The sequence below is a fragment of the Pistacia vera genome, unplaced genomic scaffold (assembly GCF_008641045.1).
Source record: "Pistacia vera cultivar Batoury unplaced genomic scaffold, PisVer_v2 Contig85, whole genome shotgun sequence".
Taxonomy (NCBI): Eukaryota; Viridiplantae; Streptophyta; class Magnoliopsida; order Sapindales; family Anacardiaceae; genus Pistacia; species Pistacia vera.
In genome coordinates this window covers 469,519-538,800 of record NW_022196723.1, presented here as the reverse complement: position 1 = coordinate 538,800, position 69,282 = coordinate 469,519, and the positions used below count along the sequence as shown (strand labels likewise).

Below are 69,282 nucleotides of genomic sequence, written 5' to 3'. Positions count from 1 at the left end.
TTTACATTTGGTGCAGCCAATTCCCTTAAAGTTCTCTCTTGATTGGCCATTGTTTCTTCTATTTCAGAGTCACTAGAAGAATCACTAGATGAATCAACAAAGTCAGGTACTAAATTAAATCTGGGGGTGAGGATGAAAATGCTTGTTTGTCACGCAATTTAGCTTCCTTGCTCAACTTCCGAGCCGTCTTCTCAATCTCAGGATCGTATTAGAGTTCACCTGTACGAGAAGAACGAAGCATTAAAATAAATCTAATTAACACCAATCCCCGGCAACGGCGCCAAAAATTTGGTGGGTGTCGAATCCAGCAAATAATAAAATTCTCACTCTCAAAAATACAATTTGTAACAGTGATGAGCAAGGTCGTACCATAGAGATTAGGTAGATTTATTTTAATGAAAATTAAAGCGAAGAAAAGGGGGTTTTGAAATTTCGAAGTGATATAAAAAAAAAGCAATTATAATCAACTAAAAATTAAGGAGAAATCAATATCAGGCAAATATCCAACCAAAGGTATAATTTCAGAATTGGTTCAGAGAATTGATCACAGATACAAGGATAAAATATTCTAGTTTTGAAATTTCAAAGTGAAATAAAAAAAAAAAAAAAGCAATTATAATCAACCAAAAATTAAGGAGAAATTAATATCAGGCAAATATCCAACCAAGGTATAATTTTAGAATAGGTTCAAAGAATTGATCACAGATACAAGGATAAAATCTTATATTCTTCACCAAATTGGTTGTGGTTATTAACAAGCTCTAACAACCTATCTCTCCTTACTTTCTCGATAACCAAAACAAGCTCTTTGATTACTTCCCTTGTTAATAAACAACCCTAAACAAGCTCGTAGGATTTAATCTATCGACAACATTAAAAATTAGAGAGACTACCAATTATAGCCAACAAATACACAAGCTCGATTCATTTAGACTAGATTATACATCTTCATAACATAAATCGAAAATCCCTTTATAATCAACTATGTTATTTTACCACTAATATTAGAACATTTAAACAATTACAGATTTAAAGTCCTAAATGGTAATTTATTAACCTGATAATTGAACAACGAGTCCTTTGCATCAATCAATCAAGACAATAATTGTTAATAAACATAGAAGATATATAAATAATGAAGAAATAAAAGAACACTAAAAATTATTTAGATCTCACAATTCTTGAAGAACCAAAACTTCAATTATCCTTCAACTAGAAGAAAAGTATTTCGCTACTCATAATTAAAAGAATGCCTAAAGAAAATAGAAGAGGTAGAGTGAGAGATAGATCTCTCTTTTTCTTGTGAATAATCTCCCTATTTATAACTCCATCTAATAATAGTTACCCTATCTAGATCAGAAAACTAATTAAAAGCAAATCTCACCTTAATAGGGAGTCTTGGCGAATCCTAGAGATTAAGAATGGGTAAATAAATCTTTCCAGCTGTCATACATATCTTTTTCTCCAACAAATTTGTAACCCTAAGTCAAAAATCTCGGATCCAGTAAGGCGTGCCCACGCTTTATCTGCTGACTGCTTTTGTGAACATTCTGGGAAAACAGGACGTGCCCACGCTTTAAGCAAAATCCGCTTCTGGAATGTATCTCTTTTTGAGCTCCGATTTTTTCTCTTCAAATCTCTTGATTTTGAATTCAATTTGATTTAACTCCTTAATCTACACCACAAAATACGAAACATAATCAAAATCCAAGATTTAAGCATTTATAACCATTAAAACATGAAGGAAATATAACAAATATATAGATATTATGAATTCTTATCATTTGTGTTAATAAAAGAAATCAAATTGCTAGTAAAAATTGTACAAGTGTGTATGTTCTAGTAAGTATTACTATGGATTTCATAATTTTCTCCAAGAAAGGAAACTATATTATTTGACTTGTACGATGAACTTATTATAGTTTAGAAAAAAAAAAAAAATATATGTTTTCAAACTACAAGTTTATTCTTTAAATAGGATTTTAAAATAAACTTCTTTTCTAGGCATGCATTTTCTAGGTTCTCAATGGCCAAGGGAAACTTAGGAAATACTCGGCTAGGGAGGGGTTTTACATCTAGGTTGTTGATTAAGGGTTAATCTGGAATTGTTCGAGAGAAAATAATTAGAATATTAGGGAATTTGGCCTTTAGAATAAGCTTAATTAGGTTAGCAATAATTGTCAATGCATAGGACTAAATTGGTGTGAAATTTGTGCCCTAGGTTTAACCATATTGATTTTTCATTAAATTCTTTCTTAAGGAATTTGGATTTGTCAAATAGTAATAAGATAGATTAGTTTGGTACTTGGTAAGTAATAGTTCTCTTGGGATTCGACAATTGTTACTCGAGCTTTATTACTTGCGCAATTTTGTACACTTGCGAATAGCCTGTGAGTATCCAAGTTCAACATCAATATTAAATCCAACATTACTAACTCCCCATCTATTTGTATCTGTCAAATAGTATGTAGCTAGACCAAGAGGGTCATTGTCACTCTCACACACAATATCGTGAGGTGTAATAGTTTGACTGCCACACTTAATTACAAAGCTTGAATCTGCATACCAATGTAACCTCTTATCAAGGTAAAACATTCAGAATATGTATGTCTAAAAAAGTTTGATTTGTAATATCTAGCCACTTATTATTTTACTTTTATTTAATTAGTTGTGATTATATATTTCATATTAATCATTTTTCTTTTTCAAAAATGAGAAAAAGGTTATTAGAAGGGTATTTTAATAAATAATATATCATTTTTATGAGTGAATTAAAAATTTGAGTGAGGGTGACTAAGGAAATAATGAAGATAGGTAATATATAGGAGGGGTTTAGTTTAATTGCAAAGAAAAAAATGAAAAATCTTGGTGTCTTATATCCTAGCCAAATAGAAAGGAAAAGAAAAGAAGATAAGCTTTCTCTCATTCTTACAAAAAGTCAGCTATGGGTGAGAAGAAAATAAGGAAAAGAAGAGAATAAGGAGAAGGAAAGAAAAAGAGAAATAATAGAAAAATTGGGTTGGGTTAAAACAGAAAGTCACACAAGAATTTATTATAGTCAAACAATATTTAATTGGCTGGATTTCAGATTGACAATTGAAATCAAAGTCTGTTCGTGACTAAAATGTAGTGTGACGACCGTAGGAGGATGTGAGGTCCATAAGGTAAATAGTTTGTTACATCCCACATTGCTAGCAAATGAGTTTAGGATTCAATTTATAAGGCACAGGTCCTTATAACTAAGTAGGTGCATTTTGGGTGTTTCACGGTTATGTGAAGCCCGAAAGCAAACCCATGCAAGCCTACATCCATATGATTAAATCTAGAGGATAATAGCAACGTATTTAATAAATATTGGCGTGGATGGAGATCACATGTTTGTTATGTATGTTGTGGGTTGATCAATGGCTATTACAAATGTTTTTAACATAATATTTAAATTTTGGATAGTTGATAACATAGGTGTTACTCTACCAAAATTTTAACCCTAAACTTTTGAAATCCACAAAATGGAGAAGTTGTACTTATAGATTCTAGAACCTCGATTGCAAGGAAAATTGCATTGGAGACAATTCAACCCATAAAGGAGAACACTGAAGGAAGGGGAAGAACAGAAAAATCATGTTAGACAATGAGAACTAGCAACTAAGGAACCATTTCCATAAGTTATCCATTATTATTCATTTTCTATATGGTTGTAGAGTGTCTCAAGCATTTTAACAAAACACAGAACAAAAGAATTATCTACCTTAATTAGAACTTTCTAGGTTGAAGTTGTTGGCCACTAAGTTGCTGAACATTGTACCAATAACATTCTGAAACTTAGTTTCATCATTGTGTAACTTTACCTAAGAAAATGTGAAATGTATAGTAAAGATGTTAAATAAATTACATGTTTGAAAAAATTAAGGACATGCAATTGTAAATTTTGTTGTTGAATCCAAGAAGGTATGCTGTCGGATAGATTATTGTAAGATACATCTCTACCAACATCAGGTGAGGAGAATGTTAACTACACAATGTAACTGCTTGTGAGTATGAATTCAGGCATTATTCAAATCACACTATTTTTATTTTTTTATAAGCTTTTGAAACTATCTAGAACCTCAACTTCCCAATTTTTTTTCCCAGGAACCCCACAAGTCTAAGTAATTCACTTTAATCCAAGAGAAACTATGCACTTGAAAGTCTAGATTAAGAATGCAAGCTTACCTTTCGCTAGAGTGACTTTGGCTACAGACTAGGGTTCCTGGAAAAACTTGATTTGTAACTACACCTTTGTAGTTGGTACAATTAGTTGAGCATTCTACTGTGGGAATGTTGTAATGAGGTTGATGCAAATATGTCAAAAGTACCTGCATATTGAGAAGGTTTGGACTTTTCTCTACAAGGAGAGTACCATTTAACTTATTATTTCCAAGAAACCTGAGTACAAAACCAGTAGTTCATGTTTCGTTATAATGAGTACACTATGGCTTATGGGAAGTAAAAGCCACAACAAACCAAAAATGGTAGGTTACAAGTAAGCCAACAAACTCAAACTGAAAAGTGGGATAGGACTCTATCCACTTATATTGTTGAACCTCAGTTCTCTGAAGAAAAAATATTAGAATTTACAATTATAAGATGAAGAATGCCAACAACCAAAAAGCAATGGAGGTAAAAACAAAAAAGAGAAAGGGAATAAATAACTTACAGATGCTGCAAACTCTGGTAGTCAATGATGTTAGATGCAATTGAATTAGAAATTTTTTTATTCCTTAGTACTCTACAATATATGGAAACAACAGTCTTGAACAAAGGAAGAAGATGAAAAAAAAAACACAAATAGCATACATGAGGTAATTCAACATATGATTACAACTTTGACAATGTTACCTTATAAGGTAGTTAAAGATTTCAAATTCCTTGTAAATGCCAACGGCGATGAGCTCCCATTTGATAAATTGGTTATTATCCTAATTTTTTTATTTTTCATGGGATTAAGATTGTTAGCATTGATTATTGCAATAGTAAAACATGATCAATGAAATATTTCTGGTGAACACTCACAAAACTATCAAATTTGTCAGTTTGGAAAAGGATGACGGTATCGGTCCTTCAAAAGAGTTTCTTTGAAACCTCCTACAATAAAATGTATGACAAAAAAATATATTAAATTCTTTGTTAAAAAGCGTTAATCTAAACTAACTAAAGAGTGATTTAGCCAAAAATAAAAAGAAAAAAAATTAGAATAGTTTTCTCACAATTGTTTCAGATTTGGCCAGTTTCCTATAAAGTCAGGGATCCTTCCTATAAGTTCAATGTCAAAACTCAAAAGCAAACTTGAGCACAATAAAAAGAGTTTATTTAAGATATGATGCAAGCCATTCATTAGCAGTGGATTTACGTCACATTCTTTCCTTTAAGGTGAAAATTCTTCAGTTGAATTTAAGATTCGAAAATTTCCAATTAGAAAATTAACATAATCAAGAAGTCCTTATAGTAACTCTGGATTCTTTAGATTAGCAAAACTTGATGGAATCTCACCACTTACTCTAGAACTGTCAATATATTTGCCAAGGCAAAGAATATTTATAAATTCCATCATGATTCAGTATCTTCACAATAAAAGCCATCCCCAAGTAAATGAATTATGTGACACATGAGAGTATAATCTTGTGTGAAGTAACTGAGAATTTGGTTAGCAAGCTAGGGTTTTCATCTTTTGCATCCTCGTATAGAACATCATAGAGTAGGATATGCTCAATATAAGCAAAATGTTGCGTTGAAAATTAAACCGAAAAGTCTATAAAAACTTACGTTGTCTCTAATTTCATCAAATTACTGAGCTAAGATGGCAAAAGACCAGAGAAGTTGTTTGTTCCAATACTTTTACATCCCCAAGAATTTAGCTCTTTAGTTATATAATTATAATGCAATTACAAAAAAAGAGTTCATACCGTAAATTATTAGAAGTTATATAGTTAAGAAGGGGACAGAGTTTGAGCTTACAAGAATTCTAATTCAGAAAGCATCCCAAGCACTTTCGGAAGCTGCCCAGATAATCTGTTAACACCAATGTACCTAACTAAAATGAGAACTAATTAGCATTAAAAAAAAAAAATGAAAATAGTATGAGTTTCAAAATTAAAATTTTATATCAGCTGCTTACAAGATTTTTAATGCACTTAGATTGCCAATAGATGGAAAAAGTTGTAATATTTTTTTATTTTTTTATTTTTATTTTTTTTGTGTGTGTTAACTTATAGTCACACTTGGCAGCAGATTTATTTTTAACTAAAGTTTTTTTGAATATCTGTCGTAATTAAATTATGTTCTTGTTTATAAAAGACTTTATGTTGATATTAATTGTTAAATAGGAAAAGTTTTATTCTAAGATAATCTTCTTTAGGAAGTCTTTTCTTAAAAGGAGATTATGATTTCAAGAATCCTTTTCCTAAAAGAAGATATAGATTAAAGAATCCTTTCCAAAACAGGTTTGGTTTCTTGTTTTTCCTTTCAAAGTCACTCAAGTATAAATAATTCTTTTATTTTTGTGACTCTTTAAGGAAGCCATATTATTTACCTTCATTATTCTCTGAATATTTTCTTTGAGGTTATTTAGTTTTTGTAGGTTTTCGATATGCTTTGGTAGCCTTTGAATTACCGTGTTTCATCTCTTGCTTGCATGAGTTGATTCTAGAACGTTGTTTATATTGAGATCTAGATGTGTTTAGGCTACTGCTATTAAAGTAATTCGTCATTGTTGAAAATTGAGAGGAGCTCAAGTGCAACCTAATGGTCCCGTGGAAGAAAAGCTAGACTATGAAGGTTTGAGGTTCAACTAAAGAGCGAAGATTGAAGTGTTGTCTAAACAGGGAGTTTTACAACTGATACTTATTCTTGTCTTTGTAATTGAACACATAATTATTTCATAGTGGGTTACCTTCTTCTGGACTTGGTCCCATGGATATAGGCAAGTTGCCGAACCATGTAAAAATGAGTTGTGTTCTTTATTTTCTGTTGTGCATGATTTACGCATGTTGATAATCAGTTAAACAGCTCATTAAGCACTTCTTGAACAAGTTATCACATTCTGCATAAGTTTTAATCAATATGATAACGGTTTAAATTTTTCAATTGGTATCGAAGCGTGTTTTGAAGAGTTATTTCAGTAGATCCTTAGTCTTTTTTTTTTTTTTTTTTTTTTGGCGCTTAAATCTTGATTTGGTGGCCTTTTTTTTTTTTCCTTTTTTTTAACAATTTTCTCACTACAGACCTTCTGTGACCATATCTGTGTTCTGTGTTGCCACATCTGTCTTGTGGTTTTTTATTGTGATTACTTTTGTTTTGTGTGCTTTTGTATGATCACATCAATCCTATGTCAACCTTTGTTGTTCTGTTTACTATGAGTTTGTTTAGTGAAGAAGGGTCAACCAATAGACCACCCTTGTTAAAGGGAACCAATTATGCTTTTTGGAGACCTAGGATGCATGCCTTTGGGAAATCCACTGATGAGAGGGCTTGGAGGGCTTGTATTTTTGGTTGGAAAGAACCTAAAGTTGAAAAAGCAAGTGGAACCAAAGGAAAAGCCATAGATCAATGTACTAAGGTTGAGTTAGAAGAGTCTAATTTTAAATCAAAAGCTTTTCGTGCTATTTTTAATGCTGTTAGTATAAATCAAATGAAAAATATAGCAAACTGTGAAACGGCTAAGGATGCATGGGATACACTTCAAGTTAAAAGTGAAGGAATAGACACTATAAAAAAGACTAGGCTTAGAAGATTAGTAATTGATTATGAAAATCTTGTTATGCATGGAGATGAAACAATATCTTATTTCCATGGTCAATTGTGTGATGTTACTAATGAATGTTTTGCTTTTGGTAAAATATACACTGATGCTGAACTTGTCAGGAAAGTAATGTGCTCTTTACCTAAGAGATTCATGTCCAAGGCCACCTCTATTGAAGAATGTCATGACCTCAATGAGATGCAACTAGATGAATTGATTGGATCCTTGCAAACCTTTGAGCTAAACCTAAAACGATGGGATAAGAAATCAGGTAAAGGACTTGCGTTGAAACATAAGGTAATCTCTGAATCCCCTCCTTATGTTGATTCAAGTGACATTGATGATGATGAGTATGCCTTGCTTGCTAAAAACTTTGCAAAGTGCTTAAAGAAGAATATGAGAAAACCGAGTGAGGCTAAACAGGGAAAACAACCCTTTGTGAAAAAGTTTCTAAATCAAACTAGTTAGGGAGGCTTCTTGAAAAAATTGTCGAGAGATTGTGAAAAGAAAAGAAAGGGTATAAAATGCTTTAAGTGTGAGGGGTATGGTCATATTCAGTCTGAGTGTGCCAACACTCTGAATAAAAAAGGCAAAGTTATGGCTGCCACCCTAAGTGAGACTGGAGGTGATGACTCTAATGAAGATGAAAATTACTTGGCCTTTGCGGTGAACCAAGAGGACAGTGATAGTGTGTCCTCGAATGACTTAGTTGGTGTCTATAAAGAGCAACAAGAAGCTTATGACAAGATGTATGAGTATTGGTTAAAGGCTATCAAGAAGATTAAATCTCTTGAATCTAAAAAATGCATCTTAATAAAAAATAAGAAAATTTTGAATGATAAGTTGAAAACCTTATTTTTTGATTTGTCTAACAAGGAAATATTATTAAATCAAGCTTTAAATGAACTAACTAAGGCTGAGGCTATTGTTGAGAGGGTAAATGTAGGTTCACACAAGTTGGATGAAGTTCTTGCACAAGGGAAGACTTTCAGTGATAAAGCAGGTCTGAGATTTTCTCTTGATGTGACACCTCCAAACCTAATGCGACCACCTTCATTAAAGCATCTAAGTTAGTTTCAAAAGCTGTTGCTAAATCGTGTGAGCAGATTTCGAAGGTAAAAAATTTCTTACCAATATGTCATTTTTGTCACAAGAAATGACACATCAGACCAAATTGCTTTAAACTAATTTCATATTTAAAAAGATGCATTGGAAATCATGAGTTTTCTTTTTTAAAGTCACCATATCAGTCTCTTAGGTCACCACACCAGAATAATATTTCCAAAAAATAGAAAAGTGTGGAGGCCTAAGTTAGGTGCTAATTGTTTAGTTACTCATACTTCATTACTTTCTTTTCAAAATGACCAATGGTACTTTGACAGTGGTTGTTCAAGACATATGATAGGTAACAAATCTTTTTTGACTAATCTTGAAGTTGGGGAAGTTGGTCATGTAACTTATGGAGATGGCAAAGGAGGTAAGATTCTTGGAAAAGGTTTTATTGTCATTCTTGGCTGCCAATGCTAAATGATATGTTTTATGTTGAAGGACTTAAAGCAAATCTTATAAGCATTAGTCTTTATCATGCAATTTTCAAAATCTAAGTGACAAGTCTTGAATGGTGAAGGAACTTCCTTGCTTGAAGGAAAGAGGTCTAATGATAATTGCTAGTTGTTGTCTAACAAAGTTTCTTGCTTTAGCACAAAGACAGATTATGTTGAGTTGTGGCACAAGAAGCTTGGATGCATGAAGGAAGAAGAAATTGATGATATAACTGCTCCTACTAAGGTGACCATAAGTGAAGACGATGTGAACTCATCGAAATTTTCTAGAGCTCAAACTCAAGTTGAGGTGCTGACATCAAGACATGATGTGAGCACAACTGAAGCTCAACAAGGACAAGCACCAGTTTTACGAAGTGATGGGCTTGAACTAATTGTTGATCTTTCTGATGAGATCACTTAAATAAAGACCTCCATAAGCAAAGAGCCACCCTTTTGGATCAAGAAAGCACACACACCTTCAAATGTGATTGGTGATCCCCAAGAGGTAACGGTTACAAGAAGCAAAAGATTGAATGAGATTAATAACTTGTGAATTGTTTCTTTTGCAGAACCAAAAATGCTAAGCAAGTTCTTAAAGATAACTACTGGGTTACTGTTGTATATAAGGCGCTTGAATAGGTTGACATTGATATAGGAAGTTGTTGTACATAAGTTTTGTGTCTTAAACAAATGTTATGTGATCAAAAGTGTATAACTGTATTTTTTAGAATAGTAGTGCATTCAATATTTCTAAGAATCCAGTACAATACTCTAGGACTAAACACATTGACATTAGGCACCATTTTAATTATTAGAGACTTAGTTGAAAAGAAGGTCATCACTCTTGCACATGTAAACACAAACTCTAAACTAGCTGACTTGTTTACAAAGGCTTTAGATTTTCAAACATTTGTGAATTTGAGGAAGTCCATTAGACTGATTCAACTTGAGTAGAATTTTTTTTATTAGATCATGAGAAAATTCTCTTGTTTTAGAGTTGCAAGTGTATTTGATCTGTGTAGTGTCATCGAAAATATTTGTCTCTTGTGAAATGTATGCAATGAGTATGGTGTCCACCTTTTTTTTCTCATCTCTTGAAGTATAATGACTTTCTTACATCCTTGAGTACATAATGCTTGATTCTTATCACCTTGTGAAAGAGCTACCTTGCTTGGAGTGTGAAAGTCATGTCTGAGTAATTTTCTAGGATATAGAGACCCTTATATCTTTGGAAAATCTACCATTTAAAGGGCTACCTCCTTGCAAGTGTGAAAGCTACACTTGGTTACTTCTTGAGAGAATTTGCCCATTTAATCTTAGTTTCTATGAAAAAGAATTCAAAATTTTTGAGATTATGTTACAAAAAAAAAAAAAAAAAATGAAAAAAGGCATGAGGGAAGGGGGAGATATATAATATATATTATTTCAATTTGACCAATGTGTCATGATTCACCCCCTTGAGGACACAGCACACACACACAAATGATCAAGTTTTCTTATTGATTGCTATCATGTATGTATTGAGTTATGAAACTTTGATTGTTGAACTACATGGAAGAGACTCTCCTTATACATCTTTATTAAAGATTGAGAATTGTTTAAAATGCCATATGTACAGATGTATATCACTTGCCTCCTTAAAATTCGATGAATTTTTTATGGATCTCATGATAACTTTTTTATGTTTTTATTGTTTTTGCTCAAAGTAGAATAAGTGTTTAAGATCTACTGCCTTTGTACTTATGTTGCCACCTTGAGAGTGAAGTTATCACCTTGATTCACTGTGGTCACATGAGTGTTGATGGTCACCACACACTGTCTAAATTGATTCAGTTTGCTCAAATGATTCCTGGTGTGCTTACCTCGATCTTACATGCCCCCACATTGATTTTTAGAGTCTGTGCAATATTCACGTTCCTAAATTTTCTAGGATTGCGAAACATTATGAACAAAGAGGGGGAGAAGGTTGTCTTATTTGTGTTGGTTTGTGTTTCCTTGGTTGGTTTCACAATTAGGGGGAGTTTTCTATGTTTTTATGTTGATAAAAAGTTGTTGATGTTGAACTTCTTTTTTATGAACTGTGGTTACTGATGCAAGTTATTTATTGTGTTCCTGATCCTTATTGAACTTGCTGATGTTGTTTCTTGCATGTGCAGTATTTCAATCATTCATTATTTATTCTTGGTTTGTGATTTGACTTTATACTCATTGATTGAGAACTGAACTAACCCTCTTGTGCTTTTGATTGCTTATCACTTGGAAGTGATTTGCTTTAGTTACTTAGGGGGAGTATACTAATTGAGGGAGAGTTATTCAATTTAGTTGTTTTTTTTACTTAATGCAAAATTGTTTTTGATTGATGATATTGATTGTGTTTTTTCTAAGATTGTGCGTTGTTCATAAGTTTGACAAAGCGGGAGATGGTAATTTTTTTTTTTTTTTCTTAAGATTGTGCATTGTTCATAATTTTTTTTTTTTTTTTTGGTCAACTTATAGCCACACATGACAGTAGATTTATTTTTAATTAAAGTTGTTTTGAATATTTTCCATAATTAAATTGTGTTCTTGTTTATAAAAGATTTTATGTTGATAATAATTGTTAAACAGGAAAGGTTTTATTCTAAGATAACCTTCTTTAGGAAATCTTTTCTTAAAAAGAGATTATGATTTCAAGAATCATTTTCCTAAAAAAAAGATTATAGATCAAAGAATCCTTTCCTATAAAAGAGTCTCGGATCTCAAGAATCCTTTCCAAAACAGGTTTGGTTTTTTGTTTTTCCTCTCAAAGTCACTCCTCAAGTATAAATAATTCTTTTATTTTTGTGACTCTTTAAGGAAGCCATATTATTTACCTCCGTTATTCTCTGAATATTTTCTTTGAGGTTGTTTAGTTTTTATAGGTTTTTGATATGCTTTGGTGGGCTTTGAATTATTGTGTTTTATCTCTTGCTTACATGAGTTGATTCTAGAACATTGTTCTGTGTTGAGATCTGGATGTGTTTGAGCTGCTGTTGCTGAAGTAATTTGTCATTGTTGAAAATTGAGAGAAGCTCAAGTGCGACCTAGTGGTCCTGTGGAGGAGAAGCTAGACTATGAAGGTTTAAGGTTCAACCAAAGAGCAAAGATTCAAGTGTTGTCTAAACAAGGAGTTTTACAACTGATACTTATTCTTGTCTTTGCAATTGAACACATAATTATTTCATAGTGGGTTACCTTCTTTTGGACTTGGTCCCATGGATGTAGGCAAGTTTGTAACAACTTCTTTCTACTATCATAATCATAAAATATATCAATAAAAAGACAAGTATATTTATCAAAAAGGTTGGGTGCAAAAATTTTCTTTACTTAATAAATACATTCTTTACATAGTACAACATCATTTGTACAAAAGACTCTCAAAAAGACAGTGGACAGTGCAGTCAAGTCTCCCCGCTTGCTGACGTCCATCCGACCACGTCCTCACCTATGTCTTGAAAAACAGAGAAAACAATGGGGTGAGCACAAAGATGCTCAGTAAGTAAATCTTCTACTCTATAATCCCCGTACAAATCTGTTCGTACTCTTGTTACTTTTCTAATTCTAGTTCTCGCTATTCTTTTCTTTCTTTCTATTCTCATCACCCATGGAGAATATCATAACCATGCATGGCCGAGATATTAAAGCATAACAATACATTTTCTTTCTATTCTTTTCTTATTCTTATTCTTTGCCGGTCTTGGTCGATGCATGGATTCGGAACCCTTGGTCATGTGAGTGTACTCTCTCGTGTATAGCCCTCATCCGCATGTATTCTCATGGCTATACAAATTTTGTTTCTCATTCTCATTCCGCTCTCTCATGGCGAGGACCACTCTCTCTCATGGCGGTTTATATGCGGGTAACTCTACACTCATGGGTTCCCTATCACACGACCTATTTTCTTTTCTTTTCTGTAGCACTTAGTAATCATTTAATTCTCTAGTGCTAATTCTTTCTTTCTCTTTATTCTAAGAGAATTGGTTCTTTTCTTTATCTCTATTCTTAGAGAGTTTCTTTCTCATTTCTCATATTTCTTTCTCATGTGATTACTCAATTAAACATATGCATAAGGATGGCTCATGCCTAAAATCTTTCTTATATGCATTCATGACATGCAAATATGCTATGCTGCATAAAGTAAGGTTCTCTACTTCTACTCATGCTTCTTTTAGACATTTCATCAAACAATGTGTGTGCATACAGAAACTCTATTCTATCTTTAATTATACTTCTTTCTTAACCATTCAAAATTGGAGTTCAACTCCTTTAAATCATCACACATCCTGCAAAGAAAACACACTTCAAATATTCCCCTCAAACTCTTCTAATTCTACCCATACTTCTACCAAAATCTAACAACACAATCCACCCTTCTCATGGTGGAAATTCTTTCATATAACAACATTGAACTCATTCATGAATTCATCAACTCATTTCAAACATAAAAATTCAAGCATGAATCATATATAAAATCTCTAGACATCATTCAATCAAGCAAATCACAACTTAGGGGGATTTACTTACCTTAAGCTCAAGGAGAAACCACTTAAGCTCTCTACTCTTGATGGCTTGAAACTTCCTCTTAAACCTTCAATACAAACTCAATAAGGATTCTACTTTTTCAACAATAAAACTTACATCTAGAGTAAGGATTCTCACCTTTTAGTGCTTAAGATCAACTTATAACAATTTCTAGTCAAAAGCTCTTCAAAGATCCTTGGAAAATTGAATGAAAATTTGAGAGAATTGAAAGATGAAAGAGGCGGTGGTGAAGAAGCAAATGAAAGGGTTTCTAAAGCTAAACCCTTGATATCTCATATTTTCTCCACTCTTTCCCAATATACCCTTGCTCCTTCTTTGAAATTCTACCTAAGACCTTTCATTCTTTGCAAAAACAACCCTATTCAAACTATTCTCCATTCAATTTCCTTGCATTTCACTCCCCACTTCTCCTGCTAATAAGGGGTAGAATGGTTATTGAGTCCCAAAAGGAAAAATTCTCTAAAACTCAAGGGAAATATTCAGCCGAGTCTTCGCAGCGGCGAAGCTATTTCTTCGCCCCGGTGAAAACTCACAGCAGCTACACGGGATGTAGCACTTCATCGCCGTAGCGAAGCTTCTTCTTCGCCCCGACGAAGACTGTAACATCAAGATTTCGCCAAGTCTTACAAATTTTCAGGGCAATCACTCAACCAAACCAAATACACCCTTTCAACTAAGGGTAAACCAAGCAATATTAACAACATACAGACTCAAATGAGGATAAATCAACAAACATTCAAGCCATTCATCAAATCTTAACTACACGTACCTCAAGTGGGGCGTTACAAAGTTGCCGAATCATGTAAAAATGAGTTATGTTCTTTATTTTTTGTTGTGCATGATTTACGCATGTTGATAATTAGTTAAACAACTCATTAAGCACTTCTTAAACAAGTTACCACTTTCCATATAAGTTTTAATCATGACGATAAGGGTCTAAAACTTTCAAAAGTGAACCTGACAAGCTGTTAAGATTCAACCTCCTATTAAAACAAAACAATTTGTAAGATTAATATTTAAGAACACAAAGCTCAAATCATTTTATGATGTTGATATAGTATGGTGTCAAGAGATTTAAACATAATTCATTAAAATAAAGTAAAATATTTTAATAACCACCAACCTCATCTAATGATCTAAAAATAAGCATAGATGAAAGAGTAAATGACATTTTCCCTTTCATAAATTCCAAACTCCCACCCTTAAATTAACACCATTTCATTTCTTTTAACAGTTAAAGGCTAAAATGGTAGTTTACTATATTTTAATATTTTTATTTTTACGAAAACATTCTCTCACTCATGGCCTAACTGACGCCACCACACCTTCTTGTTCATAGCAAGCCAATAGCAATGTCACCACCTAGCCACCACACCCTCCAGTCCAAGCTCTGACAAATTAAGCTTACCATTTCTACAATAAAAAATGAAATGCAACCTGTCTGGCTACAAAACAGAATTCACACTCATTTACAAGCAATTTAATTCAGCTCTCAATCTCTTTTAGTAGCAAGCAAGCACCTAGACCTCCACTAGCTCCAAACCCTCTAAAAGCCATGGCCACCGTCGCTGCTCCCACTACCATCCCAATTCTTCTCATAATCCTCCTCTCCTCCACCCTAACCTCTACAAAATCCCTTGGCCTCAAAAAGCAAAAGCTTAACCATCTCCACTTTTGTTTCCTAGACATTGTCAGTGACAAAAAAACCCAACACTGTTCGCGTCACCAAGGCCACCATGACCAACAAATCCACCACCTCTTCGTCTTAGATGCCAACAACACACAACTCAAGTCAAGCAATTAGATGTCTCAATCAAGCAACACCCACCCTCTTTGGCCTGCCAACAACACACAACTCACATCTACTGAATGGCTTCTAGAATCTATCATTTATAGAATTTTGTACTATCTTTTCTTGTATATGATAGAATTGATCTAAAATCTGACATCTATCTTTTTGACAATGATATATAAATATGTCTATATACATTTGCTAAACGGTTGCCATAATCTATCACTCACATAGATCTAAACTTTTTAAGTTGCTAATGTGTTTTGTACTTATTAGATGAACACATATATACCCATTTTATAGAAGATTTTCACAATATATATATACACTAAATAAATAAATAAAAATTAAAAGTGAATAAAATATTTTCCACATTGCTAACGAATTAGTAATAAAAAAATGAGTATATATGTGTGAAGAAGATTTATCCAAATAAGAAATTAGAAATTACTTGATTATTTATCCTATTCCTTTTCTACCGTTCTTTTCAACCACCTAACAAAATTTCTTCAGTAGCCAAACAACACTTGCAAAAAAAAAAAAAAAAAAAAAAGCAGTTATTACTCAAAATAAACAAAATAAAAAACGAGGCAAAATAGGCAAGTGCTGATTTTTAATTTCTCCATTAATTGTTGCTGAGTTTCATTTCCCTTTACAAAGACCACCTTCAACAACAACAATACATCATCATTTTAAGCCCCACAAATTTGCACAAAAAGACCACAAAAAAGGATATATTTACTAGAAAAATCCGCCAAAACGGTCGTTTTGTCAGTATATATATATAGAGTAAATGACAAGTTCCCACCCAAAGTTTTGTGAATCGGCAAGTTCCACCGCTAGTTTCATAAATTCTAGATTCCCACCCTTAAATTAACATAAAATCATATAATTTAACATTTAAAAGTGTATTTAGGTCTTTTTATTTAAAATAACTCTCACCTCTCAAAATTTACTCATAACAAACTCCTTCCTCTCTGCCTTAAACTCCACTACCACAACCATCCCTTTGCCTCTTCAAACACCATCTTCCAATTGCCAAAAAACCCCACCTACATGACTTTTCTTCTTCCATGGCTGCATGACTTTTTGGCTAGCCTCTGGTGCACATTAGCAAGCATCCCCCTGCCATTTTACCACTTTTCCAGCGACGAAAATTGCTTCCGATCCCATTTTCCCACTCATCCACCCTTCTAAAAGAACAACATGCATGAAGAGTGGTGGAAATGAAGATTGAAAGCATGAAAGGTTGGATTAAAAAAAAAAAAAAAAAAAAAAACTTTTTCAAACAAAGCTTGGAAAAAGCATTATACCTGCTCCTTTGCTTCGGGTTGATGAAGACAAGACTCAACAAGATGAGTCCTCCACACTTTAACACCACCTTGAGAGAGTAAGAGTGTGGCTGTGCCTTACAGAGAGAGATTTTAGTTTGCTTTTGGTGAACAAAGTGAATAATGACCTAAAATGCAACCATTTGCATTTATATATACATGTGCCATTTTGCAATTAATTGTTTTTCACTTCCAAGCCCCAATAAAATCTTATTTTAAAAGGGAGCTCAAGTATTTATTATTTTACCCTTTGAATAATCAATATTATTCAAGGGTCCATGTAAACTAAACTAGTTTGCATCAACAACCCATTAGTTTACCCTTTTGCCCTTTAACAATTAAAAGGTTATTTTATTCATCTCATTTATCTTAACGTTTTAAGATATAATAATTAATTATAATTAATTATTGCTTGACCATTTTAACCCTTAAAATGTCACAAACAATTTTCTATGTAACTATTACCATAGAAATTCCATCATTACCCTCAAAAGGTGCTAGACCTCTTCGGATAATCATTTCTCTCTCTCATCCTTCTCTAACTTCTCAAGGCTATTGGTGTGACCAGGTAGGTCCACCGTGGATTAGCTGTGAGCCAGTTCTGGATGAATCCAAAAACTTGTCCGGAAGCCCAACGACTATGGTAAACATCTAGCAATGTGCCATAGTCCCTAAACCACGATGAAGAAATACTTCATCGAACCCATTTCAGGTCATATGTACCATGCAAGTAAAGTTCTTCCATTGATATATCCTGATCGAAACTCAATTTTCTACCGAATTGTCGATCAATATATCCAGAACTCGTCATCCCGAACTTGCTTTCGTATGACTAATAATAGACTCTGGCCAAAGATTCTGATTTTTGACATTTATCGACGTTCATCCAGGAACTCAAATCCAGATGGAGTCAACGGTACTCCTGCTCCTATATTTTTGAGTCAATGGATCCCCTTTTGACCATCGTTCATTTCCGCACATAAACAACGCATGACCAAATAGGCTTTATTATACGAAATATGATTAGTCTCATACTTATACACCGTATGAACCATACACATCCGTATCGGATCTGACTACAATGTCTCAGGTCAAAGGACTACATTGTGCACTGATATAACCAAACGATAAATCATTGACTACATGCTTTTCCAAGTGATTTGTCATTATTCGGTCATGTTTGAAAAACAGTTCACCAACCGTTAATCCATACTAATGCCCCAGTGACATGACGATCTTCGTCATCCGTACTTATATCAATTCATGATATCTTTCGAAAGCATCCAGTATGCCTACTATGCAATATAGTTGCCCAAATTATATTGCTTCCATAGGGAACCCTTTTTGATGATTCATTTACCAATAAAATGAAACATCTGGACTATTCATATACGTACTTTATTTTAAGTGCATGACTGAATAAAGGAAGCAATTTGTATGTATGAATTGAAGAACTCTTTCTTCTATTATTTATGATATATAGATACAAGACTAAATGCTCTGAAACTGACAACACAAATGGTTTCTAGGGCATACACTAATATACACTAACACCTAGGGCATACACTAATATACACTGACACCTTCCTCTTCCATCCTTACTCATCCCCTTACAGCTTTAACCCCCAAATAGTCGTCGGTAGCCTTGTTAAGGATTTGCAACTTTGTCGCATTTTCTTCTCCTTTCTCCGGCTAGCCCAATCACCGAAACACCTCTAACCACTGCTATTCGAACTAGCTACTATTGCACTTCAAAACCCCTATTGAACTCATCCTACGTCTGCCATTGATTTGTCGCCGCCTCTCTCAAAGGTGCTTGGTTCAATGACGAATGGGGATTTGGTTTTTTTTTTTTTTTTTTTTTTGACATTTTTAGCATTTTGGGAACTTGTTTGCTGAAGATTTTGCATTATTGTGTTGTGTTATCATGTTTGCTACTTTTTTAGTCACTGTTCAACTCTAACGATAGCTCTTTTTTATCGTCAAAGGTTGGCACACCAACCGTTTGATGAAATGAGTCTAAGAAGCCAACACACATTTATGTTGATGTAATACCCAAGATGTCAAAGGTATGTTCCTAACTCAAACTATTCCTTTAGATGTTAATTTTATGTTAAAAAGCATAAATCTAACTAAGGGCAAAATAGTCGATTCATTTGGAGCAGTATGAATCAATTATCCATAGAAAGGCATTAGAGGCAAAATATTCATTTTGTCTATGGATAAGCATTGAAAAAATAAAGGATGAGTAGGCTTGATTGTATTTAATGGCATTAATTAAATAGTAATTATGTTTAGTGCGAAATGACCAAAATGCCCTTATATGAAGAATTAAGGACTTTTGAGTTATACAATTAAAATAATTGGGCCAATAGTATAATATTGGAAATTAAATGAAATATTTTTGAGCCAATAGTATAATTTTGGAAATTTCATTTATAAATGAGGTGAAATTCGTTCAAGCCAAGGGAGAGAACATTTCTTCCATTTTCTCTCAAATCTTACATGAAACAAGCTTTCTTTCTCTAAGTTTTAAAGGAGTTTTACGTAATTTTTCAAGAAGAACAAGAAGATTTGAAGTAGATGTTGAGGTATAATGTTATATATGTAGGATTAAGGTGTACAAGAAGACAAAGACAAAGGATTTGTTCAGGGAATTCTTTAAAAAGGTAAGGAAAAACCTCCCATGACTTTAGGGATTATGCTAGGGTTTGTAGATTTTAATGAAACCTTAAATTAAGGCTTTAAGGCATAGAATTAGTTGATGGCAAGTGTAGTTGAACTCATTTATTCTATTTATTGCCTTGAATTCATTATTCATGAAGTTATTGCTATTTATGTTTTATGAGTTTTTATGTTTGATTGAAGAAAATGAAGTGTGGATGTTGATTGTGGTAAAAACTTGTAGTATTGGAGGCCACATGGTGTTGAATGGTTGCTATTAGAAGTGTTGAAGTGTTGTTTGCATTAGCTTACAATGTTATAACAATAATGGATGATTATGCGAATGAGATTTTACACTTCCTTTAAGATGTTAAAGGCTATTAAGGGAAGGTTTATTTGATCCATAAGTTGACCTATTGGTTAATTGTCAATAGGAATTGATGTGGCATAGTTTAATTGAAATTTGGATTTGGTAAGCTGAGGGGTTATGTTAAACATGCTTCAGTATTTTGACCATAACTTGAGTTATAAAAATAAAAATGAGATGACTCTTGAAGCACTAGAAATTTAAGACATAACCCTAAAACTTTTATGCTTAGGCCAAGAGCCAATTTGATTATCAAATGGATGGAAAATGGCCTAAAGTATAAGCTTCTGGTTATTAAAGTTTAAGATTTAACGTAATTAATTCTTATGATTATGAATTGATTATATATTGACATGATTAAGCCATGTACTAATGTTTACCCATTACTTAGATGATCTTTGAAAGAAATACATGGTCATGATGTCAATGCATGATTAATATTATGAAATGGCATGAAGATGCAATGTAATACATGTTTTAAGATGATGAATGTGAGCAAGAGGTAATGTAAATGGATTGATAATCCATAGATGAATTAAAAGTGTTAAGCTCACTAAAATATGTATTTACAAGCCATAAGATGTTAGAGCTGCATGTAGACATGATGGAAAACGCGTAAGCATATCCTCATATACCAGTTGAGGAAAGATGAATATATGCTTTAGATGCTAAATAATGCGTAAGCACGCCTTCCGATGATATGAGGCTAGATGATATGAAGTGCTTAAGATGCTAAGAAAAGTCTGATCGGCTACACGTTAAATGCTTCATATGCATTTAGTTGCATTACATGAGTTATGATATTATTTACATCATGAGATGATTTATACGTACTCATGTTATATGATATTTAGATGTTATATCATGACATGTAATGTGTGTGTACTATGTTTACATACTTATTTTTATGTGTATGCATTGATGTTTATATAGCCATGGGATAAAAATGATGAAAGACATATGAAATAGAAAGGAAAAAAAGGGGAAATATCCCTAGATGTAAAAGATAAGTGGTGTGTTAACAAATATGTTTAAATGAGGGTCAAATAACACATTTAGAATGCAATGGATCATTCCTTACTGAGCGATTAGTGCTCACCCTTTCATTGTTGATTTCTTTGCAGGTAGACTAGAAGCGAAGGATGCTAGAGACAGCGGGGCTACATGTGAGGGGAGATGATTTATTATCATCTTGATGTAAATAATGTAAATGATAAATGTTCATGAAACACCTTTGGAAGCTTCCACCCTATAAATATGTTTTGATTGTGTAATGTCCGGATAAATTCTTAAAGTTTTCTGAAATTATAAGTTTGGATCCTGCGTGACATCTTATATGCATGTTTTGGATATTATTATTATTATTATCCTTACCCAGTTTTTTTTCTAAATACAACTCGTTCTCCAGACATGTATTTCCGGGATTCTCATTGAGCGATATTCAGAGGATACCTGACTGGAGGGGGGGTTTTATAGTTGAAGTTTGGTTGGCTTTTGGAATTGGATTGTGTTATTTGAGTTGATTTTGGGAGTGTAGATTGTTCTGCATTTTGTTTGTGTGAATAAACTTACCACCGACAGCTTTTCCGTTCTCTCCACCGGCCGCTAGCCAAGCCCACACAACACTCTCTATACTATGTCAGAATCCAAAAATCACTAACAGTGTTAATTTAAGGGTGTGAACTGGAATTTATGAAACTAAGGGTGGGGACTTGCCATGGGAAAATGTATATGTATACACACACACACACACACACACACACACACAGAGATATATATATATATATATATATTATAATAATAATAATAATAATAATAATAATATCTTTCATAATTAGCATGCTAGAACATTTTCTTTATATATGAAGCACTTTTTATATCAAAGTATGTACAGATTCTTTAACTTTGGTATTATCATATAAATAATATTATAAGTTGTTCGCCTAAGCTTCAATCGAGTTGATGTTGAAATTAGATTTCGTGGACTATATTTTTATTAGTGATTAGAAAATGTACCACTCTAAAATTTGAAGTTTGAAATTTGATTTAGGCAGTGATCTTGATTGTTTTATTTTTTTTTTTTAAAAGTGAATTGAATTTAAAGTTTAAAAACATTTGAAATGAATGTTTACTTAGTAAAATCTTGGTGTTTCAAAAGATGAAATCTAGTTGAATGAATGGATTATCGTGGTTGTTGGTAGTGTTAGGGGATCACGTAGTGAAAAACATGCTTTCGAGATAAATAACATAGGAATAAAATCATATCAGATAGAAAGACACAATATTTATGTGGTTTGGCATAACCTGCCTACACCCATGGATGAGAGAAATCCACTATAGTTTCATGAACACGATGTACAAGAGTACATAGCACCATAAACCTGATACATAAAACAAAGTGGAAACATTCTATTTTCTAACTACGCTCAACCCAATACCTAGAGTGGAAACAATCCCAGTTTCTAAGACACTCTCTCCCCATGGTGTTTAATAACCCTTACATCAAATACCTGGCGTTCTCATGTTTTCTCATAACCATGAATTGGTTCTCACCCCTATATTTATAAGTAGTATATGAGATATTCTATTTTGAATAAGATTTGTATTTCAATTCCTATTAGGACTCTTAAAATTTTATTCCTATTTACAATTGTATTCTTTACTAAATAGTTTTCCTAAAGATATACAATCTCAAATGGGAACAACTAGGAAAGCGAGCCACAATATCCCAACAATCTCCACCTTGGTGAGTTTTCCATCACAACAATGAACATGAGAGTTTTCCATCATAGCGATGAGCATGACGAAGTTAACATCCACCATCATGGCATCCACGTCATAGAGTAACCATGTCGAATTCTACTAGCATCCAGGTCACATAGTAACCATGCCAAATTTTGCCGCCAAGATTTGAGAACCACTCCACCTACAACTTAAACTTGTTGAAGTCCATCTTTTATGTGCATCCACTATCTCAAAATAACTAATCTCCTAGGTTGCAACTTGGAGCTCTGGTACCACTTGTTAAGAGATCACGTAGAGAAAAACATACTTTCGAGATAAATAACATAGGAATAAAATCATATCAGATAGAAAGACACAATATTTATGTGGTTTGGCATAACCCGCCTACATCCATGGATGAGAGAAATCCACTATAGTTTCATGAACACGATGTACAAGAGTATATAGCACCATAAACCTAATACATAAAACAGAGTGGAAACATTCTAGTTTCTAACTACGCTCGACCCAGTACCTAGAGTGGAAACAAACCTAGTTTCTAAGACACTCTCTCCCCGTGGTGTTTAATAACCCTTACATCAAATACCCAGCGTTTTCACGTTTTCTCATAACCATGAATTGGTTCTCACCCCTATATTTATAGGTAGTATATGAGATATTCTATTTTGAATAAGATTCGTATTTCAATTCCTATTAGGACTCCTAAATTTTATTCCTATTTATAATTGTATTCTTTACTAAATAGTTTTCCTAAAGATATACAATCTCAAATGGGAACAACTAGGAAAGTGAGCCACAATCTCCACCTTGGCAAGTTTTCCATCACAGCAATGAACATGAGAGTTTTCCATCATAGCAATGAGCATGACGAAGTTAACATCCACCATCATGGCATCCACGTCATAGAGTAACCATGTCGAATTCTACTAGCATCCAGGTCGCATAGTAACCATGCCAAATTTTGCCGCCAAGATTTGAGAACCATTCCACCTACAACTTAAACTTGTTGAAGTCTGTCTTTTATGTGCATCCACCATCTCGAAATAACTCATCTCCTAGGTTGCAACTTGGAGCTCTTGTACCACTTGTTAGGAGATCACGTAGAGAAAAACATACTTTCGAGATAAATAACATAAGAATAAAATCACATCAGAGAAAGAGACACAATATTTACGTGGTTCGACATAACCCACCTATATCCACGGATGAGAGAAATCCACTATAGTTTCATGTTAGATTCATGAAAGTGACTCTATTTTGGAGATAAAAATACCCCAAGTGTGATTAAATTGAAGTATATTGAGACAATTAAAGAATTTATGAATTTATTCACGAAAATCGCTTCCTAATATTTTTCTTATGAATTTAACATGTTTGGAATGATTTTGGAAAGGATATGAGTTGATATTAGGTTGTGGTTTATGGATTAGGGGTGATTTTGTCTCATTTATGCTGTTTAGGAGGTAAACTATCATATTTATAAGGGTTGATTTTGCCACTTTTCAATCGTCCAGGGACAAAGTGATATTTTGCAGTTTGTCTATAAAAAGAAAATGAAAGGTCGCGTTACAGGGGTGCACTATTCATCCATTTTCCGGCCGCTCTTCATCTTCCTTTCCGACGACAATCCATCTTCCCCGTGCATCGATCTTCATCAGCAGCCATCACCACTGCAAATCACGCACCATCGCAGTGACTTTTCACATTCCGCCGCCGCGACTCTTCATCTTTCAGCCATGATTTCTCCAGTTTTCGATGATGTTTCAGCTTCTTGATGGTTGATTTTCCTTCCTCACAGCCGGATCTAACATTTCCAAGCTTCAGTTGTCGCCAAAACCGCCGGAATCCACCATCTAACCGCCGCACCTCTTCATCTTCCAGCAACGATCTCGCTCATTTTCGGCTACCTTTCATCTCCCTAGGACCTGATCTGAACTCCCTATCACCAAAGCTTTCCATCGGTACCTTCGGATCCCATTTCCACTAACATTTTTCGAAAGACCCGTCAGAAAATTAACATTTTTCGGTGAGTGTGACTATTCGTATTTCGGGTTGTTCGTTGGTCATTTTTGCCCCTTCTTCGCATCATATCACTATCGGTTACCTCCTCCCCACCATGATCAGCTTCATTTCCACCGTTTCAGCCTCCGCCATCACCACTATGAGCGGCTGAGTTCCCGGTTGTCTGTTACGGCGTAGGCAAGATCGAGATTGACTCCACGACTCTGCTCATCAGCTCTCGACTAGTTGGATGAGCCTGATTGCAGGACATTTGGTAGTATTGTGTTTCGAATTATATTTGTTTTTGTTTCATGTTTGATTTCGATATTTTAATATGATTTGAGCATAATTTGTGATGAATATTGTGTCCATTGTGATTTAATGTTTTCATAGAACTAGCTGAATGATAAACATTGGTTTGAAATAATTAAATGATGAATATTGCTTTCCATTACTTCGCATCGATTGTAATTAAGTTGTGTTCGGATTTAATTTCATTTCTACTGTTGTTGCGTTTATTGTGCAGTTGGTTGATTGGAAGATACGTGTTGACAAATTGTATTAGTTAATCGCGTACCAACTAGTGGTATTGTCATGTAGCGTTTATTGGCGTTCAATGATAGTCTTTAACCAATCAAACTTGAGTGATCGGGTGAGACAGGATAGATCATACCTAGAGTGCTAAGAGGTGATTTCATTGATTTAACTTGCTTTGTAGGTTTAGGGGATCGTAGAAGGTGGAGAAGAATTGTGTGAGTCGGTCTCGTGTCGAACCAAAACCGTAACAGCAACATTTTTATTATAAAGTCTTCATTTGTTTTAATTTCACGCTTTTATTATTTGCGTTTAGTTTGTTTAGTTTAATTAATCAAATTGCCAATTTCATTTCCGCTACTCAAAATACATTAGGTTGTTAGTCTTGCTCTTTGTGGATTTGACCCCGCTTATCGCTAACTACGGTATTTAGGTTTAATTTTGTGAATGTGATAACCAGTTCGACATTTCATGAATACGATATACAAGAGTACATAACACCATAAACCTGTTATATAAAACAAAGCAGAAACATTCTAGTTTCTAACCATGCTCAACCCAATACCTAGAGTGAAAACAATCCCAATTTCTAAGACACTCTCCCCATGATATTTAATAACCCTTACATCAAATACCTTGTGTTCTCACATTCTCTCATAACCTTGAATTAGTTCTCACCCTTATATTTATAGGTAGTTTATGAGATATTCTATTTTGAATAGGATTCATATTTCAATTCCTATTAGGACTTCTAAATTCTATTCCTATTTACAATTATATTTTTTACCAAATAGTTTTCCTAAAGACATACAATTTCACATGTGAACAAATAGGAAAGCGAGCCACAATATCCCAACAAGTAGCACAAACATGGTAGATTGTAACAACCCAATTGTGTCCCAGATTACTAAGCTAAAGCTTAGTAATTGGGCTAAGCTTACAGAAAGTTGGGCACCTTTCCTTTCAAATCAAAGAATATACATAAAAAAAACTTCAATAACTCACACTTCAGTCAAGCAAAAAATATTAATTTGTTATCCACTCTTTCTAGTAAAGTCATGGAGAATTCCTTCATTTCAATTTCTTGGTGAAGCTTTAGCCCCTATACTTATTGAAGAAGAAGTAATTCAAAATAAATTTCCATTTCCCGGTGAAGATTCAGTACTGTTCTTGTTGAACAAGAAGTAGTTCAAAATCTATTCGTATATTTTTTGCTAGAGTTTGTCAGTCTTAAATTTTTTAACATTATGAAACAATATTGGAATCTAAAGTAAAAGCCAATCAATGGAGCCGGGCTTCAGCAACACTTATTTCTGGAGTTTTATCCGTTGTACTTAACCTTGTTGACGAGATGTAATGGCTAGCCTCTTCACATTCTTCATTTATATCATCACTAACAAAGGTAGTCACATCATCAAATGCCCATTCAGTCAAGTATCCAGGCTTAGAATTTATTGTACTTACTTCCATATCTCCACAAAGCATAGCAATCACGCGAGACATTGATGGCCTTGAGGAGGGCAATGTCTGAGTACACAAAAGAGCTACTCCTATTAGGCTTTTTACTTTTTCCTCACAGAATTCAGACAATTTTGAGTCCACTAGTTCTAGCTGGCGGTTGTTCTTATATAGATGCCAAGCCTAGGAATTAAGCAGGAAAGAGAGAAGTTGTGATATATGAGTGACTGGATTGGGAGGAGAAGTAGAAAATAAAAGCATATATGTATATGTATATGCAGATCAAATTTGGCCTTGTTTGGTTCTTTCAAAGTTATTTATCAAGTACTATAAGATAGTAAAAAAGAAAAAAATGATACGTCAATGTCATTACCCAATCAAGAAGATACATCTTCTCTTCTTCCAAGCTTGAATCCGAGTTTGGCCTCCCACTAACAACCTCTAGAATCACAATGCCAAAGGCAAACACATCAGTCTTCTCCGTAAGATATCCACGCATGGCATACTCTGGTGCAAGATATCCACTACATCGACACAATAGAGGAAAAATTCATTTTACTAATCTAATGAATGTAAAGACATAATATTTTAATAAATTTTAGGTGTAAATTAAAAGTCTTACATTGTCCCTGCAACACGAGTGCTTATGTGAGTCTTCTGATCATCATAAAGTTTTGCCAAACCAAAATCTGATATTTTGGGGATGAGATTACCATCAAGCAGAATATTACTGGCTTTCACGTCTCTATGTATAACTCGAAGCCTCGATTCCTCATGAAGATAAGCTAGACCTCTTGCTACTCCTAAACAAATATTATAACGCATTGACCAATCAAGGTGCAAACTTCCTTTTCCTACTTCGCAAAAGTCACAAAGTTTAAACTGTTATTGACATGACAATAATGCTAAGACTACGAAGAAAAATTTAGTACAACATATATGCTATTCACATACCAAATAATGCTTTATCAAGACTATTGTTTTCTAGATATTCATAAACAAGGATTCGTTGTGCTCTCTCAAAACAACATCCATGAAGTTTTACTAGGTTACGATGCTGCACGGCAGATATAATAGCAATTTCTGCAGTAAACTGGCTCTTCCCGTGGCGAGATGCTATAGATAATTGCTTCACAGCAATTAGTCTTCCATCACTGAGTATTCCCTATTGTGTAAAATGTTTAACTTGAAATGGTGAGAAACATCAGTTAACAATTGACCAATTTTATATGCTTATTATTGACCAAATACCACATCCAGTCTTTATTTAATGAGCCAAAGAGAACATAACTCAAAGATGGCCTGACTATTTACTAATATAGAGCCAAAAAGATTGTGTTTTGAAGTCAATCTAGGACAAAAGGTAATGCTAAAACTTGTATTTAGTTCTTGAAAATATATTAATTTTAAGGCACCAAATGTGCTTACCGCTCATTTGGCACTGACAGAACAATAACTTACCTTATAAACTGATCCATATCCTCCCTCTCCAAGCTTATTTGCAGAGCTGAAGTCTTCTGTAGCAGTCTTTAGTTCCACATAACTGAAAGTGTATGGTCTAACATCCATGTCGAGAAGCTCTGAAAATTCAACAACAAACTTAGCTTGCTATCAGAAACTTGTTTGTCTAATCAAATACTTTTGTAGGGTTGTCAAGTCAAACATGTGAAATGCAGGAAATAACAAATGCACTTGTCTAATTATGGGATTGTAACACAGTTTTTTGCCTGAAGAGTAAGCAATTTGATGAAAACTAAAATGACCAAGAGTTCCATATGTTTCAAAAAGATGGCACAGTTTTGTTCCTTTTAATAACCTAGAATCCAAGTTCTTATCCTAGAATCCAACTTCTTATCTTGTAATGCACTTAAGAACTTACTAATGGAACTCTGCTTTATGAATTAAACAAGCATTAGTAAAATACATTGTTCTTTTCTATGTACAATAGCTTTCTTGTACATGAGCCAGAGTTACTTGATAAATTATGTAATTCAGTATTCAAACATTTTAAAAGGATTAAGTCAGCATATGGCCGAGATGCTAACCAAAATAAAAGACTAGATCCAAATGCAGACTAACAATAGTATTTTCATAGCTAGTAAATATGAGAGATAAGATGCTAGTGATAGCAAAGATCTTTTGATTTACCGTTATCAACCATCTGTGGCCTTTTTCTTCTTTGGACAACGAAGAAAATTGCAAGTAACAGAAATACAACCCCAAGTACAACAATAATCCCCACAATTAGGCCTATTCTATTCTTCTCAGTGATTTGACTTGGTTCAAAATCTGTATCAAAGCTCAGTAATTGATTAATATCTTATATAATGCAAGAAAATCAACCAAAATAGGAAAAAGGACAAAAAAAGAAGTTGTTATTTATTGAACCTGGGGTAACACTGATGGCCGAAATAGAGGGTCCATATGTACCAGTGTCAGGAATACAGCAAGTCCCTTTCCCAGCCCAAAACAAGTGGATTTCCATGTAGTTTTCAGATACCTGAGCCAGATATTCTCTTTGAACTGCTCTTCCAAGGACTCCACCCGCTACCCTTGTTATGTCAAAGTCTTTCTCAACAAGATTTTCCTAGAATAAAAAGATTTAAATGCTAAAACAAAAACCAATAACAATTGAAAGGAAAGATATTGGGAAACGTATTACATTTAAGGTCATTCATCATGCTTTAACCTCAACATAAACGTATGTGATATATGTATAAGTGAGGCGAATTTGGCTAAAATAATCTAAATATGTAATACATACCTGAAGATATATATCGAAAACACGCCTCCCCCATTTGCTCGTTAAATTAGCTAATTCTGCAAAATGGAGAGTCACAGTGTACTTTCCATTTTGAAGGCCTAAACCATAGTATCTTAAAGATGAAGCAGAGATTCGAGCACTTTGGAAAAGTCTCAGCTCTTGAGTATTTGTGACTGTGGATGCAGAATTAATCTTATACTGTAAATTATTATTCTCAATAAAGTATCCAACATTACTAACTCCCCATCTATTTGTGTCTGTCAAATAGTATGTAGCAGGACCCAGAGGCTCAATGTCACTCTCATACACAATATCGTGAGATGTAATTGTTTGATCGGCACAATTAATTGCAAAGCTCGAATCTGCATACCAATGTAACCTCTTATCAGGGTAAAACATTAAGAATATGTATGTCTAAAAGTTTGATTTAAAATATCTAGCCACTTATTATTTTACTTTTATTTAATTAGTTGTGAGTATATATTTTATATTAATCATTTTTCTTTTTCAACAATAAGAAAAAGGGTATTAGAAGGGTATATTAAGAAAACAAATATATCTTTTTTAGGAGTGAATTAAAAATTTGAGTGAGGGTGACTAAGGAAATAATGAATTAAGATAGGTAATATATAGGAGGGGTTTAATTGCAAAGAAAAATGAAAAATCTCGGTGTCTTATATCTTAGCCAAATAGAAAGCAAAAGAAAAGAAAAGAAGATAATGTTTGAATTGGGACGGCAAGAGAGGCAATTTGAAGAAAGTCGTAATAGGCCTGAGAGATATCTTTAGATGAATTCAATTGTATTTTATTGAATTACTTTGACTTGTGAATACATCTCGTATTTATACAAAATTTTAGCTATACAATAAGGAAACAAAATAATGTAATTACACTCCATTAAGGAATTGATTGATTGAGTGATTTCGGGTGATTGTCAATCACAATAATGTAATTACATTATCAAAGAATTAATAAATTAATTGAGTGATTTTGGGTGATTGGCATAATCTCAGTGATTAGCCACGATCATGACATTCATATTTCATTTGATAAGCTTTCTTTCGTTCTTACAAAGAGTTAGCTACGAGTGAGAAGAGAATAAGGAAAATAAGAGAACGAGGAGAAGGAAAGAAAAAGAGAAATAGTAAAAAATTGGGTTGGGTTAAAATATAGAGTCAGGCAAGAATTTACTAGAGTTGGAAAATATTTAATTGGCTGGATTTCGGATTGACAATTATATCAAAGTTAGTTCGCGACTCAATAATGCAATGTGACAACCTCACAAGGATGTGAGGTCCATAAGGTAAAGAGTTTGTTAATCCCACATTGCTAGCAAATGAGTTTAGGATTCAAATTATAAGGCTTAGGTCCTTATAACTAAGTAGATGCATTTTCAGTGTTCGACGATTATGTGAAGCCTGAAAGCAAAACACAGGCAAGCCTACATCCTAATGATTAAATCCAGAGGATAACATCTACTTAGTTGGACCCTACTCAAAGCCATGAGCATAGATATATTATGAAAAATATATAATCTTTAATTTGAAGTTGTATGAATTGATGTATTTAATAAATATTGGTGTGGCCGGAGATCACATGTTTGTTATGTATGTTGTGGGTTGATGAATGGCTATTAGAAGTGTTTTTAATAGAATATTTAAATTTGGGACGAGCGTTAAAATAAGGGTTACTCTACCTAAATTTTAGCCCTAAACTCTCAAAACCACGAAGTGGAGAAGTTGTACTTACAGATTCCAGAACCTCGATTGCAAGGAAAATTGCGTTGGAGACAGTTCAAGCTATATGGGAGAACACTAAAGGAAGGGGAAGAACAGAGAAATCATGTTAGACAGCGGGAACTAGCAACTAAAGAACCCATTTCCATAAGTTATCCATTATTATTCATTTTCTAAGTTGTTATAGAGAGTCTCAAGCATTTTAACAAAACATAGAACAAGAGAATTACCTGCTGGAATTAGAACTTTCTAGGTTGAAGTTGTTGGCCACTAAGTTACTACACATTGCACCAATAACATTCTAAATGTTAGTTTCATCATTGTGTAAATACTATACTAGAAAGTAAAAACTATCTAGTAAAATGTGAAATGTATAGCAAAGATGTTAAATAAATTATATGTTTCAAAAAATTGAGGACATACAATTGTAAATTTTGTTGTTGAATCCAAGATGGCAGGCTGCCAGATAGATTATTGTAAGATACATCTCTGCTAACATCAAGTGAGGAGAATGTTAACTACACAATGCAGTTGCTTGCGAGTATAAAATTTAGGCATTATTGAAATCACACTATTTTTATTTTTTTTATAAGCTTTTGAAACCATCTAGAACCTCAACTTCCCAATTTTTTTTCCTAGGAACCCCACAAGTCTAAATAATTAACTTTAATCTAGGAGAAGCTATGCACTTGAAAGTCTAGATCAAGAATGCAAGTTTAGCCTTTCGCTAGAGTGACTTTGGCTACAAACTAGGGTTCTTGGAAAAACTCAACGTATAACTACACCTTTTCATTTGGTACAACAAGTTAAGCATTCTATTTTGGGAATGCTATAAAGAGGTCGATGCAAATATGCCAAAAGTACTTACATATTGAGAAGTTTTGGACTTTTCTCTGCAGGGAGGGTACCATTTAACCTATTATTTCCAAGAAACCTGAGTACAAAACCAGCGATTCATGTTTCACTATAATGAGTACACTATGGACTATGGGAAGTAAAAGCCACAACAAATCAGAAATGGTAGGTTACAGGTAAGCCAGTGAACTCAAACTGAAAAGCGAGATAGGAATCTGTCCGCTTATATTGTTGAAACTCAAATCTCTGAAGAAAAAATATTAGAATTTACAATTATAAGATGAAGAAACTTGCTAACAACCAAAAAGTAATGGAGGTAAAAATAAAAAAGAGAAAGGGAATAAATAACTTACAAATGCTGCAAACTCTGGTAGTCAATGATGTTAGATGGAATTGAATCAGAAATTTTGTTATTCCTTAGTACTCTGCAGTATATGGAACCAACAGTCTTGAACAAAGAAACAAAAGGAAGAAAAAAAAACAAAAGGCATAGATGAGGAAACTCAACACATGATATTACAACTTTGACAGTGCTGCCTTACAAGGTAGTTAAAGATTTCAAATTCCTTATAAATGCCAACGACGATGAGCTCCCATTTGATAAATCGCTTATTATCCTACATTTTTATTTTTCATGGGATTAAGATTGTTAGCATTGATTATTGCAATAGTAAAACATGATCAATTAAATATTGTTGGTGAACACTCACAAATCTGTCAGGTTTGTCAGCTTGGAAAAGGATGACGGTATTGGCCCTTGAAAAGAGTTTCCTTGAAATCTTCTACAATAAATTGTATGAAAAGAAAAAAAATGAAATTCTCAGTTAAAAAGCTTTAACCTACAATAACTAAAGAGTAGTTTAGCAAAAAAATTAGAATAGTTTTCTCACAATTCTTCCATATTTGGCCAGTTTCCTATAAAGTCAGGGATCCTTCCTGTAAATTCATTGTCAAAAGCCCACCTGAGCACAATAAAAAGAGTTTATTTAAGATCTGATACAAGCCCTTTTCCCATTAGCAGTGGATTTACGTCACATTCTTCCTTTTAAGAAGAAAATTCTTCTGTTGGATTTAATATTCGGAAATTTCCAATTAGAAAATTAACATAATCAAGAGGTCCTTACAGTAACTCTAGGTTCTTTAGATTTGCAAAACTTGAAGGAATCTCACCACTTACTCCAGCACTGTCTATATATCTGCCAAGGTAAAGAATATTTATAAATTCCATCATTATTCTGTATCTTGATGATAAAAGCCATCACCAAGTAAACGAATTACGTGACACATAATAGTATAATCTTGTGTGAAGTAACTGAGAATTTGGTTTATGTTAAAGCTAAGATCGCCAGCTGGGGTTTTTACCTTTTGCATCTTTGTACAGATTATAAAGTAGGATATGCTCAATATAAGCAAAATGTTGCATTGAACATGAAACCAAAAGTCTATAAAACTTACAATGTCTTTAATTTCGTCAATTTACCGAGCTCAGATGGCAGAGGACCAGAGAAGTTGTTTGTTCCAATTGCTCTACATCCCCAAGAATTTAGCACTTCAGTTATATAATTGTAATGCAATTAAAAAAAAAAAGAGTTCGTATAGGATATGCTCAATATAAGCAAAATGTTGCATTGAAAATGAATCTGAAAAATCTATAAAAACTTACAAGTCCTTTAATTTCGTCAAATTACCAAGCTCAGATGGCAGAGGACCAGAGAAATTGTTTCTTCCAATATTTCTACATCCCCGAGAATTTAGCTCTTCAGTTATATAATTGTAATGCAATTACAAAAAAAGAGTTCGTACTGTAAATTATCAGAAGTTATATAGTTAAGAAGGGGACAAAGTTTGAGCTTACAAGGCTTGTAATTCAAAGAGCATCCCAAGCTCTTTTGGAAGCTGCCCAGAAAATCTATTAACGCTAAAGTCCCTGGTGAAAATGAGAACTAATTAGCATTAAAAATAAGAAAAAAAGTAGTATGAGTTTCAAAATTAAATCTTTTTAACAGTTGCCTAAAGGATTTTTAATGCAGTTAGATTACCCATAGATGGAGAAAGTGAACCTGAAAAGCTATTACCAGTCACGTTCTTATTCAAAACAAACAACTGGTAATAATATTAATATTTAAGAACACAAAGCTCAAATCATTTTATGATGTTGATACAGTATGGTGTCAAGAGATTTAAACATAATTCAATAAAATAAAGTAAAATATTTATATAAACACTCACCCTCATCTAATGATCTAAAATTATACACAATTGAAGTAAGCATACATGAAATATACAAAACCATACAGTTCTATGAGGAAATTCAAACTCCATAGCTCATCTGGGATCACACCGTCAACTTCCACTGTGTAAACACTCCTATAATTTAAGAAATTGTAAAAGTAAGCAACCCTGGAATTAAAGAAAGGCTCAAGTTCTCAAAATTTTGTCTTTTTCTATTTACATCCCGATAATGTGGCAAAGAGTGTTTTTGTTGTAAGAACAATCACATTTGATAAATGGGCTGTAACCATCGGTATGAAGGTCGATGGAGTAGTCAATGGCGGCTCCACTACATGGCTCTCCACTTATATTCCATTGATTTTGATTTGCAGAAATCCCCCATTTTTTAAAAATTATATTCAATGCTGCCACTATTACAGATGAGAAGCAACTCAAAAAATGAGAAGAATGAAGTGAGTGACAGAGTCTGAATGTGAAGCATCTTTTAGAATTAAAATAATAAAAAGAAAATAAGTAAAATTGCACTTCGACGCAGACCTTCACGAGGAGATGTAGTAGCTTGAGCTTGAGCTTGAGCTTGAGCTACATCAAGTACAAGAAGCTGCAAGAAAATGCAACTGACATACAAGCAAACAATTGCTAAAACTGAAGCTGCTGATTTCATGAACATTATCATTACATGTATAAACCAATATTACTCTTGTTTAATATTGTTTCTTCAAGAATAATAATGTGTAATTCTAACTTGATTAACAGCTCTAATGCTCTATCGTTATTATAAGACTTGTTTGTCCCAATTGACTTCACTGGTCAACTTAACAATTTTCTCATTCTTTTTGTGGTTTATGATTATTCCTCGCTAATCAGTTTCTGGGCAACTAACCCAGGGAATTAATTTCCAATCTAATTCTACATTTAAATGTAAAATTTTTATACACATAAAATAACATATAAATATATAAATTCGGTTAATTTGTGCTTTATAATATTTTTCTCTTTTCCATGATTCAATCTAAATGATTCATAAATAATACAGTAAAATCAAATTAACAAGATTAAGAAATATTATAATAGTGATAAACTAGTTAATAGCTGAACTACTTGATCAAACGAATTGGAACCGAGAAGATGCATTTTTATTAAAGCCTCGTAAATTATTTTCTTTCCTTTAGTCCAAACAACTTCTATGACACTCATTTTTCTTTGATACAAGACATTGATTTCTGTCCACAATAGTTGACCATGTCTTCAATAAGGGAAAATATTATCAATTTTTTATTCTTTTGGCTATTTTTTCTTTCCTTTTTATTCCCACAGTCAAAAAGCTATAACTTGACTCTTTATTTATACATTTAAATTGTAATTTTTATGAATAATTAAATTACACCTTTTTTGCTTTCTTATAAATACTGAAAAGCTGTTGGACTCAAACGACTCAACCCATTTAGGAAGTTATTAGTGGAGTAAATATTTTAATATATTATTACATTTCTAGTCTTTTTAATTGCTTTTTAGTTGACTCAAAGATAGTAATCCTTGGTTGCCTAGTTACCATTACACATATTAGGTTGTTTACTTTATATCAAAATAGATCTTTATTAGGTAGAATAACCCATAAACATAAAAGTTTGTGTTAATAATTGATTTTTAAATCAAAATTCACTTTAATTAATACTGATATTTTGGGATAAAAAAAAATAAGAAATAATTGATTCCAAATTAATAGTTTACTTTCCCTAAATTATTGTCCTGCAAGAGGGAGGAACGTGGTCCATGAAGTGAGAAATTCTTAGACAGTTTTAATATATCATAAATGTAAATGTATTAACTCAACGAAAAAAATTTCATATAGCCAATTTTTTTTCATCAAATCCAATTAATAAAGTAGTTAATTGGAGAACAAATTACAAGATCTTTTCTAAAGAAGTAATTGTTGGTTGGGGGTGGGGAAGTTAAATCTATTAATATTTTCTTTATTTATAGTTAAACATTACTTGTATAAAAATGATGTGATATTATTATTATTATGCGATTCTCACAATATCCATTTTAATCTCTTTTTTTTTTTTTTTTTAAACAGTAACCATTATTTTTTAAATAAATAAAATAGATTATAATCTCTTTAATTTATTACTAATTTTCACTTATTCCAAGTCTTTATATGAAACCAGTTTCTCAATTAGTATTCTTTGTAAAAATAAAATAAACTAAAAATTAAAATATTGATGGTACTTTCTATAGTTCATAATAGAAAATAGTAGCGAGAAATTTCTATATTTTCTCTAAAACGACATATAAAACATATTTTCTAGTTTCTCAAATCATGTTTTTTCCCCTAACAATTTTTTAAATGTTGTTAAAATTTTAAAATTATCAGATTATTTTAAATTATATACTTCATGAAATTCAAATTTAAAGAGTACTTTATCTATATAATTTGGTAAAAATTGTATGCATACTGCTAGTCTCTTAGAAATCAAGACTTTAGGATCATACTTTTATCTCATGTGATAAACATATGTCATAATGAAGGTTGTAGACTTTCGAATCAATTAGTGACTATTTTATCTAATCAATTCAACAAAAATATTATAAATAAATATTCCCTAGGTTAGTTTATGGGCAACTAACCTGGGGAATTAATTTTCTATCTAATTCTACATTTAAATGTAAAATTTTTATACACATAAAATAACATATAAATTTGGTTAATTTGTGCTTTATAATATTTTTCTCTTTTCCGTGACTCAAACTAAAAGTGAATTTATCAAAGATGAATTGAATAAGGAAATTAAATTAGCATATAATTTGAAAGGTCCACATTTTTTAATCTGTTTTACACGTTAGAAAAGTAATTTCGATAGATGTGATCAAGTCTTGCACTTTAAAATAGTTGAAAATTAAAAGAAAATTCAACTTTTGTATCAAAATGATTCATAAATAATACAGTAAAATCAAATTAACAAGATTAAGAAATATTATAATAGTGATAAGCTAGTTAATAGCTAAACTACTTGATCAAACGAATTGGAACAGACAAGATACATTTTTATTAAAGCCTCGTAAATTATTTTCTTTCCTTTAGTCAAAACAACTTCTATGACACTCATTTTTCTTTGAAACAAGACATTGATTTCTGTCCACAATAGTTGACCATGTCTTCAATAAGGGAAAATATTTTCAATTTTTTATTCTTTTGGCTATTTTTTCTTTCCTTTTTATTCCCATAGTCAGAAAGCTATAACTTGACTCTTTATTTATACATTTAAATTGTAATTGTTATGAATAATTAAGTTACACCTTTTTTGCTTTCTTATAAATACTGAAAAGCTGTTGGACTCAACCCATTTAGGAAGTTATTAGTGGAGTAAATATTTTAATATATTATTACATTTCTAGTCTTTTTAATTGCTTTTTAGTTGACTCAAAGATAGTAATCCTTGGTTGCCTAGTTACCATTACACATATTAGGTTGTTTACTTTATATCAAAATAGATCTTTATTAGGTAGAATAACCCATAAACATAAAAGTTTGTGTTAATAATTGATTTTTAAATCAAAATTCACTTTAATTAATACTGATATTTTGGGATAAAAAAAAATAAGAAATAATTGATTCCAAATTAATAGTTTACTTTCCCTAAATTATTGTCCTGCAAGAGGGAGGAACGTGGTCCATGAAGTGAGAAATTCTTAGACAGTTTTAATATATCATAAATGTAAATGTATTAACTCAACAAAAAAATTTCATATAGCCAATTTTTTTTCATCAAATCCAATTAATAAAGTAGTTAATTGGAGAACAAATTACAAGATCTTTTCTAAAGAAGTAATTGTTGGTTGGGGGTGGGGAAGTTAAATCTATTAATATTTTCTTTATTTATAGTTAAACATTACTTGTATAAAAATGATGTGATATTATTATTATTATGCGATTCTCACAATATCCATTTTAATCTCTTTTTTTTTTTTTTTTAAACAGTAACCATTATTTTTTAAATAAATAAAATAGATTATAATCTCTTTAATTTATTACTAATTTTCACTTATTCCAAGTCTTTATATGAAACCAGTTTCTCAATTAGTATTCTTTGTAAAAATAAAATAAACTAAAAATTAAAATATTGATGGTACTTTCTATAGTTCATAATAGAAAATAGTAGCGAGAAATTTCTATATTTTCTCTAAAACGACATATAAAACATATTTTCTAGTTTCTCAAATCATGTTTTTTCCCCTAACAATTTTTTAAATGTTGTTAAAATTTTAAAATTATCAGATTATTTTAAATTATATACTTCATGAAATTCAAATTTAAAGAGTACTTTATCTATATAATTTGGTAAAAATTGTATGCATACTGCTAGTCTCTTAGAAATCAAGACTTTAGGATCATACTTTTATCTCATGTGATAAACATATGTCATAATGAAGGTTGTAGACTTTCGAATCAATTAGTGACTATTTTATCTAATCAATTCAACAAAAATATTATAAATAAATATTCCCTAGGTTAGTTTATGGGCAACTAACCTGGGGAATTAATTTTCTATCTAATTCTACATTTAAATGTAAAATTTTTATACACATAAAATAACATATAAATTTGGTTAATTTGTGCTTTATAATATTTTTCTCTTTTCCGTGACTCAAACTAAAAGTGAATTTATCAAAGATGAATTGAATAAGGAAATTAAATTAGCATATAATTTGAAAGGTCCACATTTTTTAATCTGTTTTACACGTTAGAAAAGTAATTTCGATAGATGTGATCAAGTCTTGCACTTTAAAATAGTTGAAAATTAAAAGAAAATTCAACTTTTGTATCAAAATGATTCATAAATAATACAGTAAAATCAAATTAACAAGATTAAGAAATATTATAATAGTGATAAGCTAGTTAATAGCTAAACTACTTGATCAAACGAATTGGAACAGACAAGATACATTTTTATTAAAGCCTCGTAAATTATTTTCTTTCCTTTAGTCCAAACAACTTCTATGACACTCATTTTTCTTTGAAACAAGACATTGATTTCTGTCCACAATAGTTGACCATGTCTTCAATAAGGGAAAATATTTTCAATTTTTTATTCTTTTGGCTATTTTTTCTTTCCTTTTTATTCCCATAGTCAGAAAGCTATAACTTGACTCTTTATTTATACATTTAAATTGTAATTGTTATGAATAATTAAGTTACACCTTTTTTGCTTTCTTATAAATACTGAAAAGCTGTTGGACTCAAACGACTCAACCCATTTAGGAAGTTATTAGTGGAGTAAATATTTTAATATATTATTACATTTCTAGTCTTTTTAATTGCTTTTTAGTTGACTCAAAGATAGTAATCCTTGGTTGCCTAGTTACCATTACACATATTAGGTTGTTTACTTTATATCAAAATAGATCTTTATTAGGTAGAATAACCCATAAACATAAAAGTTTGTGTTAATAATTGATTTTTAAATCAAAATTCACTTTAATTAATACTGATATTTTGGGATAAAAAAAAATAAGAAATAATTGATTCCAAATTAATAGTTTACTTTCCCTAAATTATTGTCCTGCAAGAGGGAGGAATGTGGTCCATGAAGTGAGAAATTCTTAGACAGTTTTAATATATCATAAATGTAAATGTATTAACTCAACAAAAAAATTTCATATAGCCAATTTTTTTTCATCAAATCCAATTAATAAAGTAGTTAATTGGAGAACAAATAACAAGATCTTTTCTAAAGAAGTAATTGTTGGTTGGGGGTGGGGAAGTTAAGTCTATTAATATTTTCTTTATTTATAGTTAAACATTACTTGTATAAAAATAATGTGATATTATTATTATTATGTGATTCTCACAATATCCATTTTAATCTCTTTTTTTTAACAGTAAACACTGTTTTTTTAATAAATAAAATAGATTATAATCTCTTTAATTTATTACTAAATTTCACTTATTCCAATATGAAACCAGTTTCTCAATTTGGATTCTACGTAAAAATAAAATAAACTAAAAATCAGAATATAGATGGTACTTTCTATAGTTCATAATGGAAAATAGTAGCGAGAAATTTCTATATTTTCTCTAAACCGACATATAAAACATATTTTCTATTTTCTCAAATCATGTTTTTTCCGCTAACAATTTTTTAAATGTTTTAAAAATTTTAAAATTACAAGATTATTTTAAATTATATACTCCATAAAATTCAAATTTAAAGAATACTTTATCTATATAATTTGGTAAAAATTGTATACATACTACTAGTCTCTTAGAAATCAAGACTTTAGGATCATACTCTTATCTCATGTGATAAACATATGTCGTAATGAATGTTGTAGACTTTCGAATCAATTAGTGACTATTTTATCTACTCAATTCAACAAAAATATTAGAAATAAATATGCTTTTTTTTTTTTTTTCATCATTTTATTTTACTTAGAAAACAAGCTCAAGCACTTTTTGCACAATTAAAAGATGTATGAAAGTAACCCAAATTTTCAAGTCAATTACTTTAATGTGTTGAAGTCTTAAAGTGGTGAGAAAGTAATAAACCTAATTAATTTAACCTTAAAGACATTACTTTCACTCTATATTTAAATTTTAATTGTTAATTTTTGCAACGATATTAATAGTTAAATTCACCTTTTTTCTTTCTTTGGAATAAGTCATGGGAAGTTGTTGGATGCAATCCAGGCAAGAAGTTACAAGTGGAGATAATATCTTAATATATTGTTCCATTTCTGGTCTTTTTTAATTGTTTTTTTGTTTACCTATTCTATTAAAAAAGCAATTTAGTTGGTGAAAATAAATAAAATAAAATTATAGAATAAGTGAAGTTGTTGGATTCAGCCCATATAACAAGTTATAAGTAGAGACGATATTTTATTATATAGTTGGATTTTTTTTCCTTCGTAATTGTTTTAGAGTTCACTAGTTACGAAAGAGGCAATTTAGTGGTATTGATATTTTTACAGATAAATCCAATGATATTTTAAGTATAGTCCTCAGAAAATTTACATAAGAACGTCTTAAGTTGTGATGGAATATTGTTATTATGTGATCGTTCATCAATTAATGATATTCCGTTTTCATCCAATTTGGTCAAATTGTGTGATAACTAAGTTCGAAGCAAGAAACAAACTTAAATAAAGCTACAAAAATTACCTTAAATTTGGGATAATTATTTTCATAAGCTTTGAATCAAATACACTCTAAAACATTTTTTTTTTTCCAATATTTATTTTCTTGGGTAATTGGTAATTTTATAAAAAATAAAGAATTCATCCTAATAAAGGGACATCCTTGACGAGCCGACTCCTAGACAAGCCCAAGGATCAAGCCTAACAAAACATCAAAAAAAGATAGCAACCACAAGGAGCAGGACAATATCCTTGGGCACTCTACATCCAAAATGGTTGAACCGGTTCAACCGTGACCCGTCGCCTTTACTGGGTCGGGTTACAAATTTTTCTATTCATTCAAAATCCTAGAAATTAGGACATCAATCCGTGAACAATTGAAGGCTACAATGTTATGGCTTTTGAAGAGAAATGACCGGTGAATAGAATGGTGGCAACAACATCAATTTCCGGGGAGTGAATCGACCGAAATTGCAAAACAATGTCATCGAAAAAAGCTCGTTGTTGCCAACAATTGCGGAGGCGAATGGGGAGGGGTGAGATGGGGAGTGTTTTCGTGGTGATAGGGAGTGTTGTTGTCACTGGAAACATGCCCTATTTGCCAATGTCGACGGTGGTGTTTGGGGTGTTTTTGCAAGATTTCAAACCTATAGGGACTTACAATAATTTTTAGGGGTGGTTTTGTTAGATTTTAAACCTTCAGACACCGGTTTGACATGCCAATCAAACCGGTTAAACCACTCAACCTGTGACTGGTGGCCTAGCTAGGCCACTACACAAGTCGGGTTTCTAATCACTGCATCTAAACCTTTTACACGGGCAGCAAAATGACCATATGGACAAGTCTATACAACGCTACCCACACCAGACAACACTGCACAAAAAACAACAACTACACTTCCTAGAATAGTTACACAGGATATGCAAGCAATTCTCCAAATTCCAACAACAAAAAGAATGACACCACCAACTTCCCATACCACGCTTCACAAAAATATCTTGCATGAAGGCATGAATATGGTCCTAGCTAACTCGACAAAAATACCAAAGCCTGCTCAAAATGCCAACAGCAAGAACACAACACACTACCATCATGCACAGCAACGCCAAATATCATCTTAGATAGCCTCCACACCTACATCGTTGTGCCACCTCCTAATCTGTATACGGCTATATACAACCCTATGTAGAATATTCATATTTGTCAAACTTATGACTTGTGTGTGCACAATAGTTATGTGTGCACATTGGCTGCCAAACTTATGTGCTTCATATTGAGTGTGTGTGCACAACAGTTTGTGCTTGCACACTCACTTCAGATATTTGCAACCCAACACAAGTTGCATGTCTGATAAAGTAGCAAAGATATTTGTTTATCTTTGTTGCTACCTTTTTAGGACCTTTTACAAGTGTCATTTTATCCTTAGGTGGTCTTAGGGAATAAAGATGCTTTTCCCAATTTGTTTTGTGGTCCAAACCAAAAGAAGAAATATTTTCCTTATTTGGACAAACATAGGTCAGCCCCTTGTTGGATGACCTGGCACAATAGTGTTGAGCAAGAAACCCTACATTATATAATATCCTTCTTGCGTGTATGAATCGAACCTTTTGATCTTTTCTTCTTCTTTGTAGTCTGAAATTTCCTTAGAGTATATTACAGTTCAAAGGTTCAAAGGTTCATTTCATTTTGTGCCAAAACCTCACCATATCTTTTATTGTCTTAATGGCTTCTGGAACGTGATTCATTTGCTAATGTTGGTTCATGGCATTAGTGCTTGAAGCTTGGTGGTTCACAAGTTGTTCTCGGGTGTGTTCCTAGTGTGAAGAAGGTCCAAGGAGTTTCAACACATTAAGGATTCATAGTGTGGTGCTAAGTGTAAAATTGAATAAGGAGTTCTTTTTACTGTATCTTAGATCAACTTTGAACATTGTCTTGTAATGTGTTTTTAGCTTAGTGGATTGCTTTGATTTGGACAAAGTCCCATGCATGTAGGCTAAAAGTGGATTTTTGTTGAACCATGTATATGGTTGTGTTCTTTACTTTATGCACTTGTGGATGATATGTTCAAATCTGAAATCTCCTAATCAACTTGGTAAAAATATTCCGCTGCACTTAAAAATGGGTAACCTAACACCAAAGTGAGTTAACCAACTCTAACACCTTACACAAAGACACAAATTTGGTCTTGACTACCTTGGCAAAAACACGAAAGCCTGCATAGTTGCACCACCTCCTGATCTGCATAAGGTTGGGTACAACCTAGGCAACAAGAAACAACAAAACCAACGAGAAAAGGGCCCTTCTAAAAGGCAATCCCATTATCCATACAATAGCTGCAACCACACCAACTACACTAGCATGTACAACCAAAAATGAAATAGTCAATGCAATGAAAAAACACTTCAGCCTCAATAGTCCAGTACATTATAAAGAGCATTAGGCAAAGCATTCCATTTACAAATAAACCCCTGTAATAGTAATCAGCATGCAAAGCAACCCCATCACAATTTTGGACATCATAATAAGATATGTCAACAACTGAAGACTATTCAATATAGAAGATCTACAAAAAAGACAAAGGGTTAAAGAGAAATAAAGGCAAAGGAAATCTCTTCTCAAGCAGGATAGATCTTGCCGAAGCTTCTCGCAAGTTGGCCTACTTGCCCTTGTTTTTCTGTCACACAAAGTATGATTAGGCCACTTCCAACAACAGAAAAAGATAATACATAAACTCCAGATCAACAACACAGCCATTAAAATCTTTTATTTATACCCAGGTTGTTATCAATACACTATATCGGTAAATTCCAAACCTCTACCACAGGTGTCTTTAAGTTTAAGACTACTCAGTCTAAGTTTGACATTATCTAGAACCTACTGCTTGACTGCTCATTGCTTCTCCTTTTGCCCTTAAAAAGCCTAAAATTGTGTTCTTCCCAAATACAATACACAACAGATCTTGGAAGAAGGCATCGGATAACTGCCCAAATGTTTTTCCCCTTGAATTTCATAGCACATTGCATTACAATTGCATCCCAACCAGCAGTTCTACTATAGAATCTACCTTTATATTAGGCCTCTTTCCATATTGCTGTAGAGAAAGAGTAGGTGAAAAATAAATGATCGTGGGAGTCTATTGGCCCATTACATAAAGCACAAGTTAAGCCTTCCATGAGCTAGACAATATTATTTAGGTTCAAAATGAGGAATTACAATCAAATTGCAAATCAATAGAACCTAAAACACCTGTAATAATTTACCAGGATCGTGTGAAGTGTCATTGAGTTCACATAACTTTATTGCAAAAAGGAGGCATCCAAGGTTAACTCTTTCAAGAATGGGAATGAGCAGCCTGATGATTGTAAAATGTTAGGGCAATCAATTAAGAAAATCACAACTAACAACAACTAGGCTAGCCAGTACTAATAAAACGTACCTCATAGAGAGACGTTTAGAGTTGCTTCATCTCATCACTATCACTATCACTATCACCAAACCAATACCGAATGCATCCTTCATTTATCTCAGCTATCACACCATGAACAATTAACACCAAATACATACTATACTCATGCAAGCATCACATACACCAAATATACCTCTCTCCAATAACCGTTGTCGTGAGGGTCCAGATTCACTATGAATAATTCTTATCAAATTTCCTGGCAATTGACTCTACAAACCAATTAACACATTGGACATAAATTGTAAAAGAAAATGAAATAATATATACATTCATACATACAAGTTCATCTAAAACAATTCAGTTATTCCTAAAATGAAATCTACACACTAGGAACATAGAAATTTCCAAAAATCACTATTCCTTAAATAAAACAAATGCAAAACCAAATGTTCCCTTCCACTTACAGGGCACAGATAATTTAAACAAAATCATCCTCCACTAGCAATATAAAATGTCAAACATTCCTATAATTAAATTTCAACAAAGTTGCCATTTGTTAACAAAATCAAAGCAATATCATGCATTCACAAAATGAACAATCTACACACAAGACCACATATAGATTTCAACAAATTAAATGGCCATCCGTTAACAAAAATAATAGAAAGTCAAACATTCCCAACATTAAATCCACACACAAGGGCATATACATATTTCAACAAAGTATATCCATTCCTTAAGAAAAAAAAAATGAAATCAAACATTCCCATATTGAACATTAACTAGGGCAAAAATAAATTTCACCAAAATTATTTCATGATAACAATATAATACAAATTATTGGACTAATATAATGTTGAGCCCTCACCTACAAGCTTAAGATTTCAAGTGGGATGGTAACTGAGCACAATTAAATATTATTAATAAAACATAGAATGTTATTAGTGTAACATATTACATTACCAAAATATTTAAAGTCATAACCACATCAATTATCTAAGTGTAACTTGATCCCTTCTCTACTTCAATTGTAGGGATGGGAGATTATCTAAAGCAATCATTGTATATATGGCCATCCAATATCCAATTTGGATCCAAGCACAATATTCAACAACAAGAAACCATTAACATCAACATTACAACTCTATCAGAATACCTTTTAGAAAGTAAAACATAGTGTTATTTATATTGAGTTCAGTGAAAAAAAAAATTATAACAATTCAACTAATCAATGAACTTGTAAACAACTAAATTATTAATTAGTAATGGTAAGGTAGGCGGCCATAATTTGAGACATTTTGTTGGAAGAAATGAATCTAGATAGGATTTCCAATGATAAGGAATATCAAAAGTAATTTATATCACTTCTTCTCAAATAAAGTAAACATTATTATTGACTAACTAAATAAGTAATAAGAACAAAATTATGGGATTAAGAAAAACTGCACTAAGCCCACAAAGTGATAAACCAAGAAAATTATGCTTCAATTGCATTGATCAAGTATTGCTTCAAGTCAGTAAATCATGATATTGCAAAAGAGAAGGAAATATAGAAGGAAGTAAGGATTAAGAATCCCATCCATCTCAAGACTGATAATATATATATATTCTAAAAAAAATTGTACTCATTGGTGCACCAAAAAAACTCTTATTAGAACTTGAACACCCATGATAATACAATTAATCTTGCCCATATTCAATTTGTACATGAGAATCTCTCATTATCAATTTATGAAACTTTTTGAAATCATCAATGAGTAGAACTATAAATACTATACATTAATAAGAGAAATTTTTCATTCTTATTGTATTCAATCTATACTTTCTTCAACCTGTACATCAGCGATTCTATAGATTTTTGAATCTTGGTGCCATTTATTTGCTTCACTTTCTGACATGCCTCGTGTAGATATTGAATCCATGCCCCAAATTGGCAATTGAAGGAGCTACGAGCAAAGATTCAGCAACACATTCAATCCCATCTCCATACACAAGCAACCCTGCACAAGTTGCAACACTACCCCCAAATGTTGCCCATGGTAGGATAATTGAAAGTTTTAAAGAGGTTACCAAGTGAATAAAACTTATGCGGAATGGGTTCAAAGCATAAATGAAACATCCATCAAAGCAAGAAAAGAACACACTCATTTTTACATGGTTCGACAATATGCCTACATCCATAGGACTAAGTCCAAAAGAACCAAATCCACTATGTAAATTTATGAGTTCAAACACAAAGCAAGAAAAGCATAGTTGCAAAACACCCTGTTTTCAACACATCAATCTTCTCTTCTTCTGTTGAACTTCAAGTCACGATAGCAACCTTCACACACGAGACCACCAGGTCGTACTTGAGCTCCTCTCAAGTTTTAATAGCAAAGAATCAACTTTGGAATAGTAGCTTGATACGTCCAAGCATCGACATGCAACCATGTTCCAAAATCTTCACAACAAAGACAATGTAAGAGAAGGTAATTTTAAGCTTACCAAAGCATATGAGAAACCTTATACAAATACAAAAACCTTAGGGGATATTCAGTGATGACTCAAAGGCAATTAGGTTTCTTAAGGAAGGCACAGAAAAGTACGAATTTATAGAGAACCATGTGCCAAAGGTTAGGGGACTAAAAAGTTAAAGTTCAACTTTTGTGTTTTGCTTTGGGACCACAAACAAAGCTAAACAAGTTTTCTAGTACATCAAATTATATGAGAATAAGTGTAAATGCACCACAACAAATATCTTAAAAGAGAATATATTTGCCTCTTTGCAAATCAAGTGCGATATGTGCTTTGTGAAAAAATATCTGCCAGATGTGTTGTGACTACACAGACTCTAAAGTGCCCACACAAGGACATAAGTTGACAAAAAATACTTACAACTTATTGGTCGTACCCGCCTTTTTCTCATTATTTCATAAAATGTTGTTCTCATGGTTGAAAAACTAGTCTTCTCGATAGAGGCAATGACATCATGGCCATTGCCTGAATTTTCTCAGCAGAAGTTACTACCTTTAAGAAATACGTATTTGATCCAGAAGTTGCCAGTCCTGGGGCGAACACTTTAGCGTTGCCTAAAGCTATTGCAATTGCTTTCTGGGCTTGGGCCAGAAAAAGCTTAAGCAAAATAAGAAATTTAAACGTTACATCCTTCATAAAGGTTGATGTAGGAAGAAGTTTGGTGAGAGATGAAGCTCCTAAAATAGTAGTTGCTCCAGCACCCACAACCACAACAAGTTCATTAGAAAATAAACGTTTCTTATCCATGTGATTTGAAGTTTCCCCATCGTCTTCACAGCTTGTAATAGACTCTCCAATCAAATCTTTGACCTTATTAGGAATAGGATTATTCCAGTGTTTCCAAAGCCTAGCTAAGTAACTAGCATCCACTACTACTACCATAGTCTTGAATTTCTTAGCTTGAATTTGAAGAGACTGTGCAAGGAATGCTTGCAATTTATTCTGAAGTGGAAGCCTAGATAAATCAATATTAGATGAGTTAGAATCCCTAATTTATAGATAGATAGCCAACCGACTTTGTTTAAAGCGATTCTCAACCTCTCAACTACAATTCAAAAGGTGTAACTTTAGAAATAACTTCAGTGTGCACAACTTCCCCTCTGTTCACATAAAAAAGCATCTTTTTTGTAAGGGCAAGAGCTCTTGACATTGATAAGAGATTAGCAAATATATCATACAAATCCAAGAGTAATGGACAAATGGACTGTGCAAATGACGGAATTGAATAATCATGTCTCAATTGAAATTCCTTTAACGAATCCAAATTAGAATTGCCAAGCCTCAATCTCAACCCAAACAAATCCATATCTGAAGATAAAAATCTCATTATTTGTGACTCAACGTCACTAGTAAGATAAAACCTTCTTGAAATCGATGAGACAACCAAACCCACTTTCTGTGGAACCAAACTACTAAACAAACATTGACATTTATTCCCTGTATTAACTTCCTAGAAGGACTATAGATGATTCAAGCACTATAAATGATGAACCAACCTCATGGCAGCCAAAAAAGGACCATTAAAACCAATCCCAAAAATTTTCCTCAAAACCAAGTTCCAACCACTCTCATGCACTTTCTTATCAATCCTATCAAACAAAACATTGTTTAGTCACTCCAAACAAAGAAGTAGGAACTGAGTCATCACCTTTATCTCTTAATTCAATCTCCTCAAATTGCACTTTATTCATAACACCCATTTGATCTACAACACCATCAGGTCATACTTCCTTGATAAGACACTCGCCATCTAAAGGTGATCTCTCCCATAAATTTTGAGCACAAAGTATATATACCAATGTTTTAAAATCTGGCCCGGCCCGGCCAGTTTAACCGGTTTGACTGGGACTCGACCACTGAGCCGGGCTGGGCAGGCTTAAAAACCAGGAAAATTAATCCACCCAGTTTGACTCGCGGTTGGACTGGTTTACTGTAGCAACCAACCAATCCAACCGCTTTTGGGAGAAAACAGAGTGAACTTTTATACCCGGTTTTCAATTCCAAAAAGTGGGTTTCTTTTCTGCTTTTCCCCAGTTTTTCATTCCTTGTCAAGCCCTAACTCATATTTTCTCTCTTCCATTGTCGATCTCTTCATTTCATCTCATTACTTCTTCATATTGTCACTCCAGGCTGCTAGGTTTTTGTGAGGAGGCTATTAATTTTTGCGATTTTGCGATTTGAATGTAAGAGGTTACTAGGTTGTTTTTTATTTGAATAGAGTAAGTTGCTGGGATTTTTCAGTTTGGGTTAATTTTGTGATTTGAATGGAGGAGGTTGCTCGGTTCTTTGAGGGGAGGCTGCTAGTTTTTGGCTTTTTGCTATTTGGATCGATTTTGCAATTTGAATGGAGGAGATTGCTGGGTTTTTCCGACTTGAATGGAGGAGATTGCTGGGTTTTTTTTATTTGAATGGAGTAGGTTGCTGGGTTTTGCGATTTGGGTCGATTTTGGGATTTGAATGGCAAAGGTTGCTGGGTTTTTGAGAGGAGACTGCTGGTTTTTGCTATTTAGATGTATTTTGCAATTTAAATGGAGGAGATTGCTGGGTTTTTTTATTTGAATGGAGTAGGCTATTGGGTTTTTGCGATTTGGGTGGATTTTGGGATTTGAATGGGGAAGGTTCTTGAGTTTTTGGGAGGAGGCTGTTGGTTTTTGCGACTAGAATGCAATAGGCTACTATGTGTTTTATTGTAAGGGAGTTAGATTATGAGGAGGAGGAAGAAGCAACCATAGTTTCAGAGAAACTGATTGTTTTATTTTAGGATTTATAATTTTCAAAGTCATGTTGACGTCAACACCGGTCTAACCCACTGGTTAGACCGGTTCAACCGCCCAACCCGGGACCTAGTCGCTTGGCCGGGTTTCACCCCGGGTCGGGTATTAAAACATTGATATACACCACAGATTTTGATTTAGGTTCTCTGATCTCCAAAACAAACATTTTTGTGTATTCTGGTATGCAAAGCCTGCGAACTAACTCATCAAAAGCTTTCAAGTCATCAGATTTTAATAATGAAAATGGCTACACGTTTTGCAGATTTGAAACCAATCCAATTGCCATTAATATTACATTAATATCACAAAAATCTGTAGCAAAGAAAATAGTCAACAAGATCAAAGCCTATCCTACATTCAATAAGCAAAATTGAGTGAAGATTTATATTCAAAAAAGTGTATATGACTATGCAAAATTTTCATTCGAGAAAAAAAAAAAAAAAAAAAAAAAGATTTGCATTACAAATATCAACAAATTTCAAAATAACACTAATGAAATGAAAATAATGAAAAATAAATAATAAAAAATATAATTTATGGGCCTTTAGTGATGGAATGAATTGAATTTGTTGACCCCTAAATATGGATACTCTAGTCACTCAATCCAGATAGCCTCTCAAATCTTGCAAGTAATCGAACATTTTTGTGCAAACAACTTGCTTCTTGCATATTATCAGCTAATATATGACAACATTATTCCCTAAATATTAAGAAATAAAAAAATTTATGCAATAAAACTACAACATAAATATATCTTGGGGACCTTCCCTATTCTTCTAATTAAATGTGTAAAAAATCTACTCAGTTGGATATCTATCGAATTCTCATGGTGTATGAAGTTATAAACGGAAGGAACAAAACCATTCTTCACAAAATTCTTCAACTTGTCTTTGGCCTCTCGGTTGAGCAACAAACTCAAACAATATTATATTCAGGAAATGTTTGGCACACGACATACTATAACTGAGTACCCTAGACTGAAATCTGGTCACCAATTATCCTAACGAGAGCACAATCCATCTTTAAAATGGTGGAATCTCTTAGCATCCCATATAACAAGTTTTCTACCTGTAATGTTCGAGATGATTTTCAATGCAACATGGCAATTACCACAAATTCTTTACTATCTGAATGGGAGCATGGGCATGGCTGCTAAGCACAAACCTTGTCTCTGACATGTAACCAGCCTCTTTCATTTGAGCCTTCAAAGCCCTAATAAGAGCATATATATTATCACTCTCTCGATGAGTTGTGTGTCCTGTTTGAAAGCCATGGTACTTGCTCTCCTTTCTTTTTTTTTTTTTTTTTTTTTCTCTCTCTCTCTCTTTTACATGATCTGATGCTTTAACAAGTACAAGGCCTAGCTTTGTCTTCTATGTCTTCTCATTCAAAGGTGAGGGATCTAGTTGCTCAATAAGCTCAACACATCGATCACCAAGCTCCAAATTCCCATGAATTCTACAAACGTTCATCAATGTCTCCAGAACATCAACACTTGCCTCCATTGGCATCATTTCAATGAATTCCAGGGTTTCATAAAAATATTATGTGCTTCCCAACATGTCAACTATACTCAAATAATGCTTCATGGATAAAATAATCTGATATTCATTGATCATTTATTCAAAGTGCAACATTCCCTCATCACATTCACCCAAAATACTACAGGCAAAGAAAACCCTGATGAAAATCTAACCAACTACTTTTAGTCTTATTCACTTGAATCAAGAGAAGCAATCAACGACATCCTTCCCCAGACCATTCTTTGCAAAGCCTATTATCATGGTGTCCCAAGATGTCAAATTTCATTGCTCTATATTATTAAAGTGAATGCTTGAAATGTCACCGCATTGGAGATTAGTGGAACGTTGTCGTTTGGGTCAATTTTGAGTTGGACCCTAACCATTGATCCAACTTCAATCCAGCGGCTATAGATCACTATACGAGTCAATGATATAAAAGGGAAGAAAAATTTTAGTTCACCCCAATTCCTCTTTCAAAGCATTCTCTATAGTTGTTGTGTTCTCTTATTAGGGTTTGTAAATTGATCTGAAATCATTTTGTAACTTGAGTGATTGGGTGTTAATCATTCAGTGAAGGGTGTGATAACTCTTCTTCTAGGGATTCCAGGGTAGAGTCTTTCTAGGGTCAAGTTACGGGTTGTTTTCAGGTTGAGAGAGGGAGATCTTGAGCGTGTTCTTGAATAGGGCTATAATTGTTGATTTGATATTAATAGTAATGCAATGAGCTCCCCATTTCTAAAGCTCAACGTAGACATAGCTTGCTCAAATCTTGAGGAAGTGAACCATGGTAACTCTTGGTGTTTGTGTGTTTGATTCATTTGATTCTTATGTGTTTTTTGTTACAGTTTATTATTATTATTATTATGGCATAGCAATGGTATCAGAACAATTGGTAACAAGATTTTGGGAAATCGAGTTTTGGAAATTAGATCTAAAAATTCTAGGGTTTTTAGGGTTGTCAAAAATTTGGGGCTTTCTCAATTCTAGGGTTTATTGATCTAATTAGGAGTCCATAATGCTTAAATCTAAGTGAATTAGTGTCAATTAGAAAAATGGGAGCAATTTTGGGTTTTGTTCGAATCTTGAAATTCAAGAATGATCTGTTCTTGAGTCTATCAATTCACTATACCTAAACACTACACCATGACAAATCAACTTCGGGAGTTGGAAGAAGAAGATGAAGGCCCTTCTTTCCCACAATAAAGTTAGCCTCCTTATGGAAAAAGACCCCAAGAAGTAGTCTGAAGAGAAACTAAAGAAGAAGGAGGAGATTGATGAAGAAGCTTATAATTTAGTCATGATGAACCTCTTAGACAGAGTATTGAGGAAGGTTGATGGAATCGAAACCCCTCTGGGATTGTGGGGTAAGCTCAAATCTCTGTATGCTCTTCAATCTGCTCCCAATTTAGCTTTCCTTAAAGATGCCCTATTTTCATATAAGATGCATAGCACTAAGACCATAGAGGAAAACCTAGATGAATTTTTGAAAATGACCCTCATTCTAAAGGGAACCGATCAAGAATTAAGAGAGACAAGCCTTGCCATAATATTACTAAATTTATTAACTGATGACTACCAAGTAGTCAAGAATATTTTGTAGTACTCCGGTACTGTCCCTAGCTTTGATTTAATAATAGCAGGGCTTAAAACCAGGAAACTAGAATTGAAAGTACAGAAATAGAATGGTAGCAACCTATTTGTTTGGGGTAAACCTGAAATCTAGCCAACTAGCAAAGGGGAAATTGATAAAACTGACTAAAGTTAAGTTTATCCCTAAACTCAAGAGGAACCTTATCTCATCAAGAACCTTAGATGAAGCTGGTTGTTGCTACTAGGCTGAAAATGGGTGGTTGAATGTGTATACAAACCAAAACTTGATTCTAAAAGGGGAAAAAAGGAATGGGTTATATATCCTATATGGTGACTTCTATTTAGATTGTTTCAACACTGCCTTAGTCTCCTCAAACCTGTTAGTTACTGAAAAATGGCATCTTAGAATGGGCCATATGAGCCAGAAAGGGTTGAATATTCTTAGTAACTAGGGAATGTTTGTAAAGATTCTATGTCCACCTTAGAATTTTGTGAGAATTGTGTTTTAGTTAAGCAACATAGGGTGAGCTTGCCAAAGGGAACTCACTTAGCCACTAGTTGCCTAAAGTATCTCCATTCTGATATGTGGGGGCCTGAAAAGGTCAAGTCTTATGAGGGGAACAGTTATTTTATGTCTATTGTGGATGAATATAGTAGAAAGGTGTAGGTCTACCTTCTAAGAACTAAGGATCAAGCCCTATCCAATTTTAGGGAGTGGAAGTTGCTTGCAGAAAATCAGTTAGACAAGAGAGTAAAAGCCCTAATAACTAACAATAGGCTACAGTTCTACACTGTTGAATTTGATAGATTCTATAGTGAGCAAGGCATTCTAAGGCATAGAATAGTAAGAAAGACTCCTCAGAAAAATTGGGTTGCTGAGGGGGTGAATAGGACCCTTCTAGAAAAGGCAGGATGCTTGTTATTCACCTCAAGGCTGCCAAATACCTTTTGAGGAGAGGCCCTGGCCACTGCAGCCTACCTGATAAATAAAAGTCTGTCCACAACCATAGATTTTAAATGCCCCGAAGAGATGTGGGTTGAGAGAAGGCCTGATCTTAGTCACCTAAGAGTGTTTAGGTGTGCAACCAATGCAGACACAATAAGAGGGAAATTAGAGCCGAGGTCCACAAAGTGTGTTTTCTTGGGATATCAAGAAGGGACTAAAAGACATAGGCTTTGAGATAGAGAATCAATTATAATGATTTTTACCCCAAAAATCATTATAAGTAGGGATGTGGTGTTTAATAAAAGGGTTTTCCCTTGCAAAGCTATTAACTATGATGTAGGTAATCACAATACCTCTAAAAATCCAAACCAATCCACTAAGACTACACAAATTGAGGTGGAACTTGTGGTACACCAGGCTAAACCACCCCAACCTAAAGATGAAAAGGTCCCAAAAGCTCAACCAAGACCTAATGATCCTAAATCAAAAGATGAAGAAGTTGTAGCAAATACACCTAAACCATAACATGATGAACTGGAGCACTATCAACTTGCAAGGGACAGAATAAGGAGAGAGGTAAGGCCCTTTGCCAAATTTTCATATGTTGAACTAATTTTTACTACCTTACTTGTAGGAGCAAAGGTGCATAGGATAGAACCTGACTCATATGAAGAAGTTATGAGCTCCAAGGAGAAAGACAAGTAGAGGGCAGCAGTGGAAAAGGAAATGAGGTCACTTGAGGTAAACCAAACCTGGTCCTTGGTTCTTAAACCAAAGGACCAGAAGTTGATCTAGGGTAAATGGTCGTTTAAGATAAAAGAAGGTGTTTTAGCTAATGACCCACCTAGGTACAAAGCTAGGTTAATGGCTAAGGGGTACACCCAATGCGAGGGGATAGACTTCAATGAAGTCTTTTCCCCCGTAGTAACGTACAAGATCATTAGATTAATGCTTTCCATAGTTGCCTATCATAACCTAGAGTTAGAACAATTGGATGTAACCACTACCTTCTTACATGGAAATGTAGAAGAGAAAATTTACATATGCCAACCAATAGGCTGTGTAGACTATAGGGTGCCTGACCATGTTTGCCTCTTGCATAAGTCCTTAAGTGGGCTAAAACAGTCCCCTAGGTAGTGGTGTAAAAGGTTTGATACTTTTATTTTCAACATATGGTTTACTAGAAGTAGATATGATAGCTGTTTTTACTTTACCTTGAATGAGAACATGCCTATATGTCTATTATTATATGTGGATGATATGTTGCTAGTTAGTAAGTCTAAGTCAAAGATCCTTGAACTAAAAGGCAAACTCAAGTTTGAATTTGACATGAAAGACTTAGGAAATGCCAAGAAAATCCTAGGAATGGTTATAACTAGAAATAGGATCAAATATTAGCTGAAAGTTAGTCAACAATCATACCTTAGTAAACTGGTATCAAACTTTGGAATGGCAGATTCCAAACTGGTTTCTATGCCCCTTGCAAACCATTTTGTGCTGAATAAAGGCCAATGCCCAAAAACTGAAGTAGAATTTATAAAAATGGAATTTGTCCCTTATGTTAATGTAGTTGGGTTTGTGATGTATGCAATGATAAGCACTAGGCCAGATTTATCATATGTCATTTCTCTGCTAAGCTAATTTATGGCTAACCTTGGCAGTGAACACTGGGCTGCCCTAAAGTGGGTGTTAAGGTATATTAACAGTTCTTTGAATGTTGGGTTAGAATTTTGTATAAGGCATGCTTCACTTGACTTGGTTGGCTTTGTAGATTCAAATTTTGTAGGTGACAAAGACACGAGAAAGTCAACTACTTCGTACTACTTCACTCTTGGTGGAAAATGTATAAGCTGGAAGTCTCAGCTTCAGCCCATAGTAGCACTCTCATTGACTAAAGTTGAGTATATTGCCATTGCTAGTGTGTTCAAGGAAACCCGTTGGCTACAAAGTTTATTAGCTTAAGCAAATCTGACTAAAGGGAAGGTAATCATATACTCTGATAGTTAAAGCATAATCCACTTAAGAAAGAATCCAGTTTACCATGAAACAACGAAGCATGTAAATGCCCGCTTTCATTTTGTGAGGGACTTAGTCACTCAAGGAGTGATTGATTTGAGGAAAGTTTCCACTGAAGATAATCTTGCTGATATGGGAACAAATATCATCTAAACCTGCCAAGTTCAAGCGCTGCTTGGACTTATTGTTCGTGAAGTAAGCAGTGGAAAGAGAGGGGAGGGGGGGGGGGGGGGGGGGGGCGGCGCGCAAGAGCTATGAGGGACTTGGTTTGAATTTGCTTCACTAAAGAAGTTTCAAGCATTCAAGGTGGACATTCTTGAAGTGAATGCTTGAAACATCACTGCATTGGAGATTAGTAGAACGTTGTTGTTTGGGTTAGTTTTGAGTTGGATCCTGACCTTGATCCAACTTCAATCCAACAGCTGGAGATCACTCTACGGGTCAACGATATAAAAAGGAAGAAAAAATTTAGTTCACCCCAATTCCTCTTTCAAAGCATTCTTTGTAGTTGTTGTGTTCTCTAATTAGGGTTTGTAAATTGATCTGAAATCATTTTGTAACTTGAGTAATTCTTGAGTGATTAGGTGTTAATTATTCAGTGAAAGGTGTGATAACTCTTCTTCTAGGGATTCCAGGGTAGAGTCTCTCTAAGGTCCAATTACGGGTTGTTTTTAGGTTGAGAAAGGGAGATCTTAAGCGTGTTCTTAAATAGGGTTGAAATTGTTGATTCGATATTAATAGTAGTGCAGCGAGCTCCTGATTCCCGGGGCTCAACATGGGCATAGCTTGCTCAAATCTTGAGCAAGTGAACCACAGTAACTCTTGGTGTTCATGTGTTTGATTTCTTTGATTCTTCTGTGTTTTTTGTTATAGTTTGTTTTCAAATTGTGGCATAACACGTATCATCCATAAAGCCACATTGTGAATGTAATAGCTTCTTTTCTACTAGTATACTTATAAAAATATATTAAGAAATACACATTTATTATATAAAAAGTAGATAGGCCCAATTTTTTCTTTACTAAACATATAATTCTTTACATAATACAAAAATAACATAAACAAAAGCTTTTACAGTAGTGGACAGTAGTGCCATTTCTCTCCACTTCTCGAGGTCCATCCGACCGCTTTTCACCTATTTCCTGCAAAACATGGAAAAATAACGGGGTGAGCACAAAATGCTCAGTAAGTAAATACTTTACTCTTCCATCCCCGTGACTTTCTCTTTGGTTCTTTCCTTACTTTATTCTTTCTTTTCTTCATTCTCTCTTTGTTCTTTCTCTATTTCTAGTTCTCACTGTGCTTTCCTTTCTTTCTAATTCTCTCTGTTCTTTCTTTCTTTCCGTTCTTTCTTTCTCTCTATTCTTTCTTTCTCTCTGTTCTTTCTTTCTTTCTGTTCTTTCTTTCTCTCTGTTTTTCTTTGTTTCTATTCTTTCTTATTCTCACTAACCATGATGGAAATCATGGTAACATGCATGGATGAGATGCACATGCACTAATGCAAAGAAATGCATTTTCTTTCTTCTTTTCTATTTCTTATTCTGTTTCTTTTCTTTTCTTTTCTTTTCTTTCTTTTTCTTTTCTTGCTTGCTCAAGCTCTTCTTTTCTTTTCTTATTCTTTCTTATTCTTTGCTGATCAGACTCGGTTGATACATGGATTGGGAACCCTAGCCGTGTGAGTGAGTACAATCCTCATCTACATGTACTCTTATGGACTGTACAAATTCTTTCTCTTCTTAGGCCACTCAATTAAGGTGGCGTGCATGTAGGAAATTCTTCTTGGTACAGCCCTCATCCACAAACACTCTTACGGGCCATACAAATTCTTCTTCTTCTTAGGCCGCTCACTTAAGGCAGCGTGTATGTGGGAATCTTCTTCTTATCACCCACGGGTTCCCCATCGCAACAACCTTTTCTTCTTTTTATCTTTTTACACTTCTTTAAACAAAATTCAGATTTGGAACTTTTTAATATTCTCATTTCTTTCTATTTAATCTTTAACATTCTTTAGTGCTCTTTCATGCTCTTATGAATATGTATGCATGTAGATGGCTTCATGCTTATAATTCTTTCTAAATTCACATGTTTAAATGCAATTATGCAATATGGAATGCAAACATGCCATTCTCCACCATCTACAAACTCATCTCAATACAACACATAATCATACTCATATAAACACTTCTCTTTGACATCTCATCAAACAACTTATGTGTGCAAAGTAACCCTAATTTGGCTACATTTCTATCTCTTTTCTAAGCCACCAAAAATTGGGAATTAAACCCTCCATATTCAATGCCAAATCTGCCCAAAATATATACTTCAAAATTTCCACTCCAATTCTTCCAAATCTCATCCAAACATTCATCAAACATCCAATACACCAACACAACTACTCATGGGTAAATTATAATCATCATTCAACGCCAAATCCATCAACAATTTCTACATATAAGACATATGTATACATAAAAGAAATTCTCTACACCATAACTTAAATCATACTTAGGGTAAGATTTACTTACCTTATATAAGAGCAATCCAACACTTTAAAAACATTCTTTGATCCAACTCCCTTTCTCTTAAATCCTATGAACATAAATCATCAAAATTCAACAATTTAAAAATTTAAAAATTGAAACTTACTTCTTAGTGCAAGGATCTTACCTAAAGATGCTTGAGATTGAAAATCCACCCAAAAATACCCAAACTCCATGAATTTCCATTGAAGAAGAATTGAAGAATTTGAGAGAATATGGAGGTGGAAGTGGCATGCAAATGGGTGAGAGTAGCTAGGGTTTCACTCTTCAATTTGATATAACATAAAAATATATATATAGTTTCCCATTTTGCCCTTGCACTTTCTTTAAAATTCCATCTATGTATCTTAGTCAATTACCATAATGCCATCATTTTTATTGCATTCTCCATGAAATTCTATCTCTTTTCACTCCCCACTTTGTCAACTAATTTTGAGTGAAAAGACCATTTTACCCTTAATGCAAGTTTAAGGCATTTTCTTCACATTTTCTCAAAATAACTTCAACAAAATCAACTAAGAGTATAAGAACATAAATTAAATTACGTACCTCCATGTGGGCGTTACAGTGAATACATTTTTAAGATCTTGCTATAGGTGTTGACTTTAAGAGGGTTTATTTTCATATGTTATTTCTAACTTGAAGGATTTTGTAAAATTTTGTTTTACCATTCTCTTCTTAACAGGCTTTGGATAGCATCATTGGTTTAGTGGGTGGTAGTTGTCTATTTCTAAATTATTTTGGGGTAATTTAATTTAAAATACAATAGTTTCATCTATTCTTACTTTTTGAAATTCCAGGGGGGTTAGGTAATGTTTTCCCACTAAGGAAATTGGATAAGCACATAAATTCAAGGGTTATTTAATCTCTTTCAGACTTTAAAAAACAAACAAATTTGAAAAGATATGATCAAGTCTTCATCTTAAAGAAGTTGAAAATTCAAAGACAAAAGATAGTTTTAACTTTTGTATTAAAATGATTCATAAATAATATCATAAAATCAAATTATATATATACTAACAAAGAGTTCTAAGACCCTGATAAATGTGGATTTGGGTAGAACTCACCCGCTAACTTAAGGGAGAAGGGAGTCCAACCACATATATAGACTATAACAACCCAATAGATTGGAGATGTGGGGCAAAGAGAACTTCGAACAAAATGAATACAAATTTTCTTAGTCTAACACAAGGTGATGAAAAAAATTCATAGTTTTGTCTCATTTTTGTAAGTAAGTTGATGGGTAGAAGCAGTGGAACATAAAAATTATTTCCCATCGATTACTCTGATTAACCCAAGATCAAGGTATATATATATATGTGTGTATTACATGCTTAAATTGGAAAACAACAAAGATAACATCAATCCAGACAAGGATCCGAGATCTTATGCACGTTTGGAGGCTCCTTCAAATTGTCTCTGAATTTACTTTGCTACTGATTCAACATAGAACTGAACAAACGGTGATCCGCACAAAGACAATCCAAAGAACCAAAGAGAGATTTGCTAGATCCACTAATTGGCTCCAAGAATCAAGTTTGAATCAAAGAAAATCTTTGATTCAAAAACAAAAGGGAGAACATGAGAGAGAAGGGTGAAAGGGGGCTGTCTTTCTTTCTTTAATAATGGAATGAATGATTTCCTTTAACACAACTTGCACTTATATAGTGCAAGTTGATGAAACCCTATTCCTATAAGGAATACACATGGGTTCCAACTCTAATCCACCATTTTATCCAAACACCCTTCTGTTGGTATTTCATTTTAATTAATTATTATTGTAATTAAAATCAATTAATATATTTATAAAATATATTAACATTTAATTAATAATAATAATAATTTATTTAAATATATGCATACATATATTTAAATATAGTCTCACTAATTTAATTTTAATATTAAATTAAATATAGGCAACAACCTTAGCAAATTTAATTGCACTGTGAGATTACCAAGATACCTTTTTGTCCTAAAAGACGAAAATACCTCTTGCACAAACTGATTCTTAAATTATCTTCTAAGTGTGTGACCAACAGGCTCCTCATCATACCGGCAGTGAGTAGTATCGTGGCTAACACTAATTAATCGTCTCACTACACACAGACCAATATTGGCCCCTTGCAAGGCATCATGGTCACCCGATAAATTCGAATTTAGCAAAATAGCTACTTATTAACGATATGGTTACCGTGCAATCAAATCCTTTCATCATCTGATATCTCATCGAGACTGAGGTACAGAAATAGTGTCAACCTCAGTTACTCTCGATGTGTTTGTATTCAGTTACTAGACCAACGACCGGAATAATAGATTGGATTGGGCAACAACTCAATCTCACTGTGGCCACAGCTTTAGTGTCATTGCCATTCACTGAATTGTGCTGTGAGATAACTTCTCCCATACCCGAGAGTGATGAATCCTCTATCGATCCACCATAGTCTTGATACACTCCTCGATGCAACTAATCACTACCGTATTGATAGCTCTAAATAGAACTACGTCAGGCTAGTGTAAAACTACACCAATCGGTGCACAAGACGCTCCGGTGATCTCAAGTCTAAGGATCACATGCACCATCATTCATTAGAGGATTTGTTCCATAGACACTGGGGTTACCATCTATATGGAATCCTCTGGTGGGTCATCCAGTGAACTTGCCTACAGCAAGCACCTATGTATTGCACCAGGTTGTCAGCAAACAACCTTGACAAGTGAGATTAGTCACTGCCTTTCGACAAGGTCGTTCAACACTATGATAACCTTACTGTATTATATGTGTCATTGGTCAAAATAATACTAGGGCTACAAACATTTCCATAATGGCCACCATATGTGATCATAAGGTTCTCACTATCAAGATTTGAAACACTTGATACCCTCATCACAATTATACCATCCTAGGGATATATATCAATACATACAATTATGATTTACATGATATAGTAGAAAATGCCTTTTTATTGATTAATAAACATTATTACAAAGAGTCAATTCCACAATAATTGATTGGCTCTAAGGCATCTATTCCAACAATTTTGTCCTCGTGTTAATTAACATTTGGGGATGGTAAATGTCAAATTTTAGGGATTATATCAAGCTATTAAGTTTTGGTTATCTATTGTTAAGTTGGCAGGTGTGGATGCTAAAAATCTACCATTACGAAAAGAAAGTCTTATTCTATGAGGTTGATCCATTGTACCTACACACAAAGTAAACAAGCATGAAGCTTACATAAACACCGGTGTAGTGTCTACCATAGGCACTCCAACGCTCAAGTCAGTAAGGTCGAATGAGGCAATTTAGTGAGGCCTAAGGGAAGAAAGGTTTACCAGAACTTTAGTCGAAGATTACCGAAACTTTAGTCAAAGACTAAAATTATGGCGTAAGTGTATAACTCTTAGGAGTAAGAGCTTGAGTGCAAGTAGGTGGTATTAAGATTAAATACGTTATGAAAGGGCATACCTCTATTTATATAGTAATCGTGGGACCTCTATAACCTAGTAGGACTTTGAATCCATAATGGTAGAGGTTTAATGAATAAGAAAGATCCTAATTTACTTGCCTCAGTAGGAATAAGAGTCCTAATTCACATAAGATACAGAATCTCGGGTGAATTAGGATAAAACCCAAATAGGAAGAGTCCTAATTACCATGGACCACTAGGTCTGGCCCTAGGTGGGCTAATGGTTATGCCTAAATTGGAGAGAGACTGGGCTTAGGCCCTACGTTTGGCCCATGACATGAATTCTGACGTAGGCCTAATTAGAATTGGATCATGGCCTTGGGCCTACATAGTAGAAAATACTTTCTTGGGCCTGATAAGGCCCAAGACAATTTTTGGCTCATACAATTAGCCCCCCAGCTAAGGAGTACTTAGCTTGAAAAGTAATCAGTCTAACTGGAGGTTAACCAGGACAAATGACGGTATCCCAGGCTGAGCAAGCGTACCCTCAACTGAGCAAAGGTGTTCCCTTGTACATGTCCCTACTCGACTAACCGAGTCGAGTGATAGGATGCCATGTGCATCCTTTGTAGATGTATTCATTTGGCTGACCCAGCCTAGCGAGAGGATGTCAAGTACACCCTTTGTAAATGTCCTTACTCAACCGACCAAGCCGAGTGCAAATGTCATCTACCTATGAACTTTTGAGAGGAAGACTTCACCACTTCAAGGACTAGAGCTCGAGTCAACTTGTCCAGGTGAAGTAACTTTTGTCTGGATGCGATTTGGTGGCACTAGGAGAACGAGACACATGTGGCATAGGGTTTTGTAGGCTTTGAGCGGGAAACGAGAGACAGCAACTCCCAAGGCAAGCCTATGATATGACATGTGTACAGCTGGGATCTCATCTTCCTTTTAAATAGGAATTTGAGTTACAGCCAATCGGTTGTTGCCATGTATGACCTCTGATAGGCTAGATGAGTAAAAAAAGGGAAAACCTTGTGGCAACTATTCATCTTCGCCTTCTCTTCATTTTCTCTTTCTCTAAAAAGTCTTTTTCTATTATCGTGGAGCTTCTCAATGACTATTGCCATTATTCATGGCAAAATTCTATTTCTTGACAGAAATCGACTTTTTTTTCTCTTTGCTTTCATTTTCTTTGCGTTTTTTAGGCAGTTCAGGTGAGTTTAGACTAGTTTTTGGAGAGGTTTTGGAAGAGCTTGATTTTGCGATTTTCTACTTGCTTTCTTGTACTTTTCCTTGAGAAACTAAGTTTGAACTAGCTCTAGGAGAGATTGTGTTAAGAAAAATGAGAATATTAATAGTCTTTGTGAGTTTTCCTAGGAAAACTGGGGTTTTAGTGAAAAAAGTGGGCGATTTTCTGGAGATTTTGAGTGATTTTGCTGGGATTCTGGGTTTTTTGGCGTCTGTTGGAGAAGGGAAGATAGGTTCAACTTACTTAGGGTTACCACTCAGCTCGTCTCTGTAATATACTCTTTAGCTAGTAACTCTTTGAGAAATATATGATAAAATCCATTAAATAACTTTTATAAACATATATACATAATGTAAAATCTGAAAATTCTAATTTTAATTAATATAAATATATACACAAAATAACTGATAGTGCGAGGTAGTCTTGGACAGTGTAGCCAAACTCCTCCGCTTCTTGACGTCCCACCCAATTATAAATCATCTAGTACCTACAAAACAATAAAATAACAGAGTGAGCACTAATTGATCAATAAGTAAACCATACTGCACTATTGTTCTTCCTCTGTTACTCATGTTTTGATTTTCCTTTTCTCACTTTAATCTTTGATAATATTCTTCATTCTTTACTGATATTCTGCATTCTTTTTTGATACTGTAATTTGCTATTTATCAATGTGCAAAGACAATGAATAAAATTGTACATTGTCGAGCACATAAGAAATACTGAGTCATGTAAGTAGCATAACACATATGCAAAATAATAAACTTTATAAGAAAAGAACTTTCTTTTCTTTTCTGTTATTTGTCTCTTATGTTGTATCTCTTTCTTTGCTTCTCTGTTTCTCTTTCTTTTCTTTCTTCTATTCTAGTTTGCTGATCAACTTGGTTGATGCATGTATTTGGAACCCTGGCCATGTGAGTAGGTATAGTCCTCATCTACATACACTGCTGACGGACTATACAAATATTGTATCTCTTTGTTGTGGCGGCTCACTTGTGGCGGCGTGCATGTAGGTACGCTCTGCTAGGTATAGTCCTCATCCACATACACTACTGATAGACTGTACAAATACTATATCTCTCTGTTGTGGCCGCTCACTCATGGTGGCGTGCATGTGGGCATCTCTGTCACTCACGAGTTCCCCATCGCAAAAGCCTTATAACATAGCATGCTGTAGAAAGAGAATAGAAAGAGATATTATACACATTTCAACATGAATTTCCAAGCTGTGAAAATTCTACATTTGCATTCTTTAGTAAATGAGAAAATATACATACTTGCATGTTAGCTTAAAAGAAAATTACCAGCCATTTTCTTTACTTTCTTTCTCATTCTTTGCCAACATATTCTTTCATATTCTCATTTACTAAATCAAGTATATATATAATCAAGTGCATGATACATGCATGATCAAGCCCACTCTTTAATATGCTTTCCAAGTTCACATATACAAACTTGCAAATTCATTATGGCATAATGGTATGCCATGACATATTCTATCATTCTCTACTATCTCGAGTGACATATCAAAGTAACACTTTAACATGTAATTTTTCTCTAACACTTTCATGTGCTATTCAAGAATTAGTAAAGGTTCAAGTAACTAGAACCAAGTAGTAAGGGTCATTTCTCTCATGGAACGACATGACCAAGTGATATATTAAATTTTGGCATAACAATATGCACTTTTGAATACTAACATTTACACTTGCTTAAGCCCAAACATAATCTTCCTACTTCAATTCTTGCCTTTCTCTAACCCTTTCTTCATTAGGGTTTAGCCAACTCATGTATGCATTTTCTCTTTGGATTTTCATCAAACACTTCATATGCACATGCAACTACCATGTTGGCTACACTTCCACATCTCTCTAGTTCCACCAAAATTTGAGCAAAAACTCACTAATTATAGCATCAAACCTAGCCATTTTCAACAATTCTCAACACTTCAAAAATTTCAACACTAATTCTTCCATAACTTCATCAAATCATCACATAACCATACACTACTTCTCTTGGCTGGAAATTACACATCATTCAACATCAAAAACAGCAAAAATTCTCACGTACAATCACATAAAAACATGCAAGAATCATACTACACAAGTCTTGCTCAAATCAAGGCTAAAATTAGGGTTTACTTACCTTGAATGTGTGATATAACTTCCTTTTACTTAAAGTATCTTCCTCGTGGATCTAGATCACATAAAAACCATAAGAATTTAAAACTTTAAAGTTTAATCACACTCCTTGTGTTAGAATCACATTTGGTTGCTTTAGGATTGAAAATCTATAAAAATCCAAGCCAAATTCTATTATTTCCCTTTGAAATTTAGTGAATAAAATTGAGAGAAAATGGGGTGGAGGTGGCATGAACAAGGGCTGCATATAAGGCTAGGGTTTCTTCAATGAAACCTTATATCTAATATTATACACATGAATTCCCATTTTGCCCTTGCACTTTCTATGAAATTCCATCTATATCCTTTACTCAATTACCAAAATACCCTCATTTTTATTATCTTCTTCACATTATTTTGCTTCCTTTCATTTCCCACTTTTTCATCTAATTATGAGTGAAAAAAACCATTTTACCCCTAATGAAGTTTTAAGAAATTTTCTTCACATTTGTCTAAGGTAACTTCAAAGAAATCCAACTAAGGGTATTAGGGCATAAATAAAATTACGTACCTTGATGTGGGTGTTACAGTCTCAGTGTCCTTGTCTGAGTCGAGTGAAGTGTTAGGATTTGCGTTAAAGGGCCAGATGAAGTTAGGGTTGACTTGGTCATCCGGTCAGTCCACCAGACCAAGTCAAGTATATTGAGAAGTTAAAGTGTATACTACTTCAATGTCATCGCATAAAAAGTCAAGTGAGGAGAGCGGGATGGAGTGGAAATGGGAGGTGAGTACGAAAGTGCTCCTACCATGGTGGTACTGCTAACGTACCTGTGGGAATTCCCGAGGGGTTAAACATGGCTGTCTCTGAGCCGGGTGATGCCACTGATTTGAGTAACGACAGTTTCTAGAGGTAATGGATGAGTGGGGAAGAAATGGACGACTAGTCTGATAGTTTTGGAAGTGATGTTTTAATAAGTAGCAGATCGGTAAACGAGTCGAGCCGATCGAGTAGTGGGATTTTGGGCGTGGACAATCCGCCTCTACTCAAGGAGCATGATGAGTGGCAGATTCAAACCCAATATCACATCCCTGGCTCTGTGGAGATTAGAATACCCAAGAGCTACGAAAGGGTCGACTGGGAGGCAAAAGGATGGGTGAGTGAGTAAGAGTTATGGTTTCATGATGGGTTATGTCTGCCTATACCTCAACTCGATTGGGAGGTGTTGAATCACTCCATGATCGCCCTGACACAAATCATGCCGAGCTAATGTAGACTGTTGTTGGCCAGAGGTGATGTGCGTCTAGAACCGAGTGATGTTTATCTGCATAAGTTGCTATGCTCTATTTAAAGGAGCACAACCGAGAGAAGGGTAGATACGCCATCATTCTAAGGCATGACCATATCCACCTGATGACCAACCTAAGGTTGAGTGACAAGAACTAGAAAGAGCGAGGCCATATTTGGCGAGATAGGCCAAGGTGAGATATCGTACACATGGAATGAAGGGTAAAATTGTCATTTTTCATGCATTTCAATGCCCTAAGGTATGAAATTCTTCCCCGCATCATTATTCCGATGCCCTAAGGTATGAAATTCTACCATTACAGCTAATTTTCTTTTTTGAATGAAGGGTAAAATGGCTATTTTGCATGCATTTCGAGTTGTTGCTGATATAAAGTGTAAGGGATGATGTAATTGAAGATAAATGAGGGTAGAATGGTCATAAAGTAGATTGATAGGGTTAAATGGCTTAAACGGTAACCAAGGTTATAATGGTCATTCACACAAATCCATATGAATAAAGTATCTATAAAGTTCACTAAGGGTAAATTAGCCATTTACCTAGTGGGATTGCTTAATCACCAAGTGTTTAAAAGAAGTCAAATGGTATTAAATGTGTGCTAATCATTATATTGTGGTGGAAATGACCAAAACACCCTTACATGAAAAATTTATGCCAAATGACCCTTATATCTAACTTTTAATGACTAATCACAATAGAGTATTAAAAAAATAAAGTATCTATAAGGTTTTAAGAGAGAGGAGTCGGCCTTGTACACCCCAAATGCATTATCTTCTTCTTCCTCACTCAAATCCACCATTAAAGCCACTAATCCAAGCATTTTCTTCTCAAATTTTCTTAGGGTTTCAAGCATTTTCTTAAAGGAGATCAAGATATACCCTAAGGAGATTCAATTTGAAGGGTTAAGGTAATCCCTAAAACCCTAGCTTGATGAGTTTGAATATATTAAAGCAATTTCGTGAGTGTTGGTGCTTGTTATAGGTGAAAGTGTTTATTTGGAGCCAAGGAGGAGTGTTCTTTTGTGTTTTGATTGCCAAGGTAAGGGGAAAACCTCCCTTTAAACTATGTTATCAACACCTAGGGTTAGTAAACCTTAATTTTTGTTATGCTAATTTGATGTATAAAGTTATGGTTTGTTTATGTATTGTTTGAATTGGTGTTGGTGTTGGTGTTGGTTGAGGTTTGTGTTGGAAAAGGAGGAGGATATTGCCACTTAAGATATTTGTAGTTGGACGATGGTTGGCACTTGTTTGAATGTGAAAGGGAGGGTTTTATGTGACTTTTATGACTTGGTTTGTATTTGGGAAATGCTTGAATGATAATTGAATAATGGGCATGCAAAATAATGCGGCATCCACCTTCCAAATAAAAAATTCTGAATTTCTGTGGAAATTCGGTTAAGGCACTAAATAAATCCTATGGCCTAACATGAACAAGAATGGTAAAAGACACGTAGTGAAATTCTTTATGTATCATGAAATTTTGAGTGAATTAAGAAAATGAGAAATATTAAGAAAATATTCATGACAAGGATTTTTTCTCAATTGACTAAAGATTTATGAAAGTGGTCATTGGTATATGCTAGATGAATGAACGTTATGAATGAGCGTGTCCATAAGTTAGCTATAAATGACATGTATGATAAATGCATATGTAATGTTTATGCATGTTAAAGGGAGATGTTATCCCTTATGAATGCATTCTAAATGATAACATATATAGCCTAGTTTAGTTGACTTATGGAGGATTTATGAAATGTTAAAGAAAGGTTTCCATGAGTCTATTGAGGCGTCAGGCCAAGATCAGAGTAATGGTATATGAGTTCCATGAGTCTCTTGAGGCATAAGGCCAAGACCCGAGTAATGGTATATGAACTCCATGAGTCTCTTGAGGTGTGAAACCAAGTTCAGAGTAATGGAAATTTTAGGGAAACCATGAGTCCTTTGAAGTGGTATTCAAGAACAAGGTAGTGGTTCAAATGAATCCAATCGGTTCGTAAAGATAAACAAAATGTCAAATACCTAGATAAAAGAAATAGGCATGTAATGTTTGTGAATGTTGCATGAGTCATATATGTTTAGTGTTTTAAGATGTTTTAAATATACTATGACTTATGTGTGTAAGAAAGTCAATGTGAATATCATGACTATGATTTATGACATTGACAATGAATAATATGTTGTGAATTTATGAACGTTTTGCATGAGTAAGAAATCCATGAAAGTTAGAATAGTCATATCCCCTTACTGGGCGATTAGCGCTCACCCCATAATGCTTATATGTTTTGCAGGTAAGGATTAAGGCATGAAGCTTGAAGAGGATTCCAAGAGATGCTATGAGCATGAAGGGATGTTGTTATGGGATTTTGAGAACTTGGTTTTAATGAT

At 33.7% G+C, this 69,282-nt stretch overlaps 1 protein-coding gene across 1 annotated transcript; it reads right to left on the bottom strand.

Annotated features, from left to right (window-relative positions):
- Positions 1 to 26,596: 26,596 nt before the first annotated feature.
- On the bottom strand, positions 26,597 to 49,171 carry LOC116118622 (probable LRR receptor-like serine/threonine-protein kinase At1g56140). The gene is made up of 27 exons (XM_031404614.1): positions 49,131 to 49,171; positions 48,918 to 49,010; positions 47,887 to 48,376; positions 34,898 to 34,961; positions 34,581 to 34,770; positions 34,451 to 34,495; positions 34,143 to 34,214; positions 33,984 to 34,055; positions 33,792 to 33,863; positions 33,253 to 33,324; positions 33,019 to 33,090; positions 32,839 to 32,910; positions 32,671 to 32,745; positions 32,482 to 32,553; positions 32,303 to 32,374; positions 32,142 to 32,207; positions 31,697 to 31,762; positions 31,504 to 31,551; positions 31,287 to 31,351; positions 29,538 to 29,899; positions 29,162 to 29,360; positions 28,922 to 29,062; positions 28,235 to 28,353; positions 27,728 to 27,938; positions 27,396 to 27,627; positions 27,147 to 27,297; positions 26,597 to 26,956 (listed from the first exon to the last, which is right to left on the bottom strand). Exons 1-27 carry the CDS (start codon positions 49,169 to 49,171, stop codon positions 26,597 to 26,599), a joined length of 3,594 nt encoding a protein of 1,197 aa, XP_031260474.1.
- Positions 49,172 to 69,282: the final 20,111 nt, after the last annotated feature.

Excerpts from the sequence above, each read along its gene's own strand:
- LOC116118622 (XM_031404614.1), bottom strand. The coding sequence starts at position 49,171 with ATGGCGAGTGTCTTATCAAGGAAGTATGACCTGATGGTGTT. Across the intron at positions 32,208-32,302 it reads TTGAGTTCACTGGCTTACCT|GTTTCTTGGAAATAATAGGT; the intron begins GTAACCTACCAT and ends TTTTGTACTCAG. Across the intron at positions 29,900-31,286 it reads CAATCGAGGTTCTGGAATCT|ATTCGAGCTTTGCAATTAAT; the intron begins GTAAGTACAACT and ends ATTGGTATGCAG.